This window comes from Siphateles boraxobius, unplaced genomic scaffold (genome assembly GCF_051911475.1).
Source record: "Siphateles boraxobius isolate OS27281-9 unplaced genomic scaffold, OSU_SipBor_1 9, whole genome shotgun sequence".
Lineage (NCBI taxonomy): Eukaryota > Metazoa > Chordata > Actinopteri > Cypriniformes > Leuciscidae > Siphateles > Siphateles boraxobius.
This window is the reverse complement of record NW_027509219.1, coordinates 908,102-975,000: the sequence shown is the minus strand read 5'-3', so window position 1 is coordinate 975,000 and position 66,899 is coordinate 908,102. Positions and strand designations below refer to the sequence as shown.

General features: G+C 37.6%; 1 protein-coding gene and 1 long non-coding RNA gene across 4 annotated transcripts in view; both read right to left on the bottom strand.

Annotated features, from left to right (window-relative positions):
* Positions 1–7,323: 7,323 nt before the first annotated feature.
* On the bottom strand, positions 7,324–52,143 carry LOC143732514 (fibroblast growth factor receptor 1-A-like). Of its 3 annotated transcripts, none has more exons than XM_077223679.1 (18): positions 51,422–52,143; positions 44,811–44,989; positions 31,853–32,110; positions 31,671–31,754; positions 31,036–31,208; positions 28,605–28,728; positions 26,400–26,590; positions 22,729–22,873; positions 18,348–18,538; positions 16,494–16,639; positions 14,029–14,150; positions 13,013–13,123; positions 12,574–12,764; positions 12,361–12,483; positions 11,121–11,191; positions 10,891–11,028; positions 10,709–10,814; positions 7,324–9,475 (listed from the first exon to the last, which is right to left on the bottom strand). In XM_077223679.1, exons 2-18 carry the CDS (start codon positions 44,908–44,910, stop codon positions 9,296–9,298), a joined length of 2,454 nt encoding a protein of 817 aa, XP_077079794.1. In that variant the 5' UTR covers positions 44,911–44,989; positions 51,422–52,143; the 3' UTR covers positions 7,324–9,295. The 3 variants fall into 3 exon arrangements, with proteins under 3 accessions (XP_077079794.1, XP_077079793.1, XP_077079792.1); XM_077223678.1 differs by lacking the exon at positions 22,729–22,873 and adding an exon at positions 25,140–25,287 and having other exon boundaries at positions 51,422–52,100; XM_077223677.1 differs by lacking the exon at positions 22,729–22,873 and adding an exon at positions 25,140–25,287 and having other exon boundaries at positions 18,342–18,538; positions 51,926–52,015.
* A 13,276-nt stretch (positions 52,144–65,419) lies between these two features.
* The window catches only part of LOC143732553 (uncharacterized), a 4,017-nt gene continuing 2,537 nt past the window's right edge, over positions 65,420–66,899 (bottom strand). Inside the window, exon 3 of the long non-coding RNA XR_013201136.1 lies at positions 65,420–65,548. This is a non-coding gene — a long non-coding RNA (uncharacterized LOC143732553). The remainder of the gene's footprint in view (positions 65,549–66,899) is intronic.

Sequence of the window (66,899 nt, the reverse complement as noted above, 5' to 3'; positions counted from 1 at the left end):
TTGAGGTTAAGCGATGACAAAAAAATATTTTTGGGTGAACTATCCATTTACTGTAAAGCAACAAGTAAAATATTGAAGACAGAAAAAGAAATACAAGATTCTCAATACCATACAGAGAAAAAACATAAACGTCCTATGTGTACTAGATTCTATTAAACCACATTAGCTTTACTTGAGAAAAAGGAGTAAAGAGAAGAGAGAGAATATTTCTGTACTGATTTATATATTTCATTGACAGTAGGTTCAGCCCTACAGTCTTACAGAGGAAGATTTGTGTCCCATTTTGAAAGTAAACTAGGAGTGCTGTCATACAATTTAATCTAAGCCCAATTCAATTACGGAGGATACAAAGACAAAAGCTTCAAGCTTCTGTGATATGATTAGAGAGATTGAGGTAGACATCAGTCGACTGAGTCATTTCTCCCTTCATTACACAAAACATGAGGCCCACATTCAAGTAACCTATCAAGGCTGCTCTCATTTAGTCTGCTATCTATCTTATGATTAAGGTAAAAGATGAAGTACGGAGACTGCAATTATTAATAATTATCTCTGTCAATATTTTGTACAATGCCAAGTAGGCCTACAGCAGTTCAAAGATACTGGCATAATCTGTTTTTCAATTTCCAGACAAAAGTTTAAAGTCCTCCTGTGGTGAATAGCTTTTCATGTTGTTCAGATGTCTATGTGGTGTTTTTAATGTGCGTCAAGACAAACCATGTGCAAATTCATAAAATCAAAGTCAACGTTATTGCTGAGCATTTTCTCCTTAAAACTGCAGTGAACCAAAGAGCGGTTTGAAATCTCGGGTGTTTCTGATGTCACAAACTTGTAACCAATCATGTCAATGATCCGGCGGGCTTTCGCATATCATTAACAGCGAACTAGCAGGTTATATGGCAGGTTTTCGCGGGATATTTTTTTTTTTATACTAAAAATCGGCTACATTTAGCAATATAGCGGGTGTGTGATGTATATTATGATGTTATGATTAACTATATGCCTTTCTCCACTGATGTTCTGAGTTGTTTAAAGCGTTTCTGATGATTGTTAGAAGGCAGGCTGAGATGGCGAACGGGAACCAGGTTTGTGTAACATTAGCAACACATCATTAGCTGTTTGATAACAGTCAAGCAAAAGGCGAATCATATTAATTATCATGTGTCCGACGTTGTAAAGAGGGATATCATTGTACGTTTACCTCAGTAAGTTGGCCGAGTGAATCTCTGAGCTGGTGCGAGTGAGTGGAGGCGGGGCTAATTAGCATATTAATTGGTCCGCACATAATAAATGAGGCAAGGGTGTAGAGTTGCATTCAAGCTGGGTTTTTTTCACTGGAAAAAACTTTTAAATATGTGATCAAAGATGTGTTTTAAGGGATAAAATGATTGACTACACAGGGGTTTAAAAAATAAATTAGGAACTGACAAAAGACAAAAAAGCTCACTGCCACATCATCATGGTTGTGACAATATGAATCTATTTCAGATTCAGAAATTCTAAATATAGAATAAGCCTTAAGCCAGACATTTCTATGTCATACTGATATAGTGTTTTTCTCTCCCAGGTATTGTTGTGTCTGTTCAGACAAGACAAATATGTTTAGCCAAAGGGCTAATGCTGTGTAACAAGCTGACAGACCAAGACTATTTAGGCCCGCCCAATGCATGCGAGTATTGCGACCGACCTGTGGAGGAAACCCGATCCAGTGTGAGTAGGGCAGCGCAGCCTCAGGGGAACAGATGCATTATGGGGGAAGAGATCTATTACTTTATTCATATTTTCACCCAAAGTACAGCAATTTCAAATAGATAAAAAAGGAACAAATACATTAAATCATCTGATAAATCCAACATCACATAAACAACGGGTAAAATTATTCTTGTAAAAGGGACTTAAAAGAGACTAGGTATTTGATATTGCAAAGGGATCATTGCAAAGTAAAACTGACATTGTCTAGAGAGAACGATCCACCAATATTATAGTTCTGATTAAATAAATATTTAACATTTCCACTTTTATTGTCCAAGGAAAACACTTTGAACTTTTGTGACAACATCCCTCTTTTGGACTACATTATAAGCAAGTGAGATGAGTAAATGCCTGCTCACATTTAATCTAGAACTACAATAAGCATCATGTTCACACAGCGCACGCCACACACACGACTGCACTTACTGGTCAGTCAATAAATGAGGATACAAAGTAACTTGAGTTATTTATTTGTAAATGTAACTCAGATATTTTGTTGTAAATTTTAAAGTAATGCACTACTTCACTAGTCACTTGAAAAAAGTAATCGGATTACTTTACTTGCGTTAATGCATTACCCCCAACACTGGTCAGTTTACTGATACTTGCGCCATTATTCACTGCCCAAAAAGTATGTGTTAGCCAATTTTGCGCCTCACATGCACCTGAATTTGTACATTCTCTATAAATTACCTGCAGAATTTTCTACTCATCTGCATTTTTATTAGATTGCAGCCACATACTAATTTGCCGTTTAGTTAATCTGGCCCTATCCGGGGTAAATTGCTTTCTCGCAATCTTCTGTTGATTTCTTTTTCCACTATATTATTAGTCAAGATTGCTCTCTCTTTTTGTTTTCCACCCAACATTATTCTGAAGGACAATACAGAATTTAAGATTGATTGACAGTTTGATGCCCTGTTTGACCTTTCTGTCATTTCTCCACCAGTGATTCAGCTCCACATGGACTCCAGTGAGCAGTGCAGTCACACACACACACACACACACACACACACACACACACACACACACACACACACACACACACACACACACACACACACACACACACACACACACACACACCCCTAATGCAGTTAGTTTTTCTGTCTGATAAACATAAGTTAAAAAAGGTAACACTTTACAATAAGGTTTCATTTGTTAACAATGAACAATACTTTTGCAGAGTGTATTAATATTATTCAATGTTAATCTCAACATTTATTAATACATTTTAAGATCAAAAATTTTATCTGTAACATTACTGAATGCACTGTGACGTTAACAAACATTAATAATTACTGGTATTTTTGGGGGGTAAAAAAATGTTACCAAACAAACAAAAGTTAAGATTTAGCTTTTATAATAAACAGAAAGTTATTTCATTTTTGGGGTCACAAAAAGCATTCATCTTTCTTTTAGCATCCAAAGATGATTTAAATAGCTAATTATTATCAAGATGTTTCAAAAATAGTAAATCTGCCGTCATGCACACATGACGGAATAACAATCGAAAACTAAAGTAAATACCCCCATAGACCAGAAATATTTTCTAGACACGTAGCATGCAGTAAAGCAGTAAATATATGTGGGCTTGTCCTCATCTAAAGTATTCAGGGAATAAACAAGAAATCTCTTTCATGAGACCTTCATTTAGAGAGCGATCTTGGTCTGTTTGAAGATTACAGATCTAAATACCCTTTTTATCTACAAACCCTACATTTCCTTTTCAGAGAGTAAAGATATCAGAGACTGTGATAAAGACCCTGAATCAGATTGGTCATGAACAGATGCAGATGGCCTAAATTAGGCTAAATATTTCAGTTGCTTCTAGTTACACCTTTCTTCATTAATGTTATGAATGCAGAAATCACAACTACTGACACAGTTTGAGCCTTGTTTGTGTCCTTGCTTGGTTGAGTGACCGTTTGACTGAATGATGGTGTATGAGTGTGTGAAGGAGACACAAGAACGGACACGCATAAATCAAATCCTGTGGAAATAAATAAGTAGCAGCGAATCTAATATTGTAAACAGCACGCAGAACAGGGTAAATCAAAATGGTCTTTCCATGAAGAGGGTTTGAATTGGTGTTCGAATTACTTTATAATTTATGAACACTACACTTCAAATGTTTGAGGCCAATAAGATTTCTTTAAAGTGTTTTTGAAAGAAATCTCTTATGGTGATCAAGACCATAATGCAGTAATATTGTGAAATATTATTCCTGTCACATGTTGTGGCTGTAACAAACTGCTCAATGATAGAGAATCCAAGAAACAGTCTTTAAAAAGTAAATCCCAGGAAAAAACAGGAAAACTTAATATACGACTACGCATTACACAAACGAGACCGAACTGAAAACACATATACAATACAGTGCAAAAGTGAACACACCCATGCTAAAGTTGACTAGAAATAGGAATAAAAAATAAACTTAATTTAAAAAATGAGGAAAAATCCAACCTTTAAGGACACCAATTTTCTCTGTGAATGAATAATGTATCGTAAATAAATAAATGTTCTTCCTTAAAATACAGGGTGCATAAGTCAGGACACCCCTATGTTAAATTCCCATAGAGACAGGTAGATTTTTATTTTTAAAGGCCAGTTATTTCATGGATCCCGGATAATATGCAAGAAGAACATATACATATATATATATATATATATAGGGAGGAAAATCAACAGAAGGGAACAGGTGTTTAACTGCACGTCGATCATGAGAACTAACGCTGACAGGGAACTCGGGAACAACCGGAACAGATCAAATCCAAACTAAAGCACATATTAACTGACTGAATTAAACAACCCTGACATTTACAAAAAATGTATATATTTTCAAATGTAATTTATTCCTGTGATGAAAGCTGAATTTTCAGCATCATTACTCCAGTCTTCAGTGTCACATGATCCTTCAGAAATCATTCTGATATGATGATTTTCTACTCAAGAAATATTCCTGATTAATATCAGTGTTGAAAAAAAGTTGTGCAGCTTCATATTTTGGTGGAAACTGTGACACTTTTTTTTCAGAATTCTTTGATGGATATATATATATATATATATTTTTTTTTTTACACCAATTGTAGTATTAACTTTGTTACCCAAGTTATTGTTAACAAATTGGTTGGTTTTCATAAGTTTTATGAAAAATATAACTACAAACCAATATTCGGTCCCAAAATATTTCCCTATTCTTGCAACCTTCATAACCATTCTGGCATTTTTTCAAACACATTTTTTTTTAATTTTTTATTTATCTTATTTAATGCTTGAAAACAGAGAAACGCACTGACCCTTTATTCAAAGACGCTCACTCTGTGTTTTGACTTTATAATCCCTGAATAATTTAAAAACAGTCTATCCATTAATAAATCAACAAATACACATAACATACTGATCACTACATCAAAACTAAAAGGATACTTTGACTTTCTTGGCCACTCAGAGTAATTTTCTCCACAACATGTGCACTTGCCCTCTGTGTGTCACTTAATGTTTGGAAGTACACAGCTTACATTGGATTCCCTTCAACGTTTTGTACTGAAGGCTGAAATTGTGCTGACGTTGTTGAGTTCACACTAACAGGCTCGAGCACAGCTGTCCTGGACCATCTGCCCAGTGTGAGATAATACAATTCACTTCACATCCTTCACTTCCACCTCCGCTATTAACACTCCCGCTCCCGCTTTCACTCAGACAAGAACATATAGATGATGCTGCAAGGGTTTCTTGATGGAAGAGACAGATGCCTGTCCTCATTACTCATGTTGTTCTGTTATGACTTTCTTTCTTCAATGTAACACAAATGGAGAAATTTAGTAGAATGTTCTTGCTGCTCTGAAAGTGCTCTGAAATACAATGAAAGTGAATGGCGACCAGAAGCTGCCAGGCTCTAAAAATGACAGAAAGCACCAATAAAGTGGTGTTAACACACAAAGCAATCATGGCTTCAGAAGATTTGGAATATAGCGCACGAGTCATAGGAATTACTGTTGTGATACTCTATGTCAGGGATGGGCAACTCCGGTCCTCGAGGGCCACTGTCCTGCAGAGTTTAGCTCCAACCCTGACAAAAGTATTTTTTAGTAATCCTGACAACATTGATTAGCTTGTTCAGGTGTGTTTAATTAGGGTTGGAGCTAAACTCTGCAGGACAGTGGCCCTCGAGGACCGGAGTTGCCCATCCCTGCTCTATGTTGATGTTGCAAGATACTTTTGAAAGTTTTACTTAAATTGGAACGTAAAAGTCCACATTAGAGGTTTAGTTGCTTGTTAGTTTGTAATGTTGTAATTTGGTTGCACCATTTGATCTTAAAGTCACCATGAAATTGCAGTATTCCATCAAGTTTATCCATGCAGATCATTATTTATTTATTTTTTAATTAAATTTACCTTCTTAGTCCTTAATCAAAATAATTTCCCCTCCCACTTTCAAAAACATCTCTTCTCTTCTCTGATGATGCGTTTACTGGCGTGAGGGCGGGGCAACCTGTCACTCATATGAGATCCACCAATAGCAAACCACAACCATCCAATCAATTCCCCATGGATAAAATCAAGTCCTGCTCTACATTTGTTCTTGTTCCAGAAACTGTTTCACTCCGATACACTACAGTACGTTACACTAGAGAAGACTATTGCAACTTCCTTTTCGTGCCAACTATAAGGCAGAACGTAGCTAATAGGTCGTAAGCTCTCCATAAATTAATGTGTGGTTGCATAATATTAAATTAACCTTCAATGATCCAATGGCAGCCTTCAAAATCCTGAGCAGAAGTTGTTGAATTTCAGTTTATCCTGTTAAGGTTGATTCTAACTTATGTTACCTCATGTAACATACGATAAAAATAAATTTCCACTGAAACGATGCTTAGCCTAATCATGAAATAATGTAATCAATTATTTTATATGCAAATAACATTCCCAATCGATGGAAGCTTGTTTCCGTCAATAAAAACAAATTAAAAAGGACAATTGCGACTTTTTTTCTCCCAATTGGAAGTTTTATCTTGCAATTCAGACTTTTTTTCATCAATTGGTGTTATAAACTCACCATTGCGAGTTATAAAGTTAGAATTAGATTATGAGAAAAAAAAGAATTGGAGTTTATATCACAATTTAGAAAAGTCAGAATTGAAAAACTGTCAAATTGCGAGAAAAAAAGTCAGAATCGAGTTTATATCTTGCAATACTGACTTTTTTCTTGCAATTCTAACTTTGTTTCACATTGCGACTTTATATCCTGCAATTCTGACTTGCCATTACCAGACAGCAACATAGTGTCGGCCCAGATCCGGCACACGTGGATTTCACATGGCCCAGATGTGAGCCGACATTATTTTGCAATCTGGGTTGCGAGTTTATATCTCACAATTCTGAGAAAAAAAAATACGAAAAAAAGAGTCAGATTTGCAAGATGTAAACTCGCATTTATAAGAAAAAGGAAGAATTGTGAGATAAAAAGGCACATATATCTTTTAAATTGTTTTATTTTGTGGCAGAAACGAGCTTCCATACCAATCGTTTTTTGAAATTAATAGCAATAAATACTGATACAAAAAAAAAGACATTTATGATTGATTTTATTTGGCAAGCACATGGAGGACACACACAAAAGTTTGCCGTTAAGATCGGGTTCGTGTTGAACAAGTCTTTTATTCACAATGTTCCCTCTATTAAAATGTAAACAAGTGTAAATGTCAACATCACCACATGTCTAAAGAATTTGTCAGGTAATCAATCTGTGTTTCTATTCCAACCATAACTCCAGCTCGAAGGCTTCAGTAACTATTTAGTTTATATGTGGGGTTTCATTTAAGTTTAAAAATTTAATAGTGCGTGACTTTACGTCGCAACGAAGTGCAACATGTTTCCGGTCACTCTTTCTGTGTAGGCTAAATGATGATTTTAAGGTAAACATCATTCAGTTTCAACTCAGAAGAATTCAACAAGCCGTTGCATATCAAATAAAAGCTGATACATTTATTGATGCATTTGAGCTATACATTTGGCGTCGACTAAACCATAAAGCAACAGTCCCAGTCGTAATGCATGCCTTTGGAGAAAACAGACTTACAAACCAGTGTTTCAAAAGTCCATATCTGTTGACCCGCGGTGTCTCTCTTTAAGAACAAAGCAATGTTCCACACATTAAAATTTACTACAGCAGTCTCATAAACATCACAAACAATGTTAAATTTAAACCGCTGTATACTCTGCAACCTTCAACCGTATTCTTCAAGCGTATAAATCAAGGCTAGTCTTTTGCGTTATCTGCAGGAGTGTGTGTGAGTGGACTGGTGTGTTGATGCATCAGCCGCTGGAAGCGAGCCAGTCACTGCTAACAGTCATGCGTTTGTAGCATAGCACCTCGCTAAGATGGGTCATTCACACCGCTATAAATAAGGAGCTAACGGTTACACTCGGCTTTCAGCGGACGGCATTTACACTGCGAGCTATGCATTATAATATTTAATCACCCCTACTAACCTGCAGTCAATTTCACTGTAAACACAATTTATGTTGTAAACTCGTCAGCAAGAGTCATGTTTACAAGCTTCTTTATACGGCATGAAAGGGTTCGTGAACAGCATTTATTGGATGTAATCCTTGTAGAGTAACATACGTGATCTGCAGATCTTACACACTGTTGATTTTAACGTACAAAGCGAAACATTTATAGCATCTCTTATTTTTGGCCGATATCGAATTCATCAAGATTTATCCTATGATCATTATAAAACGCATAAACTCGGAACGGACTCGCTTTTAAGACATGAAGAGGAAAACCGTGTGAGGCTTTTTAATACGTATATTTCTGAAGCTTAAGTCTGACGCTGTATAGCAGCAGTTCTGAGTCACTTCTGCCAAGCTGCATCAATGATACACGACAACAACATTACGAAACAAAACTGGCCGTCGATCAGCTCTTAAAATATCATTTCATCTACAATTCTCATGGTCACTTTCACAAAAACTACACTTCAGAAAGTTCTAGATAAACGCATTCAGGTACAAAAATGCAACAAAATTCAAATTGTGTAATAAAAAATAAGGGTAGAGTGTAAATATATATTCATATTTATACATTTCTAGATGTATTTACAAGAAAGGCTGCGAGTTGCCCGTTGTTAAAATACATTCGGGCAGACCGTTTAGTGGAATACATTTTCTTAAGAATTTGGTCTTGGAGACAAAATAAAGGTCCTTGTTTAACACCAATAGAAAATATAAACACTCCCAACGTCCATCAGTCCGTCCCTTGTTCAGTGACGGCAAGGGTTTCTCTACTACAGATGACAGAGGCGGAGATTTCATAATATTGAAAAGTCTCGAGAAGCAAACACGCACCACTTTCTGCTCAAGCGCCCTAGGACAGGTAAAGGGGTCAGTGAACGGCCAGTCTGTTCTCTTCCAGCCGGATCATTACGTGATGTCCATCCCGAGCGCTTCATCTCTGAGGTGTGTGTTGCTCTGTGGCAAAGCGTGATCTCCATGAGTTCATCCAGACAGGTCACACACTGAAGAGTGAGGGAGCTCAGCGCTTTTTAAACGCCACCCCGCGGTTGGGATGCGGGGGGAATTTGGGCAGGCAGGGCTCGTCAGCGCCGGTGTCATGAGAGAACACCGAGTCTTCACCAGAAGAGCAGGTAGAGCTGCGAGTGTCCGGGAAATTTGGAGATAATTGGTCCAGAGACATAGACAGGTCTAGATACTCCTGAAAATGTAAAACATACACAAAATGTATTATTTTTGTTACCATAACCACAATTATTAGTATTAAATAATAATAACAATCAATAACATTTTAATTGTAATTCTGTTGATTATTATTAATAATAATAATCATCAACAACACTAACGTTGTTGTTCTTGTTTATTATCATTGTTATTATTACCAATAATAATACTTATTATATAATTTTAGCATTATAGTTGATATTTTTAATTATTGAATAATAATTATAATTATGATTCTTGTTGTTGATTTATTATTAATGACTGAATAATAATAATAATCAAAACAAATAACGTTTTTGTTTGTTGTTATTATTTGTTAGTTTTGTTATTAATATTATTGAATAATAAATATATTATTATTTATTATAAATTACTGTATAATGATAGTAATAATTATTATGTTATTGTTATTTTCATCACTATTATTACTTAATGTATTTATTGATATTAATTATTGAACTATTGAATAATTAATTTTGATTGTGACAGCATAGCTTTAGGTTTATTAAATAACTATTGATTAATAATAATAATTAGTAGTAGTATTGATGATAATTAATATTAATGATTGAATAATAATAGTAATAATAATAATTATTATTAGGTAATGTTTTATCAGTTTATTAGTAATAATCTGAATAATCATCATCATCATCCATAATAATGTTGTTCTTGTTCATTGTAATTTACTGATCAATAACAATAACAATGTTATTATTATTATTATATACTGATATTAATTACTGAATAACAAAACCAACAATAACACTTATTATTTGTCAATGCATTATTATTGATATTAATGATTGAATGACAATAACAACGACAATAATTATTCATCATTAGTTAATTACTTATAATTTAATAGTCGATTATTGGAAATACATATAATAATTAATACAAATAAATAATAATTATATTTATTTCCAATAATTGACTATTAAATTATAATAATAGTATTAATTAAATTATAAATAAATAATTACATTTATAATAATTATTATTATAAAATAATAGTCCAATTCAATGAAAAAAAAAACTTTTTTTAAGCGCAGCTGAAATGTCATGCAATGTATGGAAAGCTGATTTGTGGATTATAAAGCTGTTCTGGGGTGCGTTAACCAACTCCGGTCGCCAGTTCCATTGAACTCTATTGGTACCGACGGAAGTTTGGGAAACGCAGTGCTGATCCGCTTCTACTTCCGCTCACCTGACAGGACGTCATGGAGATTGTGCGGTCCAGATCCTCCACCAGCTGTTTGAAAGTGGGTCTCTGAGACGGGACTACATGCCAACAATCCCTCATCATCATATACCTACAAGAGGAACATCATAAGATCTCTAGCAGCATCATGACAGAAGTCATACTATCACTACAATCACGAGTCTTACAGTTCATGGGTGCATGTGGAGGGCCGGTCCATGCGGTGGCCTTCCTTTAGCAGTTTAAAGAGTTCCTCGACTGGGACACCTGGGTACGGTGAGCCGCCCAGAGTAAAGATCTCCCACAGCAACACCCCAAAAGACCACCTAACACGCAAATACACCATCACAATGAACATTTTTAACAGACTAAGGCATTATGTAGGAGAGTGTGTTTGAGAGAATATCTTCAGACGTACACGTCGCTCTGATGGGTGTAAATGCGGTCGAACAGAGCTTCAGGCGCCATCCATTTCACTGGTAAACGACCCTGTGAAAAACACAATCACTTTATTCACTAACTCATCACCTGTTCCAGATTATAGATCAGCATGTGTGACAATCCTGCAGAGAGGATTTATGGCTCAAAGTAAATCAAGACGACGAGAATCATACAAGTCCCCCTGTAGTCAATTTTATACCTTTAATGTTAAAACGGAGTCAGACAAAGAGGGAGAGACTCAAGAAGAAGTGACAACATGTAGAAAGCAACAGGACGTCTCTAAATGGTTAGTTGATGAATTTATGTTGCTGATGTGGAGTTACCTATCTTCAATTAGCATATTCTGTCATGATAATCTATAAATCGCTCGTATAGGAACTGTTGTGAGATGCACACAGAGTGACTTTCTATTGCATGTGAAAAGAAGGATGCTAAAGTTTGAGCTGACTCACAAATACACTCTTATACAACAACTTTTCCCCTTCTCAACATGGACTGCGCGTGGGTTTATGTACATTTTAGGGTTGCTGATGTCACTAACCCTGGAGGAATGTCGTGTAGTCCCTACCAGCCGTTTGTTGTAGTCCTTTTCTTTAAAAGCAAATATCTCCCTTTGCTTTGAACTTTGAGCATTGTGACTTTGCAGATGTTGTTTATGCTCAAACAGCAACATTACACACTAGCTAAAGTTAGAAAAGTGAAATCATACTTTACCACCCCTTTAAAACTCACCTTTGATCACCAAAATGACATATTTAAACGTTTTTTTCCCTTGAAAGACGGATGCCTTAAAACATCTTGAATGTAACCTTCGCCTCATTTAGTATTCGCAGTTCTATGAATATGCAAATGAGCCCCGCCTCCACTCACTCACACCAGCTCAGAGATCCACTTGTTGACTGGATTGGTTACAAGCAGGGTTTGAAATTAACTCTTTCGGCCTATTCACTCATCGGCCAATTTGGCAACTACATTTTAAGTTACCGGTCATTCAGAACTTCTACTAGCCAAAAAAAAAAAAAGAAAGAAAAGAAAACAACCAGATTAACTAAGTCACAGCTTATATCCAAATGCTTGTTTTTCACCACAGGGGGACTTTAAAATACAGATAGCATCAGATAGCACTCACTGCGAGAACTAAAAGCAATGGAAGACCAGATAAAAAATTGGTGTTTAATAAAGTGATTTTTCTGATGCGTCTCAGTTTGAAATCTTACATTGGTGGTTTTCTTGTAGTAATCAATATGATGGATGTCCCTGGCCAGGCCGAAGTCGGCTATCTTCATCACGCTATCTTCAGTTACCAGGACATTACGGGCAGCCAAGTCTCTATGAATACACTACAACAGTGAAAACACACATGTACATTAATCAAGGGAACAATTATAAAGACGCCATTTGACTGCTATGAGAACAGAAGGGATGGCAACCTTCTTGGATGACAGGTACTCCATGCCACGAGCCACCTGGTAGGCGCAGGAGATCAGGTCTTTGATTGACATGTTCTCCATGGGCACCTGGTCGGGGGTGTAGCAATACTCCATCCCAGGCGGACGGCGCACGCGCAGATACTCCCTCAGATTCCCCTTTGCAGCGAACTCCACAAGGACATAGAGCGGACCTGACAATGGCGATATGAAACATAATCAGTCTTCACTGGAGAGGCCACAGTTTCTGATACACTAATGAAGTTAGGTTCAATTAATCTAGCCATGTGAAATCACAACAGCTGGACTGATGACAACCTTTTGAAACCAGAAAGCAGTGAACCTAACAGATTGATTTTGAAATGTGATTTACGCCCATACTGCATTATCTCTAAATGCTTCCCCCCCGCCGATCCACCTTCTTAAATCTCCCTTTACTCACCATCTTGTGTGCAGGCCCCCAGCAAGTTGATGATGTTCTTGTGTTTGCCAATAATCTTCATCATTTCCATCTCGGAGATGAGATCTGACAGGTCCTTCTCGGTGGCGTCGGCTATAAAAGCAATATTGATGAACACACATATATCTTAGCGTGACAGATCATGGAACCTTCGACCTCTAAGCCGTGAGGGACAGACAGGTTATTATATTCATGCTTTCCTTTTTCATATATTTTCTGGTGTGGACTTGAAATCAACTTAACATTCAAGACAATGACATGAAAAAGCATTCAGAACATAATCGGATGCATTTCCTAGCTATACTAAATTCTCGGTGGAAAATAATGTAGCATGATAATTTATTTTATTGGATAGTAATAAATGAGGCTATGCCAGTACTAGGATTTTCTATAGAATAATGTGTATTGATGAACTGTGCACAAGTTATTATTTTTGTTTAGCAAGTTAATTCAATAACTGTTTTTTTTTACCATTTATAATGCTGTTGATAATAATACTGTCTATGTATGATGCATATGCATGAATGCAATTAATGCATTGAATAAATCAAATGGATAACGAGAGTCTGGGAGTTTGTTTCATCAAATCACCCACAGAATCGGTTCACAAGAGTCATTCATTTGGGAATTAGCCTACTGTACAGTGGTCAAGCTAATACTATAATAGTACACAAATAAAACTAAACTAACACAGATGCAGGACACGTCAGCACACACTCTTGTGTTTGCTAATGTTTCCGGGCATCGACTCGCGTGGAGAGGACAGGAAACAGACAGACCCTGAATCAGAATAAACAAACTGCTGTGGTACGGTATGTGACACCCGAGCTCAAATAACATGCCTCAGGGTGAAGGTGCAATACAGACCAAAGCTCAGTGGACCATCAGATTCCTCATGAGATACTGAATTCCAGACAGAGATTGCTGGCATATTTCCCTTTTCACACAACAAACACACACACACGCATCAGCTAACAACGGTGGCAGAAAACACTTACATTTGAGCATCTTGACAGCCACTTTGGTGACACGACTGGGTTTGTCTTTATCCATTCCCATAGCTTCGGCCATCATCACCTGCCCAAAGCAGCCCTCTCCAAGCGGCTTCCCTAGAACCAGCCTGACACACACACACACACTATCAATCACTGATACTGCACACTTCGCTAAGCCATTTTTGTGCGTATATTAGGGCTGCACGATTAATCGCAATTTACATGAAATCGCACTTAAACCGATTTGGCTTATCGTGATTACGAAATTGCAAAGGCTGCGATTATTTGTTATGTGCAGCTTTTCATTGATGATCGGCTCTGTAAACGCTCTGTAAACGCTGCTCCAACTGAAAGCACTGAGTTTGAGTCACTTATAACTTGTATTTGAAAAAGCAACACATGCCAAACATCCTTCCAAACATGAGAGGCGTTTATGAACCTTGTCCAACTAAAGACTAGTGATCGACCGATGTATCGGTTGACCGATATTTTTCCCGATATTTAAGCATTTTCCCATAATCGGGAATCGGTTTTGTAATATCGGATTTTCCGATAAACGGCGCCATCTTGTGGCCGTTTTGAGAATTCCGCCATTGCAGCCCGCGTCTGAGGAGATCAGTCAATAACAACTCTGTGCACAGGTAAAGTATATGTTCTACTTGCTTTGCTTTAATTATTCAACTTTATTTAACATAACAGACATGCATGCAGAAATGAGATTTGAGACATAAATGCCTGATATAGTTTATTTATGCAGCTTGGTTCTAAAAAATTGAGACAAACTCATTGAGCCACGTAGCGTAATCCGTCATGTCCTTCCCCAATAAAGATATAACTTTACATGAATAAAATAAAACAGACATGAATGAGTGCATGTTGAAAATAAAAGCGCTGAATTTAATTCTCTATGTGTTCTATTTGCTCACCATTAGTCTCGAAAAAAAAGTTCGTTCATATTGCTGAGCACTTACTGGGTTGATGATCAGGAATGCTCAAGCACGGCCACTGAATGAAACTTTTGACAAGATTATCTTGTTTAAACACCCTAGATTATATTATCATTTACTACATAGCAATTATTTCGCTAATACACATCTCAATATACCGCTTTGTGGAAATTAATTATTTATTATCTGCACGCGCGATCGCGGTTGAGTAACGTATAGCCTAATGTTATAGTTATGTGTAAATGCATAGATAAACAGCACTTTGTCATAAAGCATTTCATGATCTAGACCGACAAAAATATTAATAATTAATAACATACTAGTTGGAAAATGCAATGATGTATATGCTGTTTTGTTTGTTACTTTCCTGATGTTATAGGCTATTCCAGCTAATATTATGCAGTGAATTAATATTACCCATGAATTATTCCTCACTCTTAGTTTAAACCTATTAAACGGCACATAAACCTTCTAAAACTGTTTAAAATGAATTACATTTCTGCAAAGGTGATATGACTCCCCTGTCAATTATTTTTTCCATATGAAAACATTAGACTTTTAACATTTATTTTGCCTATTGTTAACATTGTTGCTGCTGATGCTTATAAATGATATGTATAATTTAGATATAAATTATATAATGTAATAATATAAATGTTTTTATTGTAATTTGATTAGTTTACCATTTATGAAAACAAATAAACATATCCAAATATGTTAGAATAGTTTTTGTGCTTTATTTTTTACCTCATCAAAGCTTTTATTTTTAAACAAAGACACTTAGTAACAGTGCACTTTATTTTTTGGATTCAGACCCCTCTATTTATTTGTGTATAAATATAAAGTTGTTTTTTTTGTATGCAAGGAGGGAGTGATTGTTATAAATAAAATGGTTTTACTCAGTTCATTTGTGTTGTAATAATTGTGCCAAAAACAGAAGTATAACAGTAAATAAATATCGGTTCTGCATATCGGTTATCGGGCACATACACATGCAAATAATCTGTATCGGTATCGGTTATAAAAAATCAATATCGGTCGATCACTACTAAAGACAACATTTAATAACATGCTTTTACTCCAAACTCACTTCATAATGACAGTTGAGCTCATCCTTCTGTTAGATGATGTGCTTCTTACACAGAATAAGGCAGTCGTGTGTTTATTAGTCATGTTTAATCAATCAAAGTGTTTCAATCTTCTGTTTATTCAGCTACAGCGATGGTATGATGCCCAATAGGGATTTCCTGGAATGACGTGTGTTATTGTACTTCTGCGGCGGGGCATATTTGGCGTGTGTAAGACGCCCTCTGGTGTTCAGATGGATATGTGGTGTGTGTGTGTGTGTGAGACGCCCTCTGATGTTCAAATCGAATAGCATTTACTACCTATCAGCCGTTCTGCACTGACAAACTGTGCAGAAAATAATCACAGCCTTTGTCAAATCGCATGCGGTTTCATTGCATTGTGATTAATCGCGCAGCCCTATATGCATCTTTAGTTAGACAATATGCGTGTTACCTGTCTCTGTCTACCTCCCAGCGTGGGTCCTGGGGCAGTTCGTACTCGGAGACCCCTGAGAGCATAGGAGAGCCACTGGAGGATAAACGCGAGGGCCGGACCAGCATCCCACCAGAGTGCATAGACGAGCTGGAGTCCACTGACACCTGCACGGAAATACTTACAAATTACTCTCCACACAACACAGCAACACAAATAAACATAAAGACTGTGGTCTTGTGCACTCATATGGGTGTATGCGAGTTACTTGGTCAGGGGGGCATCTATATACACTGATGCAGAGAGACGCACTGATATTATACAACAATCATCAACGAAAACAGATCAAAACAGAAATCAAAAATGAGCTCAACAAGAAAATAGTTGGAGAAATGAGAAAAGAAGTTTTACATTGGAATCCTGCACGAAAACTTGAGTTTAAATCAGGCATTATATTATTTTAAACAATATGATAGCTTCGTTAAATTGTTGTCATATTTGTCACATTGTCTGGCGAATTTCTGTGGGTCAAATAAAGTCATTTCAATAGGAATCAACGCAATCCAAAATTTTGCGTGCGGGCGAACAATTTCCCCATGCTGGGCAAGCAGATTCGCAGTTGCTTGCTTTGAAACTGACTTTATACATCGCTGCAAGCGAAATCATCTTAATAGAAATCCACATGATTAGGAATTTCATGAGGCTGAAAGATTTCCTATGCAGTTTTCTCGACGGGTTCAAGTTGGGCACTGCTTGGTTTGAATGCTAGACTATATTGAATATTTTTTTGCCCATGAAATTTCACAAATGCAACTGCAAGGAACAGAGAAATTAAGTCTTTATTTACAAAATAATCTTTTTTCATGAAAATGAATGCTTTAAATCAAAGAGAACACATTATACCCTTTGACAAAGTTTTGATTTTGTTTTTGGGCTCTGTTCGAATAGGTTTTCATGCTTGAATGTTTATTTTTCACATATTCTCCATTGTAGCAGCTCCTCTCTTCCCAGTCTGTCAGTAATACTCTGTTTAGTTCCTGTCTCCATGAAGCTCCTCCTCCTGAAAAGCACATTGTGCTCTGATTGGTCGCCTCGATCCGTGTGTTGTGATTGGTCAAACGCTTTGAGTGCGTTTAAGAAATGTCCCGCCTCTTACCATAACCACCAGTTTCAACACACTACTAACTAATGCTTTCTGTACACCTAAAGACTTTGAAAAGATTTAGAAAAGACTTTATAAGATTATCAGCTCACATCTAAAGACTTGGGTTCACAGTTTTTAGTCTCAGACTAAAGACTTGCGATAATATCAAACATGTTTGATATGAAAGACTAGAGAAAGACTGGCATAAATCGGGTCGCCGACTGCAGATTATCACCTCACATTTAACGATCGAGACGACGGGAGCGCGCCGAGACTCCAGTAAGATTCCTAAAGACTGCCGGTCTTTAGTCTGGGACTGTGAAAATCCTTTGGTGTACGCCCGGCATAACTCAACCAGGCCCATCCCTTTATTCTGCGTATTAATTATTTAAAGAGGAATATTGTGATGTGTTCGTTCCCGAAAGAAACTCAAGACTACAATGGAGGCGTTTCAGGGAGTTCAGAAAAACTGACACTGATATAGAGAAGAACTGGAACTTTGCAGAGCTTTTTAATGCTCAAACAGCAACATTACACACTAAAGAAAGATGAACATGGGAAAAAAAGCATAACAGGTCGTCTTTAACACTATTATAGTTAAATATCCCCCCCCTCACCCCAACAATCAAATTAAATACTACAACACCCCGACATTAACACTAACATAAGAAACTTTTGAAATGTGATGTTTAGTGGTAAAGAGATCAAACCCCCTATCTACTTTCTGTTACCTGTCTGCGCAGAGGGATGCTCTTGGCCAGCTTGTGAACCGCCAGCTGGCTGTTGAAGTCACTTTTCTTGGTGGAGCTGTGCATTTTGGCCAGCACAGCGGTCACCACCATCACACAGATAAGAAAGAAGCCCACGCAGTAGATCAGCACCTCCAGGTAGGTCTGGTTTGCCAGTTGAGTCGGGGGAATGGCTAGATTATGAAAGAAGGGAGCAATGCAAGGTGGCAGAAGGGAAGGGAATGAGCTTGCTGAACGCTAAAGGGATGATGTGTTTATTTATCTTTGTGTGCTAAAAATGACAAATCAGCCTGTTCCAGCAGAGCTTGAATGTTTTGACAATCACTGCAACTGACCCTTTGCTAAGTCCCGCCTTAATGTTGCCTTCCGCCATGTTGTCAGGCAAACTTTTGGAAACCTTGTGTTCGAAAAGCTTTAAATGGAATTTTACATAAAATATCCCAAGACATTGTAAAATGTTGTTGCTGGCGCTCTTCTAATAGTTCTAAAAAACATTTTTTTCTTTATTAATATTCCCTCATTCCCAAATGAGCATGTAACCCATCAGTACACCACCTACATTTGCTCCAAAGTAAATTAATATGAAGTAAATTCATTAAATAATTACGGAAGACGATTTCCATCACATATTTTAAAAAGGGACTTTTTAAATCTCACAATTCATAAATTTTATATTTTCATAAACATCTTTCTCCCAACTTAATATCTCGTAATTCTGCCGTTTGTCTCAGAACTGACTTTATTCTGACTTTATTTCTCCCAATTCCGAGTTTATATAATTTGGAGTTAAAATCTCTCAATTCAGACTTTCTTTCTCAGAAATGTGTGTTTATTACAAGTTTTTTGTAATACAGCAACATTACGCAAGCTGGTGTTGTGCTTAGCAAAAGGTCAGTGGGAGAGAATATTTTGAACAATGACTCAATATTGTATGCATTCCTGCCAAAGTCAGAGTATCTGCCTGTTTGGGAAGCTTGAAATATATTAGCGGGAGACCTTTTTTATGTACATTTATAAAACCACAAACACACTGATGCACACACACACACATGCACATGCACAAAACAAAAATCCTCTAAATGGAGATGTCTTTGTTCACGTGAATGGTGAATTGCAATGAACACAAACTCCTATTGTAGCATCATAATTACTTCTTTCATGGATCAGGTTTCATGGCACATTCTTCTGCTTATGTGACTAGCAGGAGAAGGAAACCACTGCTCATGATACTTGGCAGACCTCGCTACGAGATTAGGCCAAAAAATGGCCTTGTGTAAACTCATATGAGACATTAAATTTGCAACACAAATACAAATGTAAATTGAGAGGAATGGCTTATCTGGGTGGGTAGTCAAAATCTGAGCGGGTATGCATTTCAGCAAAGTATAAATGGAGAGCCAGGTTATGGGGTAAAATTACATGAGAAGTCTGGCTGATACAGATATTTCCTATGCTATTTGGTTGGCGTTTGTCTGCCCCAAGGCTCTGGTTCTTTATACAGAGTTTCTTTCACACAGTTCATGCACACAAAAGATGTTATTGTATCATGTATACATTTCACACAACAATGCACATGCAAATGCATCTCATTGACAGATCACTTCTCTTTGCCTTCTCTTTTAATAACTTAATGAACAATCAAATATATTGTAGCGTGAACATGAAGCTCAAATGCTCTTAAGTTAATATATTTACATAATGGTTTATGATAAGAGTAAGGCCCACAGTTTGCTGACTGCAACATGCAAATGCAAGAAGATCAACATTCAACATCCAGAATCAAATCTTCATGTTGAATGCGTTTAAGACTTTGACTGACAAGCATCTTGATAAATCGAATCTATTTAAACAATGAATAGATTCACCTTCTAGGTGAGGTATTTATCAAACCCGAGCCAAAGAGGAAATGATGTCAGCATAGTGCTTATGCGTAAAATCATGCTCTTTGGGATGCTTGTCCAGTGTTCAGGCACACAGAAATGTTAATTGGAAACAGGTTAATCTTGAAAAACAAGGAAAAGGATTATAAAAAATAATATAAAAAAAGTTAAATGGAAACAAAGCTTCGCCAAACCACTAGCCACAGTGTCCCATCTGTTCTCAGTTGTTATTTGTTATACATTACATTTATTTTGCAGTTAAACTACAGCTCTAGTTCACAAAACATCTTTAAATTAGGAAACATTTATGGTGCACTCGGTCATTTTGCACTGGTCAGTATTTGCACATATACCGATACCTAGTTGCAATGTGTGCAAAATCAATCGTTTTCTTCGTGATAGGGGTGGGCGATCTGACGACTTTAAATCGTGATGGATGTTGAAGACATCCATGATCATGTTCTCATAATAATGTTACAATACAGCAATGACTGCCTACTAGATGGCTGTGCTGACTGGCCAAATTATATCATGTGTCTTTTATGCGTGGTGATGACGCATTTATAATAATAAATAAATAAATAAATAAAAATCAACAGCAGTAGGGCTGTGCAATTTTGGTTCCCAACACTTCAGAAAACGCGACAATCAAGATGAAATGATCATTGTGCCGCATGCCGTCCCTTTCCTTTAAAGCGGTGTGCTTAAAAGCCTAAACTTAACGCCCAAATCAATCAAATCATGTAACGTGACCGTCATCAAATGCAGTCTACTGCGGGCCATGCCTTTAAAAGTTATTAAAAGCGCATTGAATTGCGAAAGAGACTGATCCCCACACGCTTCTGTGTTCGCTGCGAGAGCAGAACACCGACGAGCAAAGTATACTTGGGGTTTCAGGTGTGCGCCTAAACGGTCAAATATACATACAAAAGTATGTCAAGATGTCCGTATCGGTGAGTATTTACATAAAGACAGTCAGTTATGTCTTAAGTGAATAAACAGTTGGGAAAGAAATCGGACGCATTTCATTATTTTAGATCCGTGCATTCAGTCGTAAAGCCTAATGCAAATAACTGCTGCTGTCGGTCATTAATGTTGAACAAAAGACTAAATCACTCACTGCTCTTGACTGTATGACTAGTGGTTTAAATAAGAATCAATGTATATTTAATTCATGCAGTGTTTAACTCAGGGTTTAATGACTATTTTGACATCTGATTGTTTAATGCAATATTGTGTTTTAAATATTGCAAATAGATAAGTCCATAGGCTTGTCTGGATATTCTTGATAGTACATCTCAAAATTGGAAAGACTGTTGTTGTAAGATCGTGGTATGAAATTTTGGGAAGATCCCCCATGAGCCGACCGACTACAATTAATCAACGTACATAAGGCCACTATTATGAGTCTTCAACTAATATTAGCGTAAAAGATTTTTCTAAAATGATGTTCCCGTCTTCGAGTAAATATATACTTATGTGCACCTTTAAATTCAGTTGTGGTCAGAGACAGTGGGAGGTTTGGCTTGGCTTGATTCCACTTTTATAAAGAAGGACAACAAACATGTCATTTTGACATGCTTCAACTGACATTTCAAGTGTCAGTCAACACCCAGATGAATAACAAAACCACAAAGCAGACACACAGGGGTTGAAGAATGGTGCGGTTCACAAAGTATTGTTATTTGCTATAAAACCACTGTATTGCTTGTAATGGAAGTAAATGAAAGAGCTAGTGTTTACTAGCACTGAAAATGTCTTAACCCTCATGTTCTGTTTAGAGACATTGAGGCTATTTTAACAACTTAAAGAAATATTGATGACATTCACGTTAAAATTCTCTTATAAAATACCAAAAATGGTTTATTTCTTTTATTGATTGTTAAATTGCACCCAAATCTTAATAACTGCACTATATTAGACAGTCATACTTATTAGAAGTGTCTGCACTATAAAGTCATATTTATGAAAAGTGAATGTCCACTTTGTGTGAAAAGCGTGGTGGTATTTTGAGGTTTCTTGGACCTATAAGCTATAAAGTCAATTTCAACCGAACATTTTGAACAGATTTTTATGGAAACTACTGCAATGATGTGACCAAATTCAACCCACAGTGTGAACCGCCACTGTTAAGCCCAAAGTACACTTCAGTTATAGAAAGTATTATCCTCGTTCAGTGCTTCTCTAAAAACGTCTTTGTACTCGTTTAAACTGAACGGGTATGAATACATTTTGAACATTGTTGCATCTCCAGTAGATTTGCCGTCTCGTGGACAAACTAACTAGTGCAAAAACCCTCAATGCACATGTTCGAGCTGAACTTACATTGTATGTGCGGTTAGCATTGTAGTATGCTGACGAATACATTTGCATCACACGCACAGAACGCATACTCTAGTCTACATGTAAACAACAAAATATACTTTGGGCTTTAGACAGGGAGAAACATCGACCAAAAGGAGCACCACAAGAACCACAGATACCTTTATAGACAGTCAACCATGCAGAGTGATGGGAGTGGCCGATAGAGTTCCCAGCCAAGCAGGTGTACTCTCCAGAATCCTCTAAAGACACATTCCTGATCTGCAGTACCTCCATCTCCTTATCCGTAGTGTTGACGCCTGCCGTCTAGAGAAAAGAACCACAGGATGAAGCCGGAGAGCTCCAGGAAAACCCACCAGATGAGAGAGAGAGGGAGAGTTTTTGGATGAAGAACGGTAAAGATTTGACATCATGGAGTAACAGAAGGGTGCTGGAGAAACACCCTTCACCGTCCTTAAGGAGAGCAGGACAGCTCCATGATCGGAAGTGGATCCTTCGATGACCCTGCTGACAGATTCGTGGTTAGAGACCGGAGCTCGCGGCTCAACCCGCTACAGACCCAACACCTGAAGACGAGGGTGACATCCACCCACCTCCATCTCCACATGCACAAGATGGGCCACATGGAACATTACCCAGCAGAGACTGAACACAATCGCTCTCACAAGTGCACGCATTCAGAGGAGGAAGCAGTGGCATTTAGACTGGGAGATTAGAAAGGCTAGTCAAAGAATGCGTGAGAAATATGTGCGAGTAAGGATGTCAAAGGCACTGGCACTTTGATTCAGGCGATGCTATATTACCTGTTGAAAAGCACTATTAAGAACATTTAGCCATCTACAGAAGTGGCCAGTGATTCCTGTAGGCTGGAAATGATAAAAGCTGGGGAAAATGGGGACGGTTTAAAAGGCTTCACTGAGTCCGTAAAGCACAGCTTTCCCAATTAAGGTTTCCATCGTCCTCCTTTGAAATTAATCTTACCTAACATGATTAATCGCGATTAATCACAAAAAAACATGCAAGTTTTATTCGATTTGATAAAGCAATTATTGTTACAACTGCAATTATTATAATGATGTATTATTAATCACAATTATTATTAATACAATGATTAAAAAGACTAATGTCATTGTAATTCTTGATAAAAAACACAAGGTGTTATAGCGGCTGTTCTGCCTTTACAACACATTATTTATTAGCAGTATGCAACTAAAAGTTTGAAAACCAATAGTCAGAGATGAATTACCTCATTAAGCTTTTCGAGTATATACTTAAAGGTGCAGTGTGTGATTTTTAGCGGCATCTAGTGGTGAGGTTACGAATTGCAACCAACAAAAGTTACGGTGGCCGACAGGAAAATATGTCATCGTCTGAGACAGCAGAGAGTAGAAGTTCAGCAATGAGGTTTCTTTACAAGGATAAATTAAGAAATTATGTTTACTTAACTATTTAGTAAAACTATATGTTATTGCGAATATTATTGTTACTTGTTCATCATTGTGTCAGTGATTTATTCGCTGAACTAAGCTTGCTTCCTTGCACGAAGAGCAACATAGTAACGAAACGCGTTTGTCCGTTTAGGGCCACTGTAGAAACATGTCGACGCATTTCAATGTAAGGGAACGCGCGGTGTGTGTAGACAGAAACTGCTCATTCTGAGGTAATACAAATATAATGGTTCATTAAGTAAGGTCTTTATACACCACTGAAAAGTTATTTTTCAAGGTAGTGAAGAAACTCTGTAGCGCTGCGTGTTCGCTGTCGGCTACGCTAGAAACATGACGACACAATATGTCGACTCCTTAGAAGGGGGCGCCCGCGGTTATGGAGATATAAATGTCTCATTCTAAGGTAAAAAAAAACATAACGGTTCATTATGCAAGGTCTTTATACACCACTGAAAACATAGTTATGGATCTTATATTGCATTTCTGCCAATAATTCCTCAGAAATATTACACAATGCACCTTTAAACTTTATAAATGCATCAAGGCTTTATGCCTTATATTTCATTATGAGACTTATATTTACATGTAGAGTTTAAAATAAAGGAGAGCATGTTAAATATCATTTTAATTTTAGCTGTGACATCAAAAACTGTGAATTGCCAGAAGTATTTGTGGTATCTATGAGGAAGAAAGAGAGACTGCAAAATTTAATAGTCATGGAAACAAAGCAATCCTGAAGAGAAAAATAGCAGGTAAAGAAAAAGCCCTCGAGCGAGGTGAAGGAATTTAGACGGGCACATTCTCAAGGTGCCACTGAAATGCTTTTGAAGTGCAAGTAATCTTCAGAGGGCATGAAAAACACCCTTATTAGGAGGGCAAAGTGCTGCACAGAGATGGAGAGAAGGAAACGTCCAGTGTAAACAAGCCAAAATACTTCCAGTTGCTCTGCTGGGATTTTCCATGGCGTCATTTACGGCACCACAGAAAACAAAAAAGTACGACGAAGTGGGAAGATGTGTATCGGTCACCTATGAGCCTGATAACCGCTGTCTCTACCTCCGTCTAACACCTACTTCTGCCTCTTTCTGCACTGATGTATCTCTGTAGCAGGGGGCGTGTGTTACCTTGCGAGTGTTTAACGACGGTGAGCCATGCTGATTGGTTGGCTTGGCCTATATAATTGGCCACTTTACATATATACTCCCCACTTTCTTCTTCTGTCACGTTGTACAGCGTCAAGACCTGTGTGTTCGAGCTGTTGACCCCAGAGTGCTGCGGAGGTCAAACATATGTCAGAGGTCAAGCACAAAGTCAAACATTAATGTCACTGTGATCCCAGCTGTCACTGAAGGACAACACCTGCCATTACAGCTCTTGTGAAATGGATTATGACCGCCTGCCAAGAATGTGGCTAATATTTTTCCCGAAAGCTGTTAGTCCTGCTCCATTTGCTGAGGGGCTCTGACCATAGAGGTGAAGTAATATGGTGAAAGAAACACTTTTAACAGCAACAGAAAAAGTAAAGAACTTTAGATAAGACTGATTTCTGATATTTAAAGGATATTTTTCAGGTTACAACTAAAGCGCTATAAACTGTATCAGTGGCAGCATCAATTACCACAGGGACATATATATATATATACACACACACACACACTTACTGTGCAATTTTATGAGGAATTAGGTTTGTTTATTCCATAGACTTAAACTGTCAGCTTCTAACAGCACTTTTTGTTAAAAATTTTTTTTTTTTTTTACAAAATGTAGGGTAGTGTTGGTATTGTTAACTCAAACCAAAATATAGCACAAATTAAATTAAAAACAAATATTATTAGACTATTTATTAGATTATTAGACTAATTATTAAATTCTGATAGAGTACAGAATCCTCCTAATCAAAACACATGCAGAAAAGGAGCAGAAACAAGCGATAAAACCATTGCTTTTGTGCGTTGTAGTGTTTGAAAAACAACAACAACATGAATATCTCAGCTTTTTGTTCAAAATGTAATTGTTTTTTAATGAAACTTACCCACATACAAGTGTTGATAAAAAAGAACGCATATAGCTAGAATAATAGAAAAAATTCTCTGTTCTTTCTTTTAATATATTGCATGTTCAGATATTCATACAACAAAATATTCCAGCGTCCAAGTTTTGTGAAAATGATCAAAAAAGCTGGCGCTGGCTGGTAATATATATATATATAAAAAGCACTGGCAGGGAAAGAGTTAAATTATTTGACTCTTGATTAAATATTGTTAACTTTGAGGCATCACCACATTATTAATATAGACAAAAAGACAGTTTTGTCAAATGGACAAAACACCTTGTTGTTAGACCAAACATTAGGAGCTTGACTAGTAAGAGGAAACGGATTTTACCTTCAAGATTCGAACGTACGGCAGTCCGTCAGAGCCGACTCTGCTGCCGTTCACCTCGATGTGCTTCAGCCACTGGATGTGAGGCTGAGGATCGCTGAAGACTTTACACTCAAACTCCACGTCACTTCCCACCACGACTGTACGGTTAGCAGGCAACCCAGCCTGGAGGATCGGCCTGTGCGGTGAACGCTCTGTATCACACACACATTTATGTCAGTGAGGTTGAAATAAGCCTGATTAACATTTTTTTTTTATTCTTTTCCCCTCTTAAAGAAATCAAAATGTGAATCTGTATTACGGCAAATAGGATCTTCAACAGGGCTCGACAATAGGGACTCCTCGAGGGACAGTTGACACAACTGACACTTGCCCGATCGGGCCAGTGCTGAATCATGAAAGTGTATCATTTGCACATGTTTTTAAGCCTTAATATTCAAGTGCAGGACGACGGGAAAGAGATCTAAAACCCAATAGTGTCTGAAGTTTTGTGAGCGCACACATCTGAAGCGTGCGCACGTAAAGCCGCTTCTCAGACAGCGTGCGAATGCTGAATTGAGCTCTTGTTCACGTCTTCATGCGCTTGAACGGACATATTCACACAATTACATCAGAGGATGCCACTCTCGGCGTGTGTCCTAGTTACCATAGTCTATTATATCTGAAGTGACATAAACAGTTGAGAAATAAAATGCATGCGTGTCAGTATATTGGATCCGTGCAGCACTTAAAGAACCTTTTAATGTTAATCAAATAACCAGGACAAAGAAAAAAAAAATCACTCACTGCTCTTAACTTTTGTAACTTTTCTATATTACATTTGATTATATATTTTCTCTACCTGAAAATTACTGTTAGACTTACTTGAAAATAATGAAAAGCAGTGTTAATTTAATTTATATGTTCATTCTATTGTATTTGAGATATTGCTCGTAATTTGATTATTTGTTCTTATTTTATTGCTGACCGTTTGCTTGTCTTTAACAATTGTATATATATATAGTTAGGAATAAGAGTTAGCAGTTTTTGGTGCCACAAAATTATTTATTAAGGTTATGGGTCAAAAAACTACGAAAACAATAAATAGGCCTCACTTGTTTATTTTAATTATTTATTACTTCTTTGTGGTGGGCCAATGAAAATTTTGGCGGGGCAAGTAAAAATTTGAACGACTGGGAAAGTAGAAAATAATCCTTAGCATTGAGCCCTGTGTTCATTAGATGTTAATATCACAGACAGAGTCTACAGGGAGCAGCCAATTTAACATGCAGACTAAAAAAATCATTATAATTGCTGTAATTTGGTGGAAATGAGTGGAAATGTTATTTTAAGCCACAGCCCATCTCTCAGAGATTCTGAACAAAAGGCGGCAAGTCTATAAATCTACAAACAATAATAAAAAAAAGAGAAAAAAAACATACGTGTCCATTTTATTTTGATACAAATCGCACATGAACTCACATCGCAATTACATCCTCTGAACTCATAAGCAGGAACTTCCCAAGTGGACTTGATGCCGTAGATGTGTGAGTGTTGTGTGTGTGTGTGACAAATTCAAATGGTGTCTTCTCATGAATGTGTATGTAGGGTGCAAATGATGTCACAGCAGCACTGATTTATTTGCTACTTAATGAAGGCATCAATCAAGTCCATGTCAGCCAATCAGTGTTTGAATTACTTTACCAAATACACTGATCTCATCTTGAGCCACTAACCACGACTCTAACTCATCCACTGCATCACGTAAACACTTTATATTTGCAATGGATCATTTAACACACACCATCAACAGAGTACGAGTGCTTGTCCTTGACAAGCACGTACACACAGACACTCGCACGGAAAATGTAAAGCCAGCCGTTACTTCGGTTCATTTCAGGGAAGTAATGGTAACCATTAGTGGTGCTGCGCCAAAGCATTAGCTGCATGGTGAACAACACCCATTTGCATCTGATTGACTCAAGTAAACATTGCAGTGCTTCTGCGACCCTCCCTTGGGGATCATTTGCCTGTGCTAGCTAAAACTGTAAATAGATTTAATCAAAAGGGTTTGCAATAAATCACTGCAGCTGAGCTGGTGGGGAAGGAAAGACCAAAACAAATTTACCCACAAGCAAAGAATAGGAAAAAAGTTGGGCTTGGGAGAGGATGATGTTTAAATCAACCTAACTTTTAAAATGTAGAGATAAGACTCGAAATATGACTGACCGACTACGTCCAGCTGGTAGGTGTGATTGATGCTGCCGTATTTGTTTTCCACCAGGCAGGTGTAGTTGCCTTTGTCTGACGGTACCACCGACTCCATTATGATGGTCCACATGTGCTCCCGAACCTGTGCAGTAAAATGAAAACGTAAAAAAGTGTGCAGATTCTGTGTAAAATACTGCCATTTTCACTTAATGTAAATAGCCGCTGCCTTTGCAAAAATCTCTTTATTGAGGCAGAGAAGTGAATCTGATCCAAAACTCTTCAATTAAAGACTTCTATAGACAAAATCTTGCAGCCCAACATATAAAAGCAGAAAACTGCTAAATGCATTAAAGGGGTGTTCATGTCTACGGACACAGAGCTCTTCTAAAACCAAGAGCTCTAGAAACCGCCAGCAAACTTCAGTCTATTAAACATATGTCTGCTAAGCAACATGGACCTCTACAGATCAGTGGCGATTTTAATAAATATTTATTTTTTATTAAACTACTTAATATATATTTGTGTATATTATATTGTATCAGCATATGGCAAAGATTGAAAACCTTTTTGCTATTTGTGAATTATGTATTTTTGTCTGTTTGACACAAAGTTATCAATAGAAGTGCACAAGTCTAATGTTACGGTACTAAATACTGATATTTTTGTCCTCTCCTTTTGTGTTGTACATTGAAATATGAATGTCATTACAGGTTTGGAATGACATAAAGGTGAGCAAATTATTTTAGGGTGAACTAAACCTATAAAGATCCAGCGGACAGAGCATGTGTTCTCAGCAGTAACAGCTTGATGAAATCAGCTTTAGGTTGGGCAAAATTAATCAGAGGTTAAGGCTTCAGAACCCCAGATGTGAGCTGCTACACTCACAGTCTGTCTGACTTCCTTTTCACAAACACTTAATGTAAATGAACAATTGTGCCAGACTCTTGTTAAACAAAAGAAACCACGAGAGACTGGGGAGAGTGCAGGGGGGAGGTTACTACGAAAACTGCAGAAGGGCCCCTCAGCGGAAGTCCTTCTCACTCCTGGAGCTCAAAGACACGTTTGGATGCATTTATGCACGGATTACTATCGCTATGATATGGTACTGAGTCTGTCTCCACACACACACACAAAAAGAAAGCATACCTTCTTAGTATACTCAAATGTCTGTATAAACCCATGTAAATGCACATGTTACTGTGTGCGCGTGCATGCGTGTATGCATTGCAGTGGCCTCAAACACACTCCAGATGGTAAAGTGTGTATGCAATGAGGGAGAGGAAGAGGACTAATGTCTCCCAGCTGAAAAACACCTTGATGAGAAACACAGACGCTACAGGTCCACAATGACACAAGCAGAGAACTGCAGAGAATACCACTATAATGTAATGTAGAAGGGAGAGGAATGGAATAAAAAAGAAAAATGATTGTCATTTTGATGTGTAGTATTTTTTTAGAAAAATAATTAAACCCACAAATTAAAATAACCTCTCCTTATCTACTCATTCTCATTTTGATTTTCTAACAAGTAAGCTGTGGCCAAAACTCACTCAAAGCAGTTCTCCTAATGACACGTTGCTAAGAAATCAATTTAAACGTTACTTTGGGTTTGTTGACATTCCTGATCAACATGGTTAAATGAGTACATGAGCTGGTTTATCCCGGAGTTTATTCTCATCTGTCTGAGCACAACGAGTTGTGTAAAATAAGGACAGCCAAGCAATAGTAGGCTCCAGTGTCTGCCTTCCAGGCATGGTTATTCAACCTCTGTCATGCAACAGTGAGGTGTCTGGAAGACAAATCTGCTGAGAAGGAGGTGCCCTTTTAACCTCCAAAATCACAGCAGCTGGCAAGCAAAAGTGAAGTTTGGGAACCAATTTTGTATCATACGAGTTTATCAGTGGACTAATTTCACACCAGCTTTACCTGCGATTATGTTAAAGTCTCCCTGTAGTCCATCATTTTATCCCTTACAACTCATCTTTGATCACCAAAATTACATTCACTTTTTTTCTTTGAAAAAAAAAATTCTTCATGCCTTAAAACAGCTTGAATGTAACTCGACACCCTTGCCTCATTTAGTATACGCGGTTCTAAGAATATGCAAATGAGCCCCGCCTCCACTCACTCACTCAGCTCAGAGATCCACTCGTTGACGATCACACGTTGATCTGATTGGTTACAAGGTAGTTTGTGACATCAGAAAAAACAGTGATTTCAAACTGTGTTTTTGAGACTGCCTTTAGTTCACTGCAGTTTTAAGGAGAAAATACTCAGCGATGCTGTTGACTTATGAATTTGCACATGGTTTGTCTTATTAAAAATACCACATAGACATATAAACAATATTAAAAGCTTAATTTACACCACCGGGGGCTTTAAGATTAAGACATGGATATTTTAAAAGCATCTCTGAGATAGAATTTGGATGTTGTGTAGTTGCCCTCACCTTGAAGCCTCCTATTCGCTGGTCTTTCTTAAACTCTTTGCCGTTCTTGAGCCACTTGAGAGTTGGTGTAGGGTTACCGTTGGCCTGGCAACGGAACTTGACAGTTTTGCTGGCGGGAACCGCGTGGAGCTTCTTCTCCATCTTATCAGGTTGAGCCCAAACAGGAACCATTGCTGAGGAACCGATAGAAAGTACAAAAAACTAAGACTGAGAAAATTACTATGAAACTACAATATAAACAGTATCAGGAGGATGACCATCTTAGAAAAGTAATCCAAAGCAACGATAAGAGCACGTTCCAGGAGAGTGATTGTACTAAGGTGACCGCAGATCAAAGTGCGCAAGATTTGGGTGTTGGTTGATGGCTTCGCTCCTTTTGACTGGCTTAATAGTGCCCTTGGGACTCAAAGTCTAATCCATCAAAAGACATGAAGGCTTTCAGTCTAATAAACTAAAGCTTGACACATTCCACAAGACAGCTGTGGTTTATAAAACAAAAATGTGCACTATTTCCTGTTATAATTCCTGCTTTGAAAGGACAACCCTAACAATATTGATTCGCATTGACATTTGCATATCTTTGATTCAGAGTTTTGAGCACAGAGAATTTGACTAAGAGAGCAACAGTGACTCACGAAGCAGCTTCTGGTCACTTGATAGCTTGGCCTCCTCTGAGGAAGACTCATCTTCATCATCATCTTCTAAGGATATCAATCCATCTGACCAAAGAACAGAAAATCAGGTTATGTTTTTGTTGTGTTTGTGAACAATACAAATGTCAATCAATCAGCAATTTTGTATTCAATTGGTTTCTCACCTGTAACGTTGACATTGAAGTACTCTGTATCGTTGCAGTTGGGTCCCTGAGCAAAGCAAGCATACAGACCAGAGTCGGCCGGCTCTACTGTTTCGATCTCCATCTGGTTGCTGCGCAGACGTGTGTGTTCTCCGTCAACCAGTGGAACATGGTCTTTAGTCCAGGTCACCTCCTGTGTCTCTTCTTTATCTTTACAATTCAGCTCCAGTTTATCCCCCGAATACAAAGTGAACGTCGTGTGATCAACCATGGCTACCACTAAGAACAAGATGAAAAAAAATGAGTTCTGTTAAGTTTTTATATAATTTGAATTCCTGAAAAGAATGCTCTTAAAAACAATCGTAAAGAATTCTTAAGTTCCAATCCAACTATTAGGGAAAACCACCAAACTGGCGACCATTAGGATAACCTCCAACTTAGTTAAATCTAAAACTCCAAAGTCTTAAATCCACAAAGGTAAGATGTTTAATTAATTTATTGGGTCGTTTCAAATAATAAGCATTACAACCTAATACTAGCCACATTTAATATGCATCACTATTACTAGGGATGTGCACAAGAAAAGTTATCAAAGACATCGTTAAAATAGTCCAAGTGACGACAGTGGCTCAATCTTAAGTTTATCAAACGACGAGAATACTTTTTTGCGCAAAAAAAACTAAAATAATGACTTTATTTAAACTATTCATTTCCTTCTCAAGTCAGTTCACTAGTGTAAAAGCATAGAGCTTCTGTGTTGTACGTCACACGCAGGCTCACTATTGGCCGACGCTGGTCATGTGTGTGATGCGTGTGACGTACAACACAGAAGCTTACGCTGTTACACTAGTGAACTGACTCGATAAACTTGAAAATGACTTGACTTGATAAACTTAAGATTGAGCCACTGTAGTCACTTGGACTATTTAAACGATGTCTTTAATAACTTTTCGGGGCTGGCAAGATTCAATCCCTTAGAAGCCTATGGAGGAGTGATCCAGCTCTCAGATTTAATCAAAAATATCTTAATTCGTGTTCCGAAGATGAACGAAGGTCTTACGAGGTTGGAACAACATGAGGGAGAGTAAATACTGACAGAATTTTCATTTTTGGGTGAACTATCCCTTTAATAAACGTGACGCAGAGTGCTGAACTCCCACCAAGTCAGTTGCGAGGAAAAAATACTGCGCTAATAATTATTACATAATCTCCAGGTGTTTTACATTAAGCTGATCTGAGAGTCTTCAGCAAGAAATGCCATTATTTTCTTCTTACAGGGTTCCTACACATTTTCCATTACAAAATTCCATACTTTTCCACACTCAAATTTGAAAACCATATCTAACAGAAATGGTTCTTACAGCATTGTTCTCAGCATTATATTTGGTATATAATAACGGGTGCACATAACTTTTTTGGTTATTGGTTCTCTAATGTTTTATTAACATTAATGACACAGACAACCGCAGGAATATTAGGCTGCTTTCACTTTAAGGCCGAATGCACAGACCGAATATACTGACACACATTCGGATTCTTTCTTAACTGTTCACTTATGACATCACCGTGAGAATACTTGTCGGGTATTTTGACAAAATTGTGTGTATGAGTCTGTTATAGTGCAAGTAAACTTGAAAGAGGAATCAATTCGGTCTTCGAGCGCTGTCTGAAATGAACCTCTATCTCTCTCTCTCTCTAGTGAGGCTGCGCGCACAGATAACGGCGTGTGAGTCCCGATTTTCGCCTCTCCTTCCGTGTTTTAGAATTTTCTGTTTTTGGGTGAACTTTAATGTTTTCTTTTTTACCCATGCTTATCCAAACCTGGAAATTACTCAAATACCATACTTTTCCAAACCGCCAGCTTTTTAAAATATTTTCATAAAAGTTGAATGTGCCCCAGAACATTTTGTTAAATGAATATCTGAATACGTTGTATTCATGCATTTTTTATCAACACTTGAATGTGGGTAAATTAGTTTAATAATAAAAAGCAACATTGAGCAAAAACCTGAAAAAAAAATCACGTTTTTGTCAAAGACTACATCCAGATCGGATTCAGAACGATGATCAAAACACAGATGGAATAGGTCGAGTCTTTTTGTGATCGTCAACGAGTCTATTTTTTCTCAAATTCCGTTTTATTTTTTTTCGAATTCCATTTTTTTGGATTTATTTTTAGCCCTTTCGGATTTTTCGGATTTGCTTGTTTTCTTTTCACTTCTAAGCAGTATTGACCGTTAAATTCAGTTACACAAACTCACAATTCAGCTTTTTTATTTAAACTCTTAATATATTCAGCAAAGTACATTCAAAATTCTCCAAAATTAAGCCAAACCTTCAACAAATCTCTGGCCAAAAATAACAGTAACATGAAGGTAACAGTTACAAGGTAGAGTTGATGAATATTAAATCAAAGATTAAATGCAGACATGCTGCAGGGAGACAGAAACATTGAAACAACGATATGTGCCTGACAGAAAGCCAACACAATGACATTAAAACCACTTTTCCTAAAGTAAAAAATTCTTTATAACTACTTGCATACATCATTTATTCTTTCAAGCAGACATATTAACAAACATATTAAAGCTATTAACAAACAGTGAATGCTTTTCTCTTTTTCTTTTGTTGCTTGACATGGACCGCATTAGGTTAATTACCCACTGTCACTTTAAGACGTCGGATCATGTCCAATGACATGCGGATCCACTGATGCACATCCGATACACTCACAACTGTTTAAGACATAGCCGACATAGTTTACGTGAAAACTCTCCAAAACGGACATTTAGACATAATGTTGTGTGTATTTGTCTATTTAGACACGAAAGAGAGCTCAATTCAGTACTCGCGCGCTGTATGGCTGCACGCTTCGGGTCGTGTGTGTGCGCACAGAAAACCGTACCGAATAGAGCTCTTTTTTGCATCATCACTCTTATTCAGATCGCCTGCTCTACTCATTCTCCCGGACGTTTACATTTTTTTAACGTTTTATGAGACCGCTGGTTAGATCAGCACGTTACAGATACAGTATACAAATGGACGCATCTACCACAAACGCAGCCCCCGTTAGCTCATCAGAAGCCACTCGCTTCGACATTTTTTTCCCTACGCGTGAACGTGAGGTCGTATGGTTACTAGGCAACATGTTTAACAATGCCATTTGGCTACGGTTTAGGTAGAGACCTTTCTACGTTTGTTGTTTTAAACTGAAAAATGAAAAGGAAGTAAAAAAAAAAGTTTATTTAATATGTCAACAAAATATATGCAAATTCAGCGTGTATAAGAGAATTCCGTTTTCACGTGTAAATTCCGTGATTCCGTCCGCGTTTTCTGCATCACGGAAATCATAGGGCCCTACTAAAGCTTCACAGTTCTACAGCGGTGTAAACAAAATGTGTAATAGCGCCCCCTAGCGTATAACAGTGAAAACACGGAAAGCCGGAAATTTTCGTCAATGGTGGGGAAAGAGTAAAGAAAACATTTGAGAACTTAAAGTCCACCCTGTGGTGAAAATAAATTTTTAATGGTGTTTATATGTCTATGTGGTATTTTTAATATGCTTTAAGACAAACCATGTGCAAATTCACAAGTCAACACCATTGCTGAGTATTTTCTCCTTAAAACTGCAGTGAACCAAAGACAATCTCAAAAACGCGTTTTGAAATCGCTGGTGTTTCTGATGTCACAAACTACCTTGTAATCAATCAGATCAACGTGTGATCGTCAACGAGTGGATCTCTGAGCTGCTGTGAGTGAGTGGAGGCGGGGCTCATTTGCATATTCATAGAACTGCGTATACTAAATGAGGCAAGAGTGTAGAGTTACATTCAGGCTATTTTAAAGCATGAAGATTTTTTTTCACAGAAAAAACTTTTAAATATGTCATTTTGGTGATCAAAGATGAGTTAAGGGATTCGATTATTGACTACACGGGTGACTAAGAACTTCAACAAATGTTTTAGAATTTATCTAAAGAAACTTATTTCTTAAAAAAAGATTTTCGTGAGTCAAACCCTCGAACATTGTTGCATTTGGCATCCTATAGATGATCAGAAACACCTAACGTCTATCAAAGACACCAGCTCAGTCACTGCTAAATCAAATCTGAGTTTGAATTAGTCAAGGGCCAATTGTCAGGCCAATTCTGAGATAGAGCTCAAATTTGATTATGGGATGCAAGGTCGGGGGCATTGCCTCGGATACTGCCACCTGAGTCCACCCGTTGCTCAAGGCGACTAGTGGCGCGCGGGGGTGGGGGGTGGGTTTTCTAAATATAATTGCGCAGATTCATTATCCATCAACATGTCATTCATTCATCTGCACCTTTCAAGCAATTGGCTGTGCACTCTTAAAGGGGAAATGCTTCTTGTGGAGCAGTGAACTAGGGGATTATCCTGTTGGGGTTCCTCTTTAAAAGAATAGACTGATGTTGTCAAAGAGCACATTCTGACACCATATGCTGACGACTCTATACTAACTGTAAGTTGAGGTGAGATTTTCACATTTACAAAACAAATGGTGACTGCTTCGTATTCAAATGCTAATTGGATTAATTTCCGTTCAATAACAATGCATTTGACTGGCGCTGAGGGATTTGAATGACACCAACTGGTTTCCTGTAAAAGATGCACCAGGACTTGATTGTTCAAAAAAAGGTCAAATTTCCATGAAATCCTGACACCTTGCAGAAGACGACATTTACACTATTGTTTTGAAATGTGAGTAAATCTAAAGAAACAATGCATGGCCTACATCCCATTGAGCCACTTTTGGTAAAAAGACCCAAAAAATAACACGTAATTGCAAAATAGAAGGCAGACAATTACAAAAGAATTTCTTCTGAAAAGTCTGCCTAAGTGTGCGGTTGTGAAAAAGCATTTAATGCACATTTCATGAAAACAAACCACTTTAGAGAAACTGGTATGCTGTTTTCCCTGACACGTTTTTAATAGTAAACCTAACCCAAGTTTGCTCTTGACTAGTTCTGCTGTAGTAACTCCGCCCATCACTACCATTAACTCAGCTAATAAAGGAGAGCGAGCGAGAGGCCTGTAGCAGCAGGTTTTTGGGATGGTATCCATGGTGACCTCAGTAGGGTCTAGTTAAGGTATTTCCTGCTTCGCATGTGTCTAACAGGCTCTTAATCCTGACAGGAACAGGGGCCAGGGAGGGATCAACTTTCCCCACCAAAACACTGCAGAAAAGAATGAAGTAAGAGACAATAAGATGAGCTAGTCTAGTCTAATTTAGACACAAATAGAAGGTTAAAAAGAGGGCGAGTAACCATAATTTGTAACACTTTTCAAGGTTGGATTGCTTTTAAAAGTCAATTATATACTTGGAATAGCAAAAAGCTATTAAACATTTGCACCCACATTGCCTAGGGGAAAAAATACTTTAAAAGGCCTTTCGTGCACAACATGCCCCAAAAGCAGGCATAATATCGGGTAAAATAGTCAATGAAATCCAGCTATTCATACAAAACTATCCAACCATTGTTTTAACCATTACTATAATTAATGCATTTTTATTTTATTTCCTGTTGCACACGGACATACTATGTACATGTAATAATAATAATAATAATAATAATAGCAATAACTGGGTAATAACTAGGTACTAACCCTGAACCTAACCCATTATATTACCAGTACTTTCTTAGGTAAGTACACTTACTGTACACTTACTGCACGTACTGAAAAATAAAGTGCAACCATTTTTATTTTTTAACTGGTTCCCAACCTGACATTTACAAAAAACAGTTTCAACTTTATATTTTCAACCAATATGACAGCATCCAAAGAAACTAACTTCTACCCTAAATAAGTACAGCCTCACTTGACCTCAGTGTCAGTGAGCCAGAAATATTACACAATATAATTGTTGAATTCATATTACAGATACACAACTGACCAGAAGTTCACGACAAAAATGAGGTTCCAATTTCCTCTTGGCATTTTGAATTGAGCAGAACAGATGCCGAAAACATTTTGCACCAGTCACCAGAGAAGCTGTTTACTGTGAGCTATCAAGTGAGAGTATTCCACAATAATCACACAGGGAGAAAACTATACAGCTGCTTTATGATTTATAGTCATTAATCGACATGCTTCCTTTCCAGGATATTAAATAGTGGCATGTAACCAAGCCATCAGTCACTTCAAAGCACAAAACATGCAATACAAGCTGAGGACATGCACCGGTGTACGAGCTATAGAGTCCAGATGTTGTCTGGCACAACCACTTCACTGGAAATAAGAGCATTAAATTGAAGAAGAAAAAAAACTTATGATGGGGAAACAAATTTGGTGTACAGGTTGTTTAAAAAATAGGAAACAAAAAATTAAAGCCAAAGAGTTAAATCTATTGAAGTCTTTTTATTAATGAATATTGCTGTCAATTGATTAAAATTTTCGACTTGGGTAACATTTTTGAAAAAACGTGATTAATCGCACACGTATCGTGAAAAATAAGCATATACAGTTTATCTTGTTTAGCACTTTTTTTTGCTATAATTTCCAATACCCAGCAAACTAAACCATCAGATTGATGATTGAAAAAAAAAAAAAAACTTTCTGCAAGCCTTTTTTCCAAGGTAAATTTAGAGGTCTTTCCAAAAGAGGAAACTTGGAGACTCCAAAAGGGCACTAAATAAGCAAATGAGTTTCTGCACACCGAAGCACCTAAAAAAAGAAAACATTACAGAACAAAAAACTTGCTTTCTCCAGCCAAGAAACGTGGTTTGCGTATCATCTGGCCCATACAGTGGTGTCCGTTTCAGTCTGTATTTCACTTGCGCTCTTCATAAACAATCAAAGGATATGACGGAGCTTGTGTTTTAAAGTGAAACGCACACTGGAATGAAGAATAGCCCTATGTGTAAAGTGTGCACAACTTGCAGACTACACATATAGCAGTCGCCTTATAACAGTCTTGTTTGTATCATGATTAATTAAACAGCCCTACTTATAACTCAACTAACTGTAAAAGATGCACCCTGCCAAACTGAGTCACTCCCCATGAAATCTCAAGACTGTTAATCTTCCAGATTCTCTGACCAGATTAGGTTGAATTTAAGTCCATATTTTTGGAAAAGCAACCCAGCTGTAATAGCCATTGCATTTTTTCTTTCCTGCTGCAAGCCATTCGGAAAAAATGATTGACATGCCTGAAAATCATGTTAATTATGGTAAATCATGAAAGGTATTTATTTTTTTTCTTGGGCGAAGGACAAAATGAGAAGTGAGCGAGTGAGACTCGGACATGGCAGAGAGGCCTTTCAGGATACAAGAGAGGAAGCAATACACGAAGAGAATGACCACAGGGATTTCCTTTCATGAGAGAACGATGGTCAAGAGAAGAGGAAAAGATGGAAGTAGGAAGACAGAGCCACCGTTTACTTGTCTTTAAAAATGTAGGCTATTAAATGTATATTAGTTAAGCTAGTAGTTTGTGCTGTGGTATGAAATAGGAATAGAGGAATGTGAATTTTCACTGGTATCTAAAATGTTGGTGTCATAACTGCCTGTTTTTGTGTCATGGCTGGTAAATTTTCTTAAGTCACCGTACATTGTAAGGTATGGCAAAAAAATTGTTTTAGGCCCTGTATATATACACAGTATATAGGAAGTTTAGTCTCAATAACAGATTAAAATGTGCACCGTCAAAAAGAATAACACACAAAAAAAGTGGAATGTGACTAGTAAGTTCATTTCGTGACCAAATTTGATTATTCCTCTGACTATCAGTCCATTACTTGTGATTAACGAAGGTGTGGGCACAGTGTGACAGAAGAATACACACACACACACACACACACACTTCCCCTACCATTAACCTGCCTTATGCAAGCCTGCGTCAATTAAAGCCCACATCAGGACTTGGATGCTAATGGCATTTGTTCACAATGGCCACGGTTGTACAAACATAATCACTGCTTGCCTACATGTAAATGTGCTCATGTACACGCAGGGGCAGGAATGAGATCAGCGTGCCCTGCTGAATCACAGCCATTGTTTCCCCCAAAGTATTTATTCATCTCCTTTTAGATGGTCAGCATGTTTTACAGAGAGTAAGATTGAGAATGATGTGGCAAGAATAAGAAAAGTGGCATAGATTAAAGAGAATCAATGGAAATTAATCATGAACAACAGGAATAAAATGGATGGAAACGCACATATTAACAGTATGTTTCTATATCCTTCAAGTAATTTAATGGGAATATTGGGAATACTATTAAGTGACAAGCAAATCAGTGAATTGTATTTTTCAATATACTGATTCAAAACTTGTTCATTGATAAAGGTTTGAACTTTGAAGTAGGAAATTATTTATTAAATTATAACAGATACTACATTATCTAAAAATGTAGTATCTGCAACTAGAGCATGTTTTACATATACAGAAGTGTCATAGCCGTAGACTAGTAGTTGCCAACCAAAACAGCAAAAAAAGAGCTTAAGTCTTGTCTTACTAAAATTAAAACTATTAAAAATAGTTTTTGTTAATTGAAAAAAAGCTGCAGTAAAATAAATCTGAAATATAAAAGGTAAACTTAAACAATTTGACTAACTGAAATAAAGTTGAATTTGAAGTACTAAAATTACTTAAACTAAAATCCAACACACCAAATAGCTAAATAGAAATATTAAACAACAATGATGATAATAATAATAATAACAAAACCACATAACAAAATTACAAAGACTAATATGTAACTTAAAATCTAAAAATAAATGCCAATTTAAAACAATTATAAATACTACGTATTATATAAATACTAAAATAACACTAACTGTTTTTAGTCAATAAAGTATGAAATCATACAAGGGTAAAATAAAAAAAATAAAATTGTTAAATTAGATAAGGTTATGATTTGCTCAAGTGTTTCCCGCTTACAATTAAATATACCTTGGGCCTTTGAAAGTGTCTTCCGATCCCAAAACATTTAAAAAGGGTTTAAAGTTAAAATGCTACTTAAGGAAGTCTGTTATTTGTGCAGGTTGTATTCCCACCTAGGGGGAAAAAAACAAATGTAACCAAATGCTGGAGTGTCAGTCACTCATCAACAGCTGAAACTATCATTTACGCCACAGGAGGCCCGAGGGGAAGAAGGAAAAGTGCTCTGTCCTGACAGGAGGAAGAAGGGAGAGGAGGAGTAGAGGAAACGCTTACAGGGTATCAACACGCTTGGCCATTTGGCTGTCAAGCATTAAGTGGGTAAAAGGTAATTCATCAAGAGTCTTCCTCCCTTCATTATAGTCACAATAAAGTGTCTTAGGGAAGTGTTCAAACGAATGGCAAGAAACTAAAATATATTATCAAAATAGTCAAATGCATGGGGATAAAAAATTTAATAAAAACAAACTATATTCCCAGCGAATCCCCAATTTGTGCATCTAGGGTGTTAGATCCGCACCAACTTGAAACATCGTTTAAAGTTCCCCTGTAGTCAATCATTTTATCCCTTTAAACTCATCTTTGATCACCAAAATTACATATTTAAAAACAGTTTCCTTGAAAAAAAATTCTTCATGTCTTAAAATGGCTTGAACGTAACTCGACACCCTTGCCTCATTTAGTATACGCGCTTCTATGAATATGCAAATGAGCCCCGCCTCCACTCACACCAGCCAGTCGTACGATAATTATCGCATCTGTACCTCTGTACGATCAACAATAAAAAAAATCCCATAATGTATGATAATTTCAGAATTTTTGTGACAAATGATGGTCGTTGTAATCATAGGGCTTCTATGCTCATTTATAGCTGTGTATCCAACGTCTACTGTCATGATTGTGAAGAGAACGTGAAGTTACGCATGTCTTCCATCTCATCTCACGTTACGTCTTCTCGGCCAATAATCGTGGAGAATGACTCTCTCCCATGAGCACAAGTAAACGTTCCTGCGTTTTTCCAAGCTGAGGTTGATAGTTTAGCAATAAAGTAATTTGCAGGTTGTGTCAAAAAGATGTTGGTCTAGATAAATAGCTGTATTCTGTACCATAATTTTCTTCCAATTACGACAATTTTGAGATTCTGATATGATAATTGGACATTTCCAATCTGGCACCACTAACATCACAGCAACTCCGAGAGCCACTCGTTGAACCGTGTTTTTGAGACTGCCTTTGGTTCACTGCAGTTTTAAGGAGGAAATACTCAGCAATGCTGTCGACTCATGAATTTGCACATGGTTTGTCTTAAAGCACATTAAAACACCACATAGACATATAAACAACATTAAAAGCTGGATTTTCACCTTCATTTCCATGCAATGCAGGTTTTCATGGAGAGCACTACAGTACCCACAGGGCTACGCTTCACAGCTCTGCTCTCAAACGCTTCGTTTTCCCAGAAACATGATCTCCACCGTGGAACAGCTCCACAGGGCGGAGTACTTTCTGTGTCTTCTTTTAAAAGCAGTAATTTATCGCGTCTCAGGTAGTCAACTCTTCCCTTTACAACAAACACCTTTTCATTACAAAAGGAGGATGATGAGACAACGGAGAGAGAGAGGGGGAAGAGGTATTTCTGCATAGCCCGAGGATACAGATGGAAGCTATTTCACACCTCCAGCTCTGGGGTCAATTCAAACCTACCATGTTTATTTAAAGCCTTCACAGTCGGCCAGAGCAGAAGTGACCGCTGATTTTATAATGTAATGCAAGGCATTCAGGAGTCTCCCGGGAACACTGCATTTCCGAAATCCAAAAGACGAGGATGACGGTAGGGAAGCACATTTGGGCCTGTGAGAGCCACAGGCACTCGCTCCGCTGGAATGATGCCAAAGGACACATTTTTCAGGGTTTTATTTCAGCTGCTGTTTTTTTTTTCCAACCCGTTTGCCTTTTTCACTCTCCGTCTATGACTTGAGCGCTCGAAAGTCCTTAGGGATTTAAATGGCTATTTTGGATATGAGGTGGAAATGGAGAACAAATGGTATCCAAGTGTAAACTTCCACAGGTTTCGACTGACATACTGCAAATTGCAGACATGAATATGGTTTGAGAAAGTGCATATAGTGATATGGCAGAGCTATGCAATCATATTGTACAATATTGACAGATATCCAAATCTAGCTCATTTTAATGAGGACAAATTGTGGAAAACTTGCTCTTCATAATAATAATAATTAGGGCTGCTCGATTATGGAAAAAATCATAATCACGATTATTTTGGTCAGTATTGAAATCACGATTATGTAACACGATTATTTCACATGACTACGGGAACGTGTTGCATTTATTAAAAGACACCTTTCAAAAAATCTAAATGTGAACGTTTATTGTACTTTTTGAACTATTAAACAGACCTGCAAGCTCACAAGTGGTGAAAAAGGTGACATGTTTACAAAGTAATTTGTTGTAGGGGGTCACCAGGGCGTTTTTTGCCTTTATAAAGGACAATTTATTAAACCTTACTAAATATATGTTTTATGTCAAATTCTTACATTTGATCAAATTCAGTTGTAATAAAAAGGGCTGTTATCCATTAAATTAATTTACACTGCAAAATTACAACTGTCAAAATATTATGAGACTAAAACAAATAATAAAATAAAAAATAAAATCAATGATACCTTTAAACAGTAAAACAATAGGTGGCGACAAGTGACCGTCTTAATAAATGAATCATTGAGTCATTCATTAAAACGATTCGTTCAAAATAATGAATCATTCAGTAACAAAACACAGCGCTTAGTGATGCTTTTCTTTTGTAACTATTTTCGTCGGTGAAATAGAACAAAACCAGTAAATATTGCGTCTAAAATGTAAGTTACTACATATAAACTAGGCTACTTGTTTATAAAACTATAAATTCAATGTAACATTTGCAATCGTGTTATAGAACAGCCCTTAGTTGTGTTATGTTACTTAACTACATCATAGGTTAAGAAAAACCTCAACATTTCTACCTCAGTATGTTTCTTCTGTGAGTTTTTGTGTGAGCTGTTAGGCTCATTTGTTTTGATTTCTCCACTAATGTCTCTCTCACAAATAGGCTTCCAGAAACTATCCATTACCGATCTCTGTTTACACTGACTGTATAAGATCAAAACCATCTCACGTTTTGATCGGTCGGGCAAGTAAAACTCTTTTACTTGAAACTTAAAAATCCCCTTTTCCTGGACAAGCGGACAAGTGTTGATGTCGCTCCCTGTGTTCACTCGATTTGTTTCGTGCTGTAAAGCGGAACAGATGATCAGGTCATGTGCGCTCGCGCTGCCGTTCGCTTGAACTGAGGCGCTTCAGTGATCGAGCAGAGATCTGCGAAAGCTCGAGATATGTCTATCATCTCACTCCAGTCTATATTAAATTAGCCAATTGTTATTGTGAAGTTTTATTGTGCTTGCAGTTTATGACTGTATAGGCTGAGAGTGTTTATGTCTTCGGGAGGGACGGATGTGCGCGTGCGCGAGTCATTCAGAACACAAGACAAAATAAGAGTGTTCTTGCAAAACAGAACATGGCAAAATAATCGTTTTTACTCGATTGTACTATTTTGGACATCGTTGGGAGACAAAATCGAAATTGAAATTCGATTAATTGCACAGCCCTAACAATAATTATAATAATAACAACAACAACATGACGAAGATAGATATTTGATGTACTATGTAGGCATAGTTTCCTGAATATATGCTTAAAAATAGGCCATTGAGATATCGTAATGATGTTCATTTATATGAACACATCTTAACGGTACTATTGCAAAAGAAAACAAAAAACAGCCGGTTTAATTCAGGCTCAGACAGAGGGTGGAAAACAATCACACCTGTTTTTGTTGAGAGAAAGTTTAAGCAACATTAAAGTGAAAAGAAAAAAAAAAAAGAGAAAAAAGCTGCCATAAACGCGTAGGATATGGCCAATTTAAAAACTATTTCAGAGAGCTTAATTGCAAAGTGTCTGAGACATGGTTTATTGTTAACACGTCTTCAACTGATACAACAAGAGGACTACAAAAAACACTTACTCTCTTCTTGGGTGGTTGGTCTGCAATGGGACTGAAGAGCCTGAGTTAGGAGTACTGAGATCAGCAGCAGCATGGTCTTCTTCATCATCGTCATCATCATCAAGGAGTCTCTACATCTGAACTCTGCATCCAGCCCAGCTCTCCATTAAAACAGCTAGGACATCCGCACTGTGTGTGAGCTGAAGAAAACCAGAAAGCGCAAATTAAGAATATGTATCCATTCACAACCAATGATTAAACACAACATGAACCTTTCGTAATGTGGCATTTATGTTAGCTGTTTTTCTCCACACACCAGACCATTCTTACGCCAGCATTCATTTCAGAAGCAAAAACCATACTAAATTAATTAAACGTACAATAACCTTTCTCTTTAGAGTAACTTGAACTGAGGAATTGTACAAATTAACATCAGGGACACAACTGATGAAATTAATCTTACGGCTTAATAGAAAGGAGTCCCTGACAGAGAGAAAATTCCAGTAAAACTCTATAATAAGAGTCACAGAAACCCCTACATGCTTGAGCAGCACAGATCAAAGTTTCTTATAAACAGCCTGATAAAACTCTCCATCCATTTCAGCTGTAACCATGAAGCAGATGAAAACATAACTTTGCTGAATAAGGTCAATACTGGAACAGCACGTCCTTTAAGAACTCAAGGATTTTAACCTCAGACTTTTCCACTACATCATTGTGTCTTTAATGAGTTTGCATCAACAAAATCACTTTGAACAGTAAGCTAACGTGGCACTCTTTGATTTTAGTTATATTACGTATTGAAGACAACACAAATGTATACAATTTGATTGCATAAACTTTACATATTGTATAGTGGAAAGAACCGTTTCGTAGCGCCGTTCTGCGGGATATCACTTCATCTGTTTGCTCAAACACACGCAGTAAAACGCACAAACACACTCTTCCAACCCTTCACAGATATCTGTCAACTCTGAGCTGGTTTAGACCCCAGCATGACCCCTTCACACCATTTGTCGTAATAGCTATCGGAACTCCTCGTTCAAATATCATTTACACATTTCAACACACACCCCACTACGAGGGGATTGCTCTGAAAAAAGCAGCGTTTCACAATTCATCTGACAGATGTTTTTCCTTCAGAATGTTTAGCTGTGGTAATTTGTGTGTCTTTGCTTGCATTCGAGATTTTGCTTCTAATTCACAAATGTAAATAAACTGGAAAAATCTTAATATGGTTAAAGCTACAATTAAGCTACAGTTAATATGAACCCTAGACTTTCTAAATTAACTAAATGAAAACCCAACTTACCGTATATGCGGCTATTCAACATTAACACAAGAAAAAAACTAACGAAATATCCTGGCGAGTCAGTGATGTCGTGAAACGTCATATAATGTGACTATGCATTACTTTACAACCTACTAACTACGTTCTACCTTAAAAACAAATGGTGCAACTGAATAAAGTACTGAGTTAGTTACAAACTAGCTAGTGGTTACTAAGCCTCTAGTGTGGGCTTTATGTTCAAATTTTAGTAAGAACTTATGAACGGCTGGAGCTATCCTACCTTGAAGCGTCATGTCTATTCAAACTGGACACATGCCAAGTGTTATTATATTACGGAATAAACCAAATCTGTAATTTATCTAACAGCTATATCATTTCTTTCCTAGGTTCTAGGACCCATGCAAAAAGGTTAACGCATAATGCACTTGAGATGAATATTTTACGGAATAATGCGATGAGATGTCCATCACCTCCACAGCTGCTCTAATAAGGACGAGAAATTTGGAAAAACACCAAGAAATGAGATTTGATACACATAAAAAAATGTCCCATTGAGTTTGGGTTGGTTTCATTTTTCAAGCTATGTCTGAAGCTTGAACAAACAAGAAGAACAGATGATTGGAGAGACGGGCAAACGGTCAGAGGTGTGGGACTCTGAGCTTGTGTCAGACACTTACAGCAACATTCACAAAAATCATCCTCAGGACAAAAACATACTTAAAAAAGCTCCCACACACATCAGACTACATGGAAAAGCAAGAAAACAAAGACCTACTAATGTAAATCTGTTTATATAATCAAGGTGACATGGTGTAAATAAGAGATTTAGGCATAATCTTATTGCAGTCAATTATTATTATTTGAGGAAGACCGTTCTCAGCTTGTTTTGGATGTGTAGTAGAACATTGGCAGCACACAAAACTCAATATTGTATTACAATATCAAGAGAAAATGTATTTATTTATAATTTATTTAATCAATTTCTCTACAGTTTTTTTTTCTTTCTTCTCAAAATGGCAAAAGGTCGAACACAGTTCATGGGAAACTCCCATCAGGACAGGTGAGCTAAGAGGAACCGGATACAATGAACAGCTACAATTTGCAATAAGTAATTTTTAAACCTTCAAATGTTAGCTAATCCATAGTTAATCGCTCTTTAACACACATGCTAGTTCTTGTTTTCAGCCATGGAATAGTGCACATGCTCTGATATATTACCGATGATAACATGTTTGAATTTCTTATCCTGAGTCTATATGACAACCTATCCAATATTGCATCCATTAAATGTGTAAAAAATTCACAAGTAAACGTATAGCCTACCAAGCACTCATTTAATCTCTTTAGCATCTTGTTTTCTCAGTGTAGTCTTTTAACTGATGCAACAGGTCAAGTTTACATGGCTGGAACGACTAATGTACCCTAAACTAGTTTTAACTGTAAAACACATTTAATTAATATGCTTTTGGGGAAACAAAAATGGTATAGCTTAAGAAAATCACAAACCAGAAGGCTTGGTTTATGACTAAATTACTCGGCTGAGATTCCGCTGATGTAAATGTTTGAACATTTTTTTGAAACAAGTTCCTCTGTTTACGTGAACTATTTCTAAGTAAAACAAACAGCAGAACAAACATTCAGTTGACTTAAAGTATTTTCCACGGTGTTCACTTTGAGAGGGAGAGACGCGCAGACAGTCGAGAGAGAGAGAGAGAGAGTGCATGGAATAAAAAGAAATAGGCCAAGTCAAGTGGAGAAGTTAGTACCCTAATTAATGAACCCCGGCATGTTTTTCTCTCTCTGATCATTGGAGGGGAACATGGCGAGAGCGTATAGCAGGCCCAGCTCATTACTACTGGAGCGGAACATTCCAGAGAACAGCATTGGTTTGTGTCGGAGACGGGACGCCTGACCTCACTCATTCCAGTGCCGGTGGGAGCCAGAGCCATAGCCGGCCCACCAAACCAAGAGTCTCCAGACTGCCACTCCATAGGGACGCTATTAGAGCCGGGCTGATGAACTTTACCTGCAAAACTCTTTACTAGCCGCATTTCTATTACCCTTCAAATTGCGTGAATTGAAAATACACCTAATGGAAATGCATCAATTTTGCAAAAACTCCCATGTATCGCAAATTTTTTTTTTTTACTCTCGCATGAGGTGTTTTTTCAGGCAATTGAAAACAGGACTATTTCGCAAAACTGCAAAGGAAAGAGTTTTTGCGCATTTACAGGTCACCTGACGTAGACAATGCGTATGTTTGGACAGAAAACGAGACAGAGTTCTTTATTAAACACGAATAATGGATTCTAAACAACAAAGAAATGCCACAATTTCTCAAGATCTTGAAGCAGAAGGAGGGAGAAACACTCATATGAGCCGCTCACAGTATAAGAGTCTTTCCTTGACATTAATGATGTGATACACACATACGTCTCCTTCAGTTCATAATAATGACTAGTGCGGCGGCTGATATATACGTAAACATACCAAAATCTATTGCCATGATTTCTGATCGCGAGAAGAAAAATTACGTTTTAGTCAAATAACATTGGTTCATGGAAACGCCATCATTTCGCAATAGTTTTTTATCGACATTTAGACTCTCATTCTCCTTTCCGGACTGTTCTTGAAAAAACGATATCCCGGATGAGCCCCCAACGAAACTGAATCTGGTGTTAAAAAGGACATCGTATTATACCCTAAACTTTCATATGCAATTTTTTATTTTTTATTTAAGACAACTAAGGCAGCCATTTTGCTTTGTCACAGATGTGTTGATGTAAACAAAATAAGGCATTGTAACGCATCTCTCCATTTCGAGACCTAATCTCCTCAAGTTTCATGCTAAAGCTCTCAGACAGTTGTGTAATAGTAACTTTCCTTTTAAAAGTGCTGGGCGATGGTTTACTGTGCCAACCCAGCCCTGCCAGCCCAGTAAATTAGAGGGCAAAGAATTCCTCTTCTCTCCAAACTCTTAACAGCATACTTCCACCGGAAGAACAACCACAGCACAGCGTGCCTTTTCTCCTTCATCCATTTGCTTCCTTTCATTTCACTATAAAGCGGTCACTACAAGATCAACACAACAAACCGAAACAAGTGTTTAGGACCGTTTGCAGAACACGAAGGCTGGCTCAGATCATTGCGCTCAGTAAACTCAAATACATCCATTATTATCCAGAAATAAACAGTAAACTAGCTTACTGAATTTGATGAATGCAACTCAAACTGTCAATGTCATATCCCTCTATGAAAATACTTTGCAAAATACTCTTACTTCATTGCAAACCAGATGAACCAGTGACCTGTCTGGAGCGGCTAACAGTAAAATCACTGGTCAGATCCTGAGGGACGAGCAGCCATAATGATTTCCCCTCTAATTTTAGTAATTGATGTAATTATGGACTTAAACAACTACATTTTCACAAGGTCAGTTACAGTTCTTCAGTACTGGGTGAAAGAACTTAAAAAAACTAGCAACAACAAACCTTTTAAACGAAAGCACTAAAACTGCTGCATGAATACATGGACCGAAAACTGAGCTTTATGTTCAGTGGAAAATAATTTCAGGATTTAAATGAAATACCAGAAATGTATAATAAAAAAATAAAAACCTCAAGCTACTATATGGTTCTTGCACAAACTGCCTGAAAATGTTCATATCTAATTGACTGTAGTTTGCTCACATTTTTGCATCGACTTGCAACAACTCTGGGTCAAGTCTGCGCATGCAGTCGCCAGCCAGCATGTCGCCATTCATAAACCACTCTGCTTTTCCATCATGTTCTTCACACCGGTGGCAACTGTCCGTGAATGTCTTTACTTGAAATTGCAATGGTGAGCAGGGAGAGTATTTAAAAGCTCAACTAGAAGAAAGGGTGTAAGTATATGCAACTTTGATGTAAAGCTTCAATGATTAGAAAGTTCTAGACTGTGCTGAACAGTGCAAGAATGAAGGGGGGATGTAGTTTGCACTACTCTGAAATTATCTAGTGAGTGATGAGGAAGAAAAAGGGAGTGACACTGTGAGGTGGGTGCAGAATTATTTTGCTATGTACAAAGTGACAGAACAAAAGCCCTATAGCACAACTGACTAGGCTACGACTCAAGATTGTTGAATTAATTTCTGTAAACATATTTCTTTAGCTGCCCAAAAGCCCTATAGCACAACAAGACTCAAGCTTGTTGAATTCATTTCTGTGAAAACATACATCTCTGCCCAAATAAAGACATAAATGTGACTTTCAGCTAGAGAGAAATTTTTTCTGTCTTTAATATTCCTAAATGATTTCAGGATTTAATGTGTCTTGTAGCAAAGTTTTTTTTTTTTTTACTGAATCTTCCTTCTGCCACAGTGCCATCCAAACTCATACCTCGGTATAGTTAAGTTGTTTGTCTCTTTTTTTTACTGTGGGAAGATAAACAACTGCAAGAATAAACCTGCCTTCACATCAAGATAACAGGCATTTATTTGGGGAAAGAGAATCTGCAAAATTTCAAGGATGAAGGACCAATAATGCATGAAAACACTGATTTACAAAATAATTATAATAATAATTAAAACCATACAGGGGCAAAATTAAAAGTAACTGTCGGGGTCCCAAATAACTAGGGGAAAAAAATATTCTTAAGTAACCTAATAGCTTACCGTTGTAACACATGCTGAACACAATATCACCTTTTCCACAGAAACCACTAAGTGAAACAGAAATCCATTATCTTAAGCTAAATATGCTTCGATATTCCAATCAGTTAATGTTTTGAACATTATTTCATTGTAGCTACTGTCCTCCTGGATGGCTTCAAATATGAGATGATGTGCGAGAGCGCGCGTGACAGTAGGCTACAGGCACGCGCATCAACTCGCTCTCATAAAAACATCAGATTTTGGGCCATTTGATGATGAAAGCTAATGAGATCCCACAGCGTAGGCTACTTATAGCCCACGAAAACCGTAAGAAAAAAAATTATAACAATAATAATAAAGCTGGTCAGGCTCAATAAAATACATTAACATTTAAACAAACTGCCCAGTCAAAATTACTTTCAATCAACATACATTTTAAAGTGATTTAAAGAAAGGGCCTCTTTTGATTTCTGACAGAATAAAATTAAAATGATTCAAGTAGCTACGTTGCGAGATGAGTAGACAAAAAGAGAAAAGAAAACAGTGTTTCTGGAAAAAACTGTCATCAAACTCTTCCCAACAGTGTTTTATAATGTCTTAGCGTTTTTATAAAAACTCTACTAGTAGCCTATTATTCAAATCAATAAAACAGCAAAGCATGTGCATTTGATTACAGACTCTAGCTAGAGTCCATTTACAGGCGTTACTCACCTTTTTTCTTTCGGAAAAGAGTCAATCCCAGATCAGATTCAGAAGTTCACAGAATACAGGCACCCAAAAACAGTCAATGGACAAAACTCCACATTTCCTCATCTGTTGTAAGTTTAGCCGCCTTTTTTAGTTTTCATTAAACCACACGGATGTTACTCGTTCGACTCGCCTGAGTGATAATCGTTTAAAATCAGTGAAAATATTCGGCGGACACGCGTGCTCGTACTGAAGATCGCGTGAAGCTGATTTCGTTAAGTATCATAACGTTTAAGACTCGCTCATAACACCAACAAACCGATTTTCGACCGTGTTTGTCCGTTTTTCTTCTGAAAATCAGACCCGTGCGGATTTTGTTTTGTTTGCGCTCGTGCGACAAGGAGAAGGGGAAAAACTTTTACCCCAGTCGCTACTTCTGTCGAAAGTCAAAACTAACCAAAACGATCAAATGCGCTTTTACTTGAGTCGCAGTCCTCTGTATAAATCGGTCTAGCTTCTGGAAACTACCTTCACTTCAGAGTGTTTTAACTGGTTTGAAGATAGTCCGTATCGTCGTCCTCCCCCAGCACTACAGAGGATACAGCTGCGAGATTCCGCACTCATGGATGGAGGAGTGTGTGTGTGTGTGTGTGAGCAGAAAGACCTGACTCCCCCTCCATCACTCCAACACCTCAGGACTACCAAACAGCTCGCCCAGTGCATCCTGGGATTGTAGTTTCTATCACACTGAGCCCCTCAAAAAAAAATTTGCTTAAAAGGAAAAACAATAACATTCTACATTTCTTTTTGAAATTATACACTACATTATAAAAATAGAGACACAAGAAAGTTACAGACTGGTTAAAGTCCCCATGAAATCATAAAAGTTTTTGGGCTTTTAGTATGATGTTAGCCATACTGTGTTGTCTATAAGATAGTGTGCTCCAACAACAATGACAAAATTCGCATTTAGAAGATATAAGCGTTTAAAACTTACAGTCTCTCACTTTTGTCAATATGGATCAAGGATTTTGATGACATCACTCTGCACTATATAGCTTCTCATCAGATTTGCTGTCCAATCAAATGCTCTCTAGAATCTGAAGCTCCTATATTACAAATCTACGCTGAAGCTGTGGCTGAAATCGGTCACTAGCTCCGGTCCTGAGACACGATAGCACAGAGCTCAATGGCTCTGGCTGAGCTGTGATATAATCTGCTGATCTATATGTCCTGCCCACATTGAATAATGCTGCGCATTTCAAGGCACTTCAGTGGGCCTTTAAGTTTTGTAATCTCCATGTTATGCATCAACTACCCATTGAAATAAATACGAAAATATTCTAAATGCTTTAAAGACATTATTAGAAAAATGACTGATAAGTCTCCTTTCTTTGTCCTCCATTGATAAAGCTGTTCCGTTCATTCTTTATGTGTGTATGCATGTGTGACAACAATGTCCACACACCCCTTACACGGTTTGTGTTTGCATAGTGAAGATGACCACAACAAAGTCAAGAGTTTGCAAACGTATTATCTCAACAGCAGGAAAAGGTTCGATCAAGCTCCAGATAACATCTCCTCTTTTATTTCAAACTTCAATTAGTTCAAGAGGACTTTAGCATAGAAAACATCCGTGGGTCCAGGAAGCATCTGCTTAAGTAGCAGTGCAGCCATTGTTGGGGGTCGATGTGTAGATGGGGGGTGTACATTGTCCTGGCTCCTGATGTGGGAGCCCGAGTAATGTTCTCTAACTTATCGGGCTCTGGAGAGAACATAACAGTTTTGTCCCATGGGTTTTTGTGATTGACCTGGGTAGCAGAGATGTATTTGTCAAGCTGTATTAAAAGATATGATTAAAATACAAAAGCAAACAACTTAAAACTTAAAAGGTAAAGATAGAAATATCGCAATAAAACAAACAAGTTTAGTGTGACACCTACTGTTCTAGGAAACAACAAAATGGTTTCTTCTGAAAGTTCAATTTAGACAATGTTTATTCGTTTGCCAGTGTCTGTTCACATTTGTAAAGTTTCACCAGAGGGCTTGAGGTGACAATTTTCTCTCTACTAAAACATTTATTGGTCCAATTTGCTCTCTAAATAACAGCAAAGTCCAAGAGAGAGACAGCTGTGTGACACACCATTTATGTTCCAATAGGGCCTCAGGACTGATGTAATTCTTTTCTTTTGACATAATGTTTTATTGAAACATCAATTACTTTAACATGATTGTTTTCCTGGTGACAGAGGAATAACTATATAGGCCTATGCCTACTCTACATTAGACCATCAAGTGGTTTAGTCATCCCCAACCCCACTTATGAGACCAGATGCTGGTAAGACTCTAAAGATACATTTCCTGAAATGGAAAAGTGTTCTTCTGAGCTTATTTTCCACAATGGCAAAGCCTAGGAATAAATCAATCTAATTGTCTGCTAGCCCCCCTCTTGTTCCTAAGGCAAGCAAGCAGACAGCTGAATCTGAAAGGATCCCATTGACTTACTAAAGGGGGCTTATCACGAAATACAGCAATGAATGGAGGTGGCAATGAGGTGTGAACCATTCTCAGTGAGACTAATGAGGGATAGACTGCAGGAAAGAAGTGGGGGAGGGGTGACGACAGACGTAAACAGAGAGATGGAGAGAGATACATAATATTATTTCTTAGGCTTACTCGTCCTGCACCATTGGTGGTACACGAATGATACCTTCAATCATGCATCTTGGTGTGGAAAACTATGCTAGCACTCTGAATGATCAGATTTTCACCAGATGGATGATAAAATGGATGGAAAAGTCTCTTAGAGAATTTTCACACTTAACATTTTTTGTCTCGAACCAGAGTTAGAGTGTTTTCCCCTCCGCCTTTTGGGTTCTCTTCACAAACGGATAGTGTTGCTTTTCTTACTTGTGGACTTTTTCTGTTTTTTTCCAAAGCATCAACAAATAAAGGGCACTTGCGTTCATCTGCCACAAACAATTTACAAAGGCTCCATAGTTCTTCTTTTTCAATTTAAGTGCTTGATGTACTATAAAAAAAACTATAATTGGCCAGTTCCTCTGCATTTAGAACAGACACAATATTTACACCTGGCATTAAAAAGTTAGTTCACCCAAAAATTTAAATTATCCTATAATTTACTCACCCTCAAGCCATCCTTCAGCCAAACACAATCTGAGTTATATAAAGAAATATCCTGGCTCTTCCAAGCTTTATAATGGGAGTCGATGTTACTTGTTTTTTGAAGCCCAAAAGTGCATCCATCCATCATAAATGTAATCCATACGACTCCAGGGGGTTAATAAAGGTCTTCTGTAGTAAAGCGATGTGTTTTTGTAAGATAAATATCCCAAATTATAACTTTATAAACTATAATCACTGGCTTCTGGTAACGGCTGTACGTGAGTCAAGTTCCGGCACAAGAGTGACCTCTGACCCGACGCATGACGTATTGACAAATGCGGAAGCGCAGTGGATAGAGCAAAACAAATCACCGGTCACAAATTAGAAATGTAAAACGAGAATTTTTAAAGAAAAATATTGGAGGAGCTTGAATTTGTTGCCCAGCCCTATTTGTTTGAAACACGAGAGGTGTCTACTCTCTCCTAAACTTACGTTACTCCTACATCATGCGTGGGGTCAGAGTTCACTCTTCGGCCAGACCTCAACCCGTGTATGGCTGTTATCGGAAGCCAGTGATTATAGTTATAGTTATAGAACAGTATTGAATTCTACAGGATTTTCGGAGGAAGTTTGCATTTCTGTAATGGTCCACCTGTAACCCAAGCCGTCATGATGCCAAACCCCCTTATGGAAAAAGAAAGCCATCATGTTTACTTCTGTGACAATGAGCGCTTATCAGGATCAACTAAACGCTGGATTTTCAAAAGTATGTGAAGTTCGCAGTGCCATTGTTGCAGTAAGCTTGCACAACGTTCTTGAATGAATAATTTATTAGATGGATGCTGGTCTCTTATTGTAGGGACATCAACTTTTCACACCCCTAAACATGATGCGGAACAAAACGAACTGTTATTGGTTGCTTTGCATGTTTTCAGATGTCCTCTTGGGGATTCCTTGGCCAATGGAAGCTGTGATGGAGTCCAGACCTTCTACCATCAGTCTGAAGGTCTGGCTATGCTTAAACATTTTGTGATTGGATCACTGAAACCACATATGAAGTTTGTCAGGAATGCATGAGACCATATTGCATGTGCAGTCTAAAAGCTCATTTGTCCTGAATGTGTCACGGACCGCAGTGAAACTCCCACTCCCATAATATGTGATCATACTGGAGCATTTTGGAGAAAAAAAGTGCACCAAAACAAGTGATTCAGACTTTGCTGCATTGTACCAAAGCATATAAACTACAGGCAAAATCATAGCTACCCTCATTCTTGCGATAGAAGTGCTTGTGGACTGGATCACTGAAAATGCATCTTAATACCAGGTGTAAACATGATCTCAGTCCTGCTAGTCAGGAACACAATTTGACCAAATCATATAACATCAACAGTGGTTCACTTCTGTTAATGGTTGTTCACATCGGAGTTCAAATGAACCGGACCACATAACTCTGACATCAAATGTGCTAGTGTGAAAGGAAAGTGGATCTCGAGACCTAGAGTTTCCCACCACTTGACAACTGAGGATAGGTAAGACTTGGCTCAGTAAATGATCGCCCACAACACACTAGCATAGAGGCATATTTTGCAGAGTCGAGCATAATTCATAAGTTCTTCAGAAAAATGTAAAACTCTAGTTGTAAAAGAAATCTTACTTATTGGGCAAAAGCAAGTGGTTCAAAACTGTTGTAATTTACAACCTTTTTATGCAGCACACAAAGACAGAAGATATATCTGGAAGTCATATTACAACGACCTTACTCTCATATCTGTCATATATTTATAATGCCCCCATATGTGTCTTTGATGCTCAAAGTGAACTCATTGCAGCTTCTTCTTTTGATAAAGCATGTGTGTTCAACATTTGCCTGCTAAATTATGCTGGCATTTCTTCAATAGAATCTGCAAATCATCTTGACTGTCAAAAAGAGATGCTGTGTTTGAATGCAAATCCTCTCTGAAGTAAATATGCTTTAAAGAACATGGGATCCCTCATATTATTCAGAGTTTTTATAGTGTAAATATTTCTTCTGTATAAAGCTAGTCATTGTTTAGATCATATTTTGTATACATCTTTGAGAACCTTTTAAACGGATTGTTTACAGCTGTTTGACCAAAATCAATTGAGATTATTGATCACCAACACCAGACAATCCATTTAAAAGTAAAAGCTTGTCTGTTCTCACCCCACAGCTTTTCCCTATGATAATTACTGATGCTTTTTAATCAAAGAGCTTTACAAAGTCAGTGAGAGTGTTTAAAGGGATAAAGTGCATCCAAGTCCATCAAAGCGCATCCATCAGTGATAAAAGTGCTCCACACATTTCTGCGGGAAGTGATGTTTACGTTTTAAGAAAAATATCCATGTTTAAAACTTTATCGACTAAAATAACTAGCTTCCGACGGACGGCCTACGCAAGCCGACTTACGGCTAAAGAGTAACACTTGAGGATGTATGACGCAGGATGTAGGAGGATCGTGAGCTTTGACGCCTCTAGCGGTTCAAACAAACAGGTCTGGGCAACAAACTCAAGCTCCTCCGACATTTCTCTTTAAAAATTGTCGTTTTAGACTTCTAATTCATGACTGGTGTTTTGTTTTGCTCTTTCCTCTGCGCTTTCGTGTACGTCATTACGTTGTGGGTCAAGGTCAAGGGTCACTCTTTTATTGTAAATCGATGCATTAATCTAACTCGAGGCTGTCTGCTGGAAGTTATTTTATTCGATAAAGTTTTAAATTGTTGGTGATCAATAATCTCAATTGGTTTTGGTCAAACAGCTGTAAACAATCCATTTAAAAGGTTCTCAAAGATATATACAAAAAATAATATAAACAATGACTAGATACATGTAATAGAATTTACACTATAAAAACTCATTGTTTGATTCCATTGTTCTTTCAAGTAAGGCTAAAATATAGGCCTAAATTGAAAACGAACTGGTTCTTAATAACTGGCGACATAATTTCGAACAAAATCAGGCCCGAACTAAGTTTGTTTGGTGTTCGTTTCGGGATTTTGCCAAAGTAAACTCTCCGGCTAGTAAACACCTTTGAATTTCAATTGGTCCGTGGCAATGATGTAATAGGTGTGGCTTTGAGGCTCTGCCTTCTTTGTCGTGGAAATTTTCTCCGGTTAATTGTTTTTCTGTTCAGTGAGTAAAACCATGAACACACTGGAGAGCAGCTGTATAGTTGAAAATAAAGATTTAATTCTAATTGAAAGAGACACTGTCAGTAGCCGCGTTTCCATTACCCTTCAAATTTTACAAATTAAAATTACGAATTGAAAATACACCCAATGGACCAACGTCAATTTCGCTAAAACTCCCATATATCACAAAAAAAAGTTTTTACGCTCGCATGAGGTGTTTTTTCAGGCAGTTCAAAAAAGGAATGTTTTGCAAAACTGCAATGGAAACACGGCTACTGTCTTTTCATTTTTAATACTGTAATGCTGCTTGCTTTTAAACAATCTTTTGTATAAAGTGCTATATAAATAAACTAGTGCTGTCTTACTGATGAATAGTGATTTATCGCATCCAAGATAAATGTTTGTGTTTACATAATCTATTTATGTATATATATTATTTGTGTGTGTGTGTATCCGTGTCTGTGTATATACACATATACACACACACACATATATATGTATAAATGTGTGTGTGTGTGTGTGTGTGTGTGTGTGTGTGTGTGTGTGTGTGTGTGTGTGTGTGTGTGTGTGTGTGTGTGTGTGTGTGTGTGTGTGTGTGTGTGTGTGTGTGTGTTTGTGTTTATGTGTGTGTATATATATACATATATACACTCACACACACAGACATATATATTATATATATACAGTACATATAATAATATACAGACACATATTTTATGTAAGCACAAACTTTTAGTTGAGAGGATTTGACAGCACTAAGATTAACATAATGTGACTTTACTGGAGTTCCGAATTGCAGAGGTTGTGCAAGCATGCAATTCAAGTCAAGTCACCTTTATTTATATCGTGCTTAATACAGTACAGATTGTTTCAAAGCATCTTTACAGTGACAACAGGAAAATTAGGCATTTCGGCTGTTGTTCAGCTGAAGTCAGTTCAGTGTTGATTCAGTTCTGTTGTAAAGATCATCAATTATTAAAGTAACACTGTGTAGTTTTTCAACCTTCATAATATATATTTCCAAGACCCTTGTGATGGTACATCGACTTACAATAGGTTGAATGACACATCTGCCATAGCCTGACAGTGTCTGTATCGCTTTTTACTGGCACTATGTAACTTCAGGTTTCGGGTAGTAACCGGAGAACAAAAAGAACTACAAAATTCAACTGCTTTACGGCATACATAGTTTTTCTTCGTTTGCGATGTCTTTCATAAAATCATGCATCATACTCTACCTTGTCTGTGGCCATTGTTGATTCCAAAGCCGGTGCTGGATAAACAGCGAGCGTTTGCGTGCGACAGTAGGCTGCGGTAGGTTAAATTATTTACGACAGCGGTAATGGACAATTCCGCTTCCAACCTGTAGGGCGACCGCAGAGGAAAAGTTCCTTGGTGTTGCTTTAAATTAGTTCATTTAATTTATAAAGCAGTTCTGCAAAAAAAAATCAGCAATGTCATTTTCCAGCTCAGTTCAGTTTTCATAAAACAGCTTCAGTACAGTCAGATCAATAATATTGTCAAATAATAAACGTCCCCAACTAAGCAAACCAGAGGCAACAGTGGCAAGGAACCCAAACTGCATCAGTGACAGAATGGAGAAAAAAACCTTGGGAGAAACCTGGCTCAGTCGGGGGACCAGTCCTCCTCTGGCCAACGAACATACATGGTGTGATTATGATTCAGGCAGCATCACAAGTCAGAATTCAGGTCGGGATCAATCGCATTCAGATATTCATCCAGTTCCTTTTGCTTGAAGATCCGATTCATCATGCCGGTATGGAGCTGAAGCTGGCCAAGTACTGTATGACCAATATGAAAGTGAAGCTTGCCTTAGCAAACATAATTTAAAAAATCATAATCTAAATACTGTGACTATGGACGTAAGTGTTCCAGCTGCAGTGGATCATCAATGCCAAGCACCACAAAGCATTTCAAACGGCCCACAGACATTTTTTCCGATCCTCAGAACATCCTCATCATTCGGCACGTGTTGAACTCTATAGGAGGCACATGGAACCCATTTGCTGGTCAGGTCTTAAGTTAAGCATTCACACAAGGTCTGTCTTATTAACTGCATGAAATATACAATGCATATCTGCGCAGTATGTGGGGGAATCATACTAGCCTGTTTGTCATCTGCGCAGTTAAAGTGAGATGTTTCAGTGTGTTGGTCTTTGAACTCAATAATGTATCCTTTGTGTAACACCCTGGGTTTGATTTAGAGGTGTAAAGGCCACAGCTAAGGCTTAAACTTTAACCCCAATGCAAATGCAGCGATGTTTCCTTGGTCAAAATCACCTCAAATTAATTGCTCTCAATTAATTTATTGGTTAATTAATTAATTAATAATTAATTGGGAGGGTTGTCATTTTAACAGCTACACACTAATGTATCAGTGCGTGTCATGTGGGGGCTGAAAGTATAGGGTCCCTGTCATGTACAATTAGCTGGCATTGTATATGGAAATTTCAAGAAGACTTGAGTATACATGGAGCCTTAATCTGGAAGGAGAAGGAACCACAGAGACAATAACTCTGTTCCAAAACCTAATGAGCTGCCCTGTTTTCAATTATCTACATCAGAAGTTGTTTTTAAAGCACGGGTGTCCAATTCTGCTCCTGGAGGCCAACGCTCCTGAAGAGTTTAGCTCCAACATAACTGTTTCTAAGTTTCCAGTGATCATAATAACCTTGATTTGCTGGTTTAGCCGTGCTTAATAAGGGCCAGAGATAAAATCTCTGCTGGAAGGTGGCTCTCTAGAAGCAGAATTGACCCTTCGCAGGGAGTTTGAGTGACAGGCGATCTGACCAATCATAATCCACCATCCTCCGAATCCGCCATTTTTGTCAATGTTTCGACAAAGCAGTCAGGAGAGTTAGTAGATTAACGTTGGAAGATTTGAACTTGAAAAACGGTGTGTACTGACGTCTTTCCGCAGTTAAAACAACATTCCTTCTTATGTTCATTCATGTTTATTTGATGCTATAAATTAACTAGAAGGAAGAGACGATAAGTTCACAAGCAGCTTTAACTGAGGCTCTACAGAGATCTGTCAGACACATTAAAGAGCCACAAAACGGTATTTATTGTTTAAATTTCTTTTAAAAATTACCTCATTTAAAAGTTGAGACTTTGTTTCATATCAAAAGTAACCTGTTCGGTCCTGTCTGTCAGCATGTTATCAGTTTCCTCTTTGCTCCGTGATGTATTTTTCACTGCGTGAGAACATGGCGGGCGTGAGAGAGGCGTGGCTTTTCGGACATAGCAACAGTAACTATAGGGGGCGGGGCTTTGTGAATGGTCAATTGGACACCCCTGCTTCAGAGACAGTGTCCTGCTCCTGGAGGGATAACAGCCTACAGTGTTTTTAAAAAGTTTTTTTTTTTTTTACAAAGTTTGCTGCAGTGTATTCTGCAAATTGCATTCTCCACAAGGGAAACCTACTATACTGCTGCACTCACACGCTCTTGCTTTTAAAAAAGCAAGGCAAAACAGAAAAATAGAAAAGAATGCAGGGCAGTTGAACTTCTTTTAAAGCTAGGGTTGGAAATTTCAGAGAGGCTAACAATAGCAGGTTCGCTTTGAAAGCATGAGATCCCACCCTCCCTTCAGAACGTCTACAAAGCCATGGCTCCTTCAGAACAGAGACTGCAAAGAGTCACGAGAGGTGCCGTTAAATTACCTTATGTCTCAAAGCACATAACATTACAATAATAATGAACATATACAACTTACAGAGCTCTTACTTGTACCACCTGACTGCTGCAGATTCATTTCAGCGTTGATAGTGTTGACAAAGAAATGCAAAAATCCGTGAACAGCTCTTGGTAGAACTTCACAGGATGCCATCTTGTAATCATCTAGTTCTGGCATGAAACTCTAGATGGCACAGGCTGATAGGTCTAACTAATTTGGTAGCGATCATGTCTTTATCTACATAGCACAGCTGATTGGTTGTTGTTGCATCAGCGGCCAATGAGCTGCGGCTCAACATTCAAACACATACCGGTAGGGTTTCAGAAACCCTCCACCTTCCCCAGCTCCACCTGTATAGATCTGCGACAGGGGTTAATTCATGTATGTGCAGCAGCATGTCCTACATGCTCACACTGTCTGTGAATGTATTGGCAGTAGCAAGTCTCGGTACTTGCTCTGCAGCAGCAGCAGCGTTGAAGATCTATTCCGCCAAGACCAAATACACCAACATTGCCATTTCCATTGCTATACCAATCACCTGAAAGTTGTCATGACAGAATTACAACACTCCATCTAAAGCATGTTTACAGTGAAAAACAATTTCAAAAACACACAAACACAAGCACTTAAAATGCGGTCTAACTAGGGAGCTCACAGGTTTTGGAACAGAGCTAGTGGTTGAGGTCTGTCCAGTGTGTGTGTGTGTGTGTGTGTGTGTGTGTGTGTGTGTGTGTGTGTGTGTGTGTGTGTGTGTGTGGCATGTAGGTGAACAGACAGCTGGGAAGTGAGCTGTACACACACCTAGAAGGAACTTCTAGGAGCACACACAAGTCACGAGCCTCCATAAAGCTGCAATAAAAAAGAAGGCTTTGTGTTATTGGAGGTTTATATAAACTCTGCTCAGACGTTTAATGATTGACCGTTCCATGGGACCTCTGCATATCCTGGTAGTATTAGAAACGCAATGTAATAGCAACAGCTCTCAGCCACTCACACAAGTATGGTCAGATGACAGTCACAAATTTTTGCATAGGACTAATAAGACAGATGTCAGGGACAAACACCTGCCACTAAACACCCATACATTTATTTCCCTTTAAAACACAGGCTGTTGACTTCTGCTTTGCTTCACAAAGACTCCATCCTTACTGCCTATATGCCCACTCCCTTCTTTATCAGCATAAGGAAATTCTGCAGGCACCAGTAAAGACAGAAAACCTCTCATCCGTGGAGATGAAAAAAAAAAGAAAACCACACAGTGTCACAAGCCGGAGCTAAGAGGGAGAAGTTCCCTCTCTGAACAATGGGACAGCGGGATTATCTTTGCATACCGATTTTCATACTCAGCTTTCAGTCTCTAACTGCTCCCACGGTCTCGCTCACCTTTTCCTGAACAATTGAGAATGATTTTTGCTGAGAAAATACTGGATATCACTATTATACTGGATATACTGTATACAAATACTGGATATCACTATTAATTCCAATTAATATTCAACAATATTATTGATCTGAACTAAACTGGGCTGAGCGATCAGTTGAGCCTTCTCCAGAGTGGCTGTCTAGATAAATTGACTAAATTAATTCGTTTTTATTACAGAAATGATCCATTACTGAACTTACTAGACTTTGTACAGCCGAAACAAACTTTGTTGCATTATTTTCCTGTTGTCACTGTAAAGCTGCTTTGAAATAATCTGTATTGAGCGCTATATAAATAAAGGTGACTTGACTTTTGTTATTATGAACAACATCTCAAAAAACATACTTGAAGCTTGAAGATATATAGAGTTAAATGATAAAAAAGAAGACTGTGGAATACAAACGGTGAATTATTGAGGAATACTTTTTACAATTTATTAAACGTTAAAAAGGACGGACGTGGTCCAAAATAATAAAGAGCACCATGAAAGAGAAAAAAGTGCACTTAATTGTATTGAAGGTACACTTGTATAGTACCATTTCAAAGACAACAGAATGTAATTATGAAATTACATGTATAAAGTATTCTAAACTGTACTATTTCACAAGGAGATGTGAATCTTTTCAAGAGATTCAATTGTTTCAGTTTCAATCTGCTCTTCACACAAAGCTATCATGTGAATTCAAAAGACTTATCAGGCACATATTGTGCAAAAGTCATATGGACTTTGGCCAGACCCCAAATTTTACTGTTGGAAAATCACATATTTCAAAAGATAATATTTATTTTATGATACAATAGAGGGATAAAGAACAGAATATGGGGGTTTCAAAATAAATGTTAAATGTGTTTTGTTCATGGGCGGTGTTGTTGGGATTTGGATGAGGTAACTTGTGCCAAAGCAACGTTGGATGGAACCACCTCCACTTGTGATAAAGCTCATGCACCTGTCAACGCCACATTGTGCATTCCATCAGCCTTTCTGTGTCTTTCCGGCATGTTTGTCTGTGTCTTTGTTTGGGATAGATTAAGCAGCTCAATGAGTGTGAGTGTGTGTGTGTGTGTGTGTGTGTGTGTGTGTGTGTGTGTGTGTGTGTGTGTGTGTGTGTGTGTGTGTGTGTGTGTGTGTGTGTGTGTGTGTGTGTGTGTGTGTGTGTGTGTGTGTTGGGAATTACTTTCAGCTAATGTTTGAGGACAAACTTGTCACCAAGAGTGAGCTACAATGGGGATATTTGGTATTGTAATCATTTGGATTTTTTAAATTCTAAAATGAAAAGGGATAAGGTTAAGCTTTTGATTATAGAGATATGTATTTATGATTAAAGGTAGGGTAGGCAATTTGTTTTATAAACACTTTTTGTTATACTGGTTAAAACTCCCTTCACATCCTGATAGCAATCAATAATAGAACTGGTCTAAATATTAAAACAAGTAGATATATCTTCTGTGGAGGTCTCAGGACCAAAACAAATTTTGTCCGATCATTGCATTCTGTCCATGCGTTCACACCATGTTGTAACCATAATTACTAGATAGCGACCCGTGACGCTCTACCCAGAGCTGTTTGCTTCCTCAGAGTCGGATATAAGCGTTTGTCAACACCATCAACTCCGAAATGAATCTGCAGCAGTCAAGTGGTACAAGTAGAGCTCTGTAAGTTGTAATGTAATGTGCTTTGAGACATGATGTAGTTTAACGTCGTCTCTCGTGATGCTTTGCTGAATCTGCTGTCACTTCTTTTGAAGGAGGTGTGGCTTTGGAGACGTTCTGAAGGGAGGGTGGGATCGCATGCTTTCAAAGTTAGCTTGCTATTGCTAGCCTCTCCGAAATTACCTACCCTACCTTTAATTAATCAACATTAGATGTTTATGGTGTGTGCACATTAAGTAACATTTAGTGTGAAATAGAAAATATAAATAGAACGAAAAACATAAATCATGTATTTCACACAAATTGGTTTATTTCTATTGAAAGCAGTTTTTCTAACCGCACAAGAATTGATTGTAATGACACCAGTTTGATCTCACACTTTAGACAGGCTTTATAGATCACACTTTAGCATGCAGGGTGTGGGCTGTTGGCTTCAGTTTTAGCACGAGGAAAATGACAGGGGAGCCTTTTACACCATTTCCCCCGACAGAATATTTTTAAAACTGGGAGGATGACAAAAATGAAAAGCGTTTGATGTTTTCTGAACGAGCACATAGCTGGCAGAAACCCAGGTCTGAACCGCTCAGGATACTTCTTACAGCAAAAGTCAGTTGTGTGGTGTGTGAATACAAGAGTTGGCTACAGGGAGTTTTTGTTGAATAGGCTTTAATGTGCTGTGGCATGTCTAGTGTTTAGATAAATAGTGCAAAGTCTGACAAAACATTTTTCTGAGGCGGTGAAACATACAGAAAGAAACATGTCTGTAACAAAAAACAAACAAAAAAAGATCATAATGTCCACATTATGGATTAATTATTCATTAGTGTAATGCAAATCATTTTAAGATGCATATTACATTACTTTCATCAAAAACAACATACAAAGGTAAATGCGCAAAAAATACAGACAAAAAGCAAACTATTCCCTCGCTCTCCAACCAAAGAGGTGGAGATATGGAGTAAACATGCATCAATCAAAAATGTACCCATGGGATTTCCCAATGTGGGCCTAGGCTATAATTCTACTCTCCAAGCGATGATGTTATCTTCTCTGGCATGTATACATTTTCCTGTGCTGAGATACGACCCTCGTCTCGTGACCTAAAATGAGTTCAGAGATGCTGATGTTAAAGGCGCAGTGTGTAAATTTTAGCAGCATCTAGTGGTGAGATTGCAAATTGCAACAAAAAGAAGTTACGATGGCCGACAGGAAAATATCGTCATCTGAGACAACAAAGAATAGCCAGTTAAGAAATGAGGTTTCTTTAAAAAGATGAATGAAGAAATTATGTTTACTTAATTATTCAGTAAAATTATATGTTATTATATATATGTAATTTTATACTTTGCACGAAGAACAACATAGTGACGAAATGCGCTCTGTAGTAGTTTGTCCATTTAGGGCTACTGTAGAAACATGTCGGCACAAAATGGCTATTTGACCTGTGTATGATAGAAATGGCTCAATCTAAGGTAATAAAAACATAATGGTTCATTATATAAGGTCTTTATATACAACTCAAAACATAATTATGTATATGATATTGCATTTAATATTACACAATGCACCTTGAAGCACATATATGCACCAAAATGACGAGCTAGTGAGATTAATTTCCAACTCAATGCAAACTTACCATCCAGTCTTATAGCCGGTGTTACAAACCTTAGTTATTGGTTAAGTTGGTCAAACAATATAATGAAAAAAGATCAACCTGAATTCACCATACTGTATTTAACAAGGTGTGTGCCGCTTCACGTTTTCCTTTTTTTGCGATCTGGTCCTTTTTAATTATTTTGTATGCGAACAGGAAGCGTGTTATGAGCACAAGCGTTTCATGTTTTTAACTCTTTCCCTGCCATTGAAGTTTTTTCTGTTTTCACTGTTATACGATAGGGGGCGCTATCACACATCTTCTGAAAGAGAACAGAGTCTCATGATCAAACCACAGGCGAAGAAGAAGCATAAATAAAGCATTGCTGACACACAAGTAAAATAATAACGCAATCATCAAACAGTAAATCAACATATAAATCAAAACTGCCTAATGCTACTGAATTAAATGTTGACCCATAAAGAGGTATACGACTGTGAAGCTTTGAGGGTGTTGATGGACTCGATCTACTCACTCTGTGTTTTGATCATTGTTCTGAACCTGATCCAGTTGAGTCTTTGACAAAAACTAGATTTTCTCAGATTTTGTTAAAAATTTTGCTTTTTTTAATGAGACCTACCTACCCACACGTGTTGATTAAAAAAAAAAGAAAATGCCTGATTTTTTTTTTTTTTAAATATACTTTTAAGATTTGAAGTACACTTTTAGTGCTCCTTCAACACAATTGCAAACTTTCGGCAGTTTCATCAGAAAGGCCAATATATACAGTAATATTTTTACTTAATGTGAGATTGTATCTTTGGAATTGGAGTGTGTTTTACTATAAAGTTCTGACA

Coding starts and splice junctions, on each gene's coding strand:
- LOC143732514 (XM_077223677.1), bottom strand. CDS start 44,910: ATGATGATGACGATGATGAAGAAGACCATGCTGCTGCTGATCTCAGTA. Junction 26,591..28,604: donor CTACCAGCTGGACGTAGTCG/GTCAGTCATATT, acceptor TGTGTGATACAG/AGCGTTCACCGCACAGGCCG. Junction 11,029..11,120: donor TACACCCATCAGAGCGACGT/GTACGTCTGAAG, acceptor TTTGCGTGTTAG/GTGGTCTTTTGGGGTGTTGC.